Source organism: Macrotis lagotis, chromosome 7 (assembly GCF_037893015.1).
Source record: "Macrotis lagotis isolate mMagLag1 chromosome 7, bilby.v1.9.chrom.fasta, whole genome shotgun sequence".
Classification (NCBI taxonomy): Eukaryota; Metazoa; Chordata; class Mammalia; order Peramelemorphia; family Peramelidae; genus Macrotis; species Macrotis lagotis.
Genome location: NC_133664.1, coordinates 19,379,360 through 19,450,797, shown reverse-complemented (window position 1 = coordinate 19,450,797; position 71,438 = coordinate 19,379,360). Strand labels below are relative to the sequence as shown.

The 71,438-nt window shown below is 45.2% G+C and overlaps 2 protein-coding genes across 2 annotated transcripts; one reads left to right on the top strand and one right to left on the bottom strand.

Annotated features, from left to right (window-relative positions):
* Positions 1-12,512: 12,512 nt before the first annotated feature.
* PLEKHA8 (pleckstrin homology domain containing A8) lies at positions 12,513-59,493 on the bottom strand. The gene is made up of 14 exons (XM_074195576.1): positions 59,425-59,493; positions 42,070-42,186; positions 40,286-40,441; positions 38,085-38,209; positions 34,953-35,111; positions 33,722-33,762; positions 31,278-31,423; positions 30,351-30,528; positions 29,292-29,377; positions 27,772-27,830; positions 25,382-25,512; positions 24,311-24,381; positions 21,816-21,877; positions 12,513-17,855 (listed from the first exon to the last, which is right to left on the bottom strand). The coding sequence occupies exons 1-14, from the start codon at positions 59,462-59,464 to the stop codon at positions 17,658-17,660; spliced, it is 1,569 nt and encodes a 522-aa protein (XP_074051677.1). The 5' UTR covers positions 59,465-59,493; the 3' UTR covers positions 12,513-17,657.
* Positions 59,494-61,645: 2,152 nt separating this feature from the next.
* Positions 61,646-69,984, top strand: FKBP14 (FKBP prolyl isomerase 14). The gene is made up of 4 exons (XM_074195574.1): positions 61,646-61,883; positions 62,315-62,466; positions 68,267-68,394; positions 69,223-69,984. Exons 1-4 carry the CDS (start codon positions 61,687-61,689, stop codon positions 69,379-69,381), a joined length of 636 nt encoding a protein of 211 aa, XP_074051675.1. The 5' UTR covers positions 61,646-61,686; the 3' UTR covers positions 69,382-69,984.
* The last annotated feature ends 1,454 nt before the right edge of the window (positions 69,985-71,438 follow it).

Sequence of the window (71,438 nt, the reverse complement as noted above, 5' to 3'; positions counted from 1 at the left end):
TGATCCAAATTGAGTGTGATAAGAGAGAAATCATATCGTTAAGGAAGAAACATAAAGTATAAGAGATAACAGGATCAGACAACAAGATATCAGGTTTTTTCCTAAATTTAAGGTAATAGTCCTTGGTCTTTGTTCAAACTCCACAATTCTTTCTCTGGATACAGCGGTATTCTCCATTGCAGACAGCCAAAATTGTCCCTGATTGTTGCACTGATGGAATGAGCAATCCAATAAGATTGATCATCACCCCCATGTTGCTGTTAGGGTGTACAATGTCCTGGTTCTGCTCATCTCACTCAGCATCAGTTCATAACATTCTCTTATTCTAGAAACTTAAATAATAATAAAAGGCAGTATTCAGAGTGGTGCAAAAGTTTTAATTCAGTTTTAATCTCTCAATAAGCATTCATGAAATGACCACTATGGGACAGACACTGGGTTAAATGCTTCTTCTATAAAGGTTCCTTGGTGAAATAAGTGGAAGCCAATTCACTACAGAAGGACTCAAAGTATCTCCATGGTCCATGCAGGAGAAGTTTAGAGACTCTGGGACTTGGCAGGGACTAAATCATAATAGCAAAGCCAACACCTTTTCCTGGAAATGGAAACTGGCCTGTTTGCAAAACTGAGTTTGCTTTTCTATTGATCTGGGTTTTTAACAGTGCCCCCTTCCAAATGTGTCTCTGGGCAAAGGTACAGCAACTAAAAACTTGCAAGCGAATGCAGCCAACTCTTTTTGGTGTTATTTTTTAAAAAAAATGTAATGGAAGGGGCAGTCAAGATGGTCTCTAATCTATGACTCTCCCCCTCTCACCATCCCTCAGTGAGCTGGAAAATGCACCCTTCCTTCCTTTTACCCTCATTCTGAGCCACTGTGGTTCCTGACATGCCTTTCTCTTCATTTCCTTCACCCCCTTCTCACCAAATCTAGGAAAATGAACTACAAGTCAATAATCAGATAAAAAGCTTGTAGGGGTGGAAGAGAGAAAAAGAGATGCTCATAGGCTTGACTATATCCCTTAGGTGGTCAAATGGATAAAATTCTGAGTTCCAATTTGGTCTCAAGATGACCCTGGGCAAGATTGTTCATCTTTTCTTGCCTCAGTTTCTTCAATAGAAAAAGTAGGAAAATAATAGCACGTGCTTCCCAAGGTGGTTGTGAGACTCAACTGAGATATTTGTAAAATGCTTGGCACAGTGTCTAACTCCTAATATGTCGTTAAGAAAGACTTGTTCCCGTCTTCCTCTTTCCTCTGTCTTCATGCTTCTGTTTGTCTCTCACCTATGGCGGTTGATGATCTGCTGGTTGTCTAATGAGTGAGTGGGAAGCACTGGCTTATGGTAAAGATTGGCTTATGGTAAAGAGTAAGTTAGGAAGTCAGAAAACCCACTTTCCAGAAGGCCAAACAGAATGGAGGTCTCTTACTGTAAGGTCCAAGAACCAACAAACAGAATGGAGATCTCTTACTGTAAGGTCCAAGAACCAACAAACGGAATGGAGATCTCTTACTGTAAGGTCTAAGAACCAACAAACAGAATGGAGATCTCTTACCGTAAGGTCTAAGAACCAACAAACAGAATGGAGATCTCTTACTGTAAGGTCCAAGAACCAACAAACAGAATGGAGATCTCTTACTGTAAGGTCTAAGAACCAACAAACAGAATGGAGATCTCTTACTGTAAGGTCCAAGAACCAACAAACAGAATGGAGATCTCTTACTGTAAGGTCCAAGAACCAACAAACAGAATGGAGATCTCTTACTGTAAGGTCCAAGAACCAACAAACAGAATGGAGATCTCTTACTGTAAGGTCTAAGAACCAACAAACGGAATGGAGATCTCTTACTGTAAGGTCTAAGAACCAACAAACGGAATGGAGATCTCTTACTGTAAGGTCTAAGAATCAACAAACGGAATGGAGATCTCTTACTGTAAGGTCTAAGAACCAACAAACGGAATGGAGATCTCTTACTGTAAGGTCTAAGAACCAACAAACAGAATGGAGATCTCTTACTGTAAGGTCTAAGAACCAACAAACAGAATGGAGATCTCTTACTGTAAGGTCTAAGAACCAACAAACAGAATGGAGATCTCTTACTGTAAGGTCTAAGAACCAACAAACAGAATGGAGATCTCTTACTGTAAGGTCTAAGAACCAACAAACAGAATGGAGATCTCTTACTGTAAGGTCTAAGAACCAACAAACAGAATGGAGATCTCTTACTGTAAGGTCTAAGAACCAACAAACAGAATGGAGATCTCTTACTGTAAGGTCTAAGAACCAACCAAGAGAATGGCGATCTTTTACTGTAAGGTCTAAGAACCAACAAACAGAATGGAGATCTCTTACTGTAAGGTCTAAGAACCAACAAACAGAATGGAGATCTCTTACTGTAAGGTCTAAGAACCAACCGAGAGAATGGAGATCTCTTACTGTAAGGTCTAAGAACCAACAAACAGAATGGAGATCTCTTACTGTAAGGTCTAAGGACCAACAAACAGAATGGAGATCTCTTACTGTAAGGTCTAAGAACCAACCAAGAGAATGGAGATCTCTTACTGTAAGGTCTAAGAACCAACAAACAGAATGGAGATCTCTTACCGTAAGGTCTAAGAACCAACAAACAGAATGGAGATCTCTTACTGTAAGGTCTAAGAATCAACAAACAGAATGGAGATCTCTTACTGTAAGGTCTAAGAATCAACAAACAGAATGGAGATCTCTTACTGTAAGGTCTAAGAACCAACAAACAGAATGGAGATCTCTTACTGTAAGGTCTAAGAACCAACAAACAAAACTGTCTTAGGAATGGGCAAGAAATCCTAAAGGGAAAGACCATTTCTTGTGAGAAGTCTTGCCACTGAGAGTCTTCTAGGGACAGTGAAACCCTCAAAGCCAAGAGTTAGACTTCAATTCACCCCATATTCTCTTAGGAGCACAGACTCTCCCTGCTTCTGTCTTGGTGCCAAATCATCAGGCACTTTGGGAGTTTCTCCTAATTCCTAGGACTGTCTATGGCACCGGCGCCTGTATCTGAGGTAAACCAGAAGCCCTCATTCAGATCATCAGAAATCACTTGCCTAGCTCTATTATATACTTAGCCAAACTGAGCCTTTCATTTGATTTGGATCATTGTACACAAATGAATGAACATAAATGAATTTTTGCCAAAAGAGTCAATGAGGGATAATAGAATGAGTTGAGAGTCCCTAGATCTGGGTTTGAATCATGCCCTGAGTCTGTTTCTTTATCTGAAGAATGGACATAAGTGAAGCACTTATCACATAAGACTGTTGTGAGGAAAGTTTTTGCAAATTGTAGGATCATTTCTAGGACCACTTTGCCACTCATACTGGTAGAGAGAGGACAGATGCTAATTCTTATGGTCCCAGGGGGTAATCATGAGGGTGATTAATACTCACTGCTGTTCTCCCCATCAACAACCAACTGGTTAACTCTTTTAAATTTTAGAAAAGGTATTTTTGGAGAACAGTTGACACAAAGCATTCCTTCCAAATCCACATGGTGTCCTTGGCAAGAGTGAGCACCAACTCAGTCTTGACCCTCTTCTCCCTTTGAAGAGATCCTTGCCCAGTTAGATGTGGGTGGTGGTGGATGATATTTTACTGCTCACTTGGCTCTTCACAAGTATGGCTATCTCCCCTGGATGGGCAATTCAGCTGGGTTGAGTTTTTTGTAAGACAAGGTGTTTTTTCTGGAAGGCTTTGTTTGCTATTGAGCTGGGTGGAGAAGGTCACCTGGCTGCCATACTGGCTCCTGAGCAATGCAGCCCGGTTAGGCCACTTATGGCAATCTCTCCAGATTATGAAAGACTCACAAGTGCCTGACTATTTGCATCAAGGTCAGAGATTCTGTTCAGATGCCTCCTGTTGCTGTTGCTATTGGTTACCCTGAATTCTACTACTGAGTCCAATAGTCATTGGGACATCTATGGATCTGACAAACTCACAAGGTTTCTGCCTGGACACATCTATTTGGGAATATTCATTTGCCTAAGGTCAGGAAAGAATAAAGATCAGAGAAAGGTGGACATGCGTTCACAGTCACTATAGCTGGCTATGACTTGGGAGAGGCGCTCTTCCCTCCATCATGGCAGCTCAACGTATCCTGCTTCCTCACAGCTATACGAGATGTATGGACCATCCTTCCGTACACATCCTCACCTTTGATTTGCTAACTCCTGGGCCTCAACAGTAGATGAAAAGACTTTTGGTCATCACGCAGCCTCTCAGTCATGCCTGAATAGAAACCATCCTCCCTCAAGGTTTTAAGTTGTGGGAATACTTGCTTCAAGGACTTCCTCCTCCATAGGTAACCCCCCACCTTCCCTTAACAAAACCTTAAAGAGTCACAGAAATGGGAGTTATTATTTGACCAGTGACTTTAAGTTTCGATGATGCCCCAACAATTGTGGGTTTCTTAAAGCCAGAAACTTTCAAGATTTCAAATTTCATCAGTTTTGCTATTACCTGAAGAATGCACATAATAAAAATAATTTGCATTTCCATAGAACCTTCAAGCATTTTACATCAGTTTGTTCCCTGCCACCCTGTGAGTTGATATTATCCCCATTTTTCCAGTTGAGGAAATTGAGCCTCAGAGAAGTTAAGTGACTTGGCCAGCTAGTATTACCATCTCATATCCCTACACACTACACACACACACACACACACACACACTCCACTGGGATCCAAGATATAGCATGAGCTGAGGTCATGCCAATCTCTCAATGCCTGCTGATTTTTCATTTAACTTATATCTACCAAGCAGATGGATAACAAAGAGACTGTCAAGCTTCTAAACATCTCGAACTTAGAGTCCTGAGGCTAAAGAAATCAAGATCATGGGCTGCTATGGACCTGCCTCTACATGAACCAGGGAAGAAAATGTGAGAAACCATGTGTTCTACTTCCAGTAAACAAGCTGAAATTAGGATCTAGTCATAACAATGGAGCAGAATTGGGAGTGGGGGCTATTTCTCTCCTCCCACTCTTGCTTCATTTAAAATTTTTTTTTTATTTCTTTAAGGCAATAGGATTAAGTGACTAGCCTAAGGTCAGCTAGGCAATTATTAAGTATCTGAATCTGGATTTGAACTCAGGTCCTGACTCAGAGCTGGTGCTCTATCCACTGTGCCACCTAGCCACCCCTTCTTGTTTCATTTTTAATAAAAATGTTGCCTAGGTAAATTATTTGAAAAGCAATGGATAGGTACTTAATAAATCTTTCTTCCATATGGGGATTAACTTTTAATATTTTAATGGCTGTATGGCCTCATTCACATGGGGACTCCCCTTAACAATGAAGACTGCAATTTCATTATACAAACATCACTAAGGGCCTTCTCTCACCTGAGCACTGAGGATTCACAGACCAAGAATGGCTCAGTCCTTGCTCTCAGAGAGCTTATTCCGAGTTACAGAATAAATAGAAAATAAATGCAAGACTAGTTGGGGGGAGGCATTAGTAGTTGGGAATGGTGGGCAGAAAAGACTTCTTGTAGAGGATCATGCTTAAGTTGGATTGTGAGAGAAGAGAGGGACTCTGAGGCTCTTTCCCATGTTCTCCCATAAATCCTTGACGGGGGTCCACCCAGTGTACTGGGGGCTTTTCTTATGTGTAGCTGCCAACTGAACATACGGCTTCCCTCTCAACTCCTCCTCACTCTTTAATGTTTACTTGACGTAAACATCTTTTGTGGCATCCTTTAATATTCGCAACTTATCTATGCCAACTACATGCCTCTCCATTGCTCTAGGTGCCTGATTTATGTGAGTGAACTATTCTGGAATGATAAGACACTGGCTTTCATTAAAAGGCAAAGTACTATTTATTAATTCTGTCAAAATACTTTCTTAATAGTCAAATATGCAATTCACAGCCTCCCCTGTCTTCAGAACATCCCTTTGAGGGAGGCAGTTGACAAATATTATTTCCCCCATTTAATAGATAGACATGCTGAAGTCATAGTCACCCAGTGAGTCAAGGGATGGGAACTATGTCTACTGACTCAGAAACATTCATCAACACTGACTTTCTCTGTCTACTTCCAGGTTAGTTCCCTTTTGTCCAATTCTCAATTCACCATTCCAGTTTCTTAAGCCAAATAGGGCATGGATGCCGGAGGGCAAGTGGACAGCCTGTCCCAAATTTCAATTTGCCCTTGCAAGATCGGATGAAAGGCAGCTCCTCATTCTGATGACCCAGCCTGTGGCTTCAGAGAAGGGGAAGGACAATGTGATTCTCCTGATCAAGCTTGTCATTCCCCAAGTGTTTCAGATCATCTCAGAGCTCTGTCTCCTGGGAAAAACTGTAATTAAATTCTGCTCTTCTCTTCACAGCCCTCCTCATGCAGCTCGGCTGGTGTGCTACTTTTGACATGGCTGACTGGTGGAGAGGCCAATTTTCAACAAGATACCCAGAATGTAGAATTGCTAGGAGGAGGCAAGGCAATAAAAATTCAGTTACTTAGCAGAGTCAATGGATGTCAGCCTCCTGGCATGAATATTCTTGTGTGTTCAACTGATCACTTCATGCATCTGTCAGAGGAGACAAGGTGAATTCAGCCCACAGAGATATGAAAGAGATGTGTTATTTTGGTGCTCATATCTCCCAGGTCATGGGGCTCAATACAATTATCTATCACTTCACTGGATGCAAATGACAGGCAGTCCATGACTTAGCAGGGAATGGGGATGCCAGAAAACTCTTTGAGAGCCCCACGTCCAGGGAAGCCATTCCCACTGACCTCCCACTCACCCCCACCCATGTTCAAGTTGGGTGACAAAACTTTGTGAACTTAGCTAAGTTGGTTCTTAGATGATGAGCACATGGTCTTCCAAAGAGCTCCTGATCTCAAGGTAGGAAGGAGTTTGGAAGGAGCTACTAGATCTTGGTTCCTCTAGGATGTTCTTGGAGAAGCCAAAATCCCATCCACATGCTGAGGAGGCATCAAAGGAGGAGGTTAGAAAAGATAACTTGGGGGCTTAATGCGTCCACTCCAAAACCTCACTGAGGTTCCTTTGGCTGAAGTGGCCTCCTATCTTTGCTGACAAATCCCCAGGGTTCTCACATGCTCCTGCTTCCAGAAGTCATAGGACCACAGATCCGACGTTGGAAGGGAACTTGTAGTGATCATCTAGTTCAGCTCCCTGTTTTTATAGATAAGGAAACCAAGGCCCAGGGAGATGAAGAGATGTGTTCAACATCACACTTAAGATCACAGATCTAAAGCTGGAAGAGGTTTGTAGTGGTTGTCCAAAGCAGCCCCCTTTTTTTTACAGAGAGGAAAACCGAGATGCTAGAAGGTAAAGAGCTATCCAAGACCACACAGACTGCAAATTGTTAAATTGGGATTTGAACTCAGGCCTTGGGACTCTTGGTATGTTCTCTGTGTTTCCTAGCAGGAGGAGACATTAGATAGGAGCAGTCGGTAAGGGAGTGAGGAACACACTTAGAAAGTGACACAAGATGTAAACAAGAGATGTATAGAGCAGCAGGTCAAAGGGCAAGGGCTGAGTAGTGACCAGTCACTCTTTACTATCCTATCTGCCCATTCCCATTTCCCCTTCATTTCCCTTCTACTCCACCTCCCCTCTCCCCAGACTACAGGTCTCTTCTTTGTCTTTTTCTGGCCTTGATCCTCTGACATTCGATGAATCTATCTTGGTTGCTTCTCTCATCTATTTTTTTTTTTTCCTGAAGCCTTCTTTCCCTAGACCATATATTATAACGTCTCCAAGGGAGGATTCTGTTCTTTCTCTTCCTCTCCTGAAAGGAGGAACATTGGGGCCCATTGGAGCTACTCATCTTCTCCACTGGGCAGAGAAAGAGAACTCTGCTCCTCCATTGTCCATTTTCCCCTTTTTTCTTTTTCCCCATATTTCTTTCTCTTTGCAGCTGAGCAGTTCAATGAGCTTTTGCATCTTCCTGTAGGAGAGTCACTCCATTGCCATTGTTTTCTGGAAGAGTTATATGATTTATATTTTTAGGCTTATTAGTAGGGTCCCTATTTTCATTACACATGATAGATTTGCATCTATTCAGTCTGTACTGAGCTAGAATTTCCCCAAGCAGTTCATGTACCTGACCCTCTAACCTTATATTAGCTTTGTCTGTTCCTTAGTGAATGAATCATTTCCCTTGGTAATCCAAGGATGACATAGTTCCCATGAACTATTTCTCTCTCTCTTGAGCAAAATGATGACTTTGTGGTTTAACTTCTGGGTACTCTCATATTCAAAGCTTGAAATACCCTCAGGTACCTGGCTCAACAGACATAGGTAGCAACAGGTTCGGTAAGATCAGTGCAAGGTGGAGGAAATGTTTCCTCTGAAATTTCCTCTTCCAGCAGGCTTAATAACATTACTTCCAAGTTGTCAGCAACCCCTTGATAATGCCTTTAGGTCCAGGAATCAACCACTTCCTGCACATTAAAATATCATCCAATTTCTCATCTTGTCCACAAAAATTGTCACCAAGCTCTCTAATATATCCTAGAGGTTTGTTTTTTGTTTTTTTAGTTTTTGCAAGGCAATGGGGTTAAGTGGCTTGCCCAAGGCCACACAGCTAGGGAATTATGAAGTGTTTGAGGCCGCATTTGAACTCAGATACTCCTGACTCCAGGGCTGGTGCTCTATCCACTGCACCACCTAGTCGCCCCTTATTCTAGAGTTTTATCAGAAAAAAGAAATCGAATGTTGTCCGAGCTCTTGCTCTGAATCCTGAGAGCCCTCGATGAGCAACCAATATGCAGATCCACTGACTGGTCTTGGATTCATTTCCTAAGAAAAGAGGACTTAAGAGGGGGAGCTCCTTCCTTTGGTGGGTAATTGTTCTATTTTTTCTGAAATTCAACATTTAAAAAGGATTTTGTGTATGTATTGATATCTACATGTATCTTATCTATGTATGTATGTATCTAATCTATCTACATCTATTCTCTCTCCTCTCTCTCTGTCTCTCTCTCCCTTCCTCCTTCTCTCTCTCTCTCTCTCTCTCTCTCTCTCTCATCTCTCATCTCTCATCTCTCATCTCTCATCTCTCATCTCTCATCTATCTATCCAGCCCTACTCTAAATGTACTAACTTGGGGATATCCAAGAGGGAGATCAGGATGGTGAGAGGGGTCTGGTTGGGGGTGTTGGGGCCAGTCAACCTTTACTAGGAGTCCCTTGGATGTATATCGGGGGGCACCCAAGAGGAAGGTCCTCTAGGGCTGCCCAGCCTAGCATACCCTCCGGCGATGCCCTTTCTGTTGGCTCCTACCACTCTCCCCTCCCACCCTTTAGCTCTCCGGGGTCAGCTACTGCTCTCTGCTTCCATCTGCTGGAGATACTTCAGTTTGTTTAAAGAGCAGCATCAAACTCTGCCTCCGACACTGACCCTTATTAGATAGATCCCTGAGTCTGTCTGCCTGTTTCTCCATTTGCAAAATGGTTATAAAAAGAGCCTCCGCATCCAGGGCTGGTTGTGAGAATAAAGGGAGCTAATAATTTTAAAGGACTATGCAAATCTTAAAGTTCTATATAAATTGTGATTATGTGGGGCGTCACCATCACCATCACTACCGTCACCGTCACCACCACCACCGTCACCACCACCACCACCACCACCACCACCACCACCACCAATATTATCATCATCATTACCTGGAGTTCTAAGCCACCATACCCTGTCACACAGCAGTCAACCTCTTAGCAGAATGTCCCTGATTAAGATGATCCATTTTCAATGAATTATTTGTGTCTGAGTCTGATTTAAAGTCAGCTAACGAACTCAGGAACTCTTATCCCTCCAGGAGGCAAAGGCAACGCTTTTTCCTTTCCTGATGTGAATGACTCCATCTTTAAAGCAGCCCCAGTCTACTGGAAGATGAGCAGCCATGTCCACCCCTCTCCACAGCTTTGTGTCAGCCTTCTTTATTCTCCTGCTGTGTTAGCCAGAGAGAAAACAAACCTCCTTGGTCTGCTCTCCTGGGGCCATGGACAGATTAGTGAGCCTCTGCCCTGCCTCTAGGGTCAGCTGAATACATAACTAACTGTCCTTAATTTTTCCCCTGCTTAATACACTATAGGTAGCAAATTGCATTCCCAATTCATTGGGAATGGCAAGAAATATGTTATCATCAATCATTTTTCCTGTATTATATCTGATCTGCACCCCAAACTGATGAACTGTGGTCCTTATATCAAGACATTTCCCAATTTCAATCTTATTGTGTGCCTAAAGGCAATATCTGGTATCTTAAGACATCCTACAGGAGGAGCTAATGGAGGCTGGAGGGCTGAGGGGCAGTTCTCGCTAAATCCTTTTAGATTGGCACAGAAAGGATCTTGGGACTAAAAGAAAAAATAGGTGGAAAAACCTAGAGTCCTTATTGGCACCCTCCTCTATGATATGCTCATTCATAGCTTTATTATACATCTCCCGAAACAAAATCTGATCTTTTGTTTTCCTCCACTGAATACAAGTTGTCTTCCTTCATTTGCTTTATTTTTACTTTTTTCAAGAGAGGGATCTAGCGCAGACCTTTGCAAGGAATGAGATAAACATGAAACTAGAATTTTCTAGAATTCTAGAACTGAGAATCTCCTAGAATTCTAGAATCGAGGGGCAGCTAGGTGGCGCAATGGATAGAGTGCTGGCCCAGGAGTCAGGAGTACCTGAGTTCAAATCCAGCCTCAGACATTTAATAATGACCTAGCTGTGTGACCGTGGGCAAGCCACTTAATCCCATTGCCTTACAAAAATAAAAAAAAAAAATTCTAGAACTGAAAATTCCTAGAATTTTGCATGTGTTTGGGATAAAGGTGAGACCAACATTCACCTATTTATGGGAGGTCTGGAAGTTCATATTAGATTATTAGTGTCCAACTACTATGCATTATGGCAATGTCTATAGAGTCATGTAGACTGTGGAAAATATTATACTGAGTAATTTGACTGACAAAATGGAATCTTCTTAGGTCCCCAGAAAGCTATCCAAAAGCATCTTGGTAGGATGAATAGAGACTATACTTTTCAACTGAGAACAGTCCATAGAGCATAGGTCTATCAGCCTAATGAATGAGGTGAGCTATTGCTTGAAACTTTGACTATCTTCCCTGTGTAGAGTCCAGATGAGTCCAAATGGCACATTTGAGAAGATTGAAGAAATACGGCCAGGATAGTCATAAATCACTTCTCCTCAATGAAGTGTCAATGGATGAAGTCACAGATGGAAGCTTAATAAAGGTTGAGGTCCAGTCACTTGACTGGAGGGGGACAGTTGTAATCGTCCCATTTTTGGAGAGCTCCCAAAGAGCTGAGCCCAGATCAGAGACTTATGAGCTATCTTTGGTACTGCCCATTGGTGTAGCTCCTCTGGGATGGAGTCTTCCTTTTCCCCACCCACCCAGAAACGGGAACTTATGGAGAAATGGCACTGTCAATCCAAGAAATGGAAAGAGCCATAGGCAGTCCTAGGGCATGAACCTGGGGCCCTGGCATGAAAAAGAGAAGCAGTTGTAGTTACAAATGTTCTAAACCAGTGGTGTCAAATAGAAACCAGGTCCCCTGAAGCGGCATAGAGACTTAGAAAACCACAAATCAATATTATCTACATTGCAATGCATATTGTTATTAAATATTTCCCAATTATATTTCTACCTGGTTTTACACTGGGGAATTTTGCAGGCACAGTGGTGAGTTTGGCATCCCCGTAAAAACTCAGTTGCGGCTGCAAAGGATGGAGCCTCAAACTTTGTCTCTTGGATAGAGAAGGATCAATTTCTTGGACAATGTCCAGTTCTTCAAGAGTCTCCTGGGTAGAGAAGAGGTAGTTTCTTGAACAAATTTTGATTTCCTTAATAATAATTCAGGGACTCAGTAGTTTTGGAGAGAAGGGGGAGAGTTCCTAAATAGTGCCACACTCTTGGAGTCCTAGAGGGGCAGCAAAGGACTAAGTCATGATATGGAGAAGGAAAAAAAAATGGCCTTCACCCTCAGATAAGTGTGAATTAGCTGGATGGTGGAGGTCCATTGGGAAGGATGGTGAAGTATTCTGATTCCAACATTTGTACTTTTTCCAAGGCTCTGACTCCTCTAGTAATGAAGGAGTTGTACTTAAATGGAGCTAATGACTGATGCTTCTGGATTGAAATCAATATTCCCCAACTTTCCTTAGAGAGGAACCTAACATCTTGCACCTCTGGTCACATTAATGTTCTTTACAGCACTACGCCTTGGCAAAATCTCGATATGCCTCATATCTCCTTGCCACCCACACCAATAATTTTAGGAGTCACAGAACAGAGGTATTAGAAGGGGTGTTGGAGCTCATCCAGATTTGTCTTCCCATTTTACAGATGGAGATGCTGAGTCCCAGAGCAGATGTGACCTAAGTTAGCGAGTGAATTTTCTTTGAACTCTCAGAGGGAAATGCCCTAGAGAGATTGGATAATTGAACAGAAACACTAAAGGCAAATACTTTAAAAATAAGTTTATTGTAACTAAACAATATAAAATCTGACAGATGTTTTAAAACATTCTTGCAAAAAAAGTAAACCCCATCCCACCCCATCTTGTCTCAACCGATATACAGGATGAATTTTTTCAGAGCCATGGCAACGGTAACAACAAAAAAATCAGCTTTTATTTGGTCAAATTCCAAATACCACAAAACTTTATGTTTTAGGCAAAGTTCAGTCAGAGAGACTGATGAAGAGAAATTTAAAAAACACCCTACTCTGTTACATCTTTTAAGTTTATTCTCTTTTCTGTCTTTTCAACATTCTGAAAGGCAGAACTGCCTTTCTCCTCAAATGGAGACTGCTTTGCTACAAAGTTCAACTATGAAACCACCGAAGCTGAAGAGAGAAATACAAGACATGAAACTGAACATTTCTTTAAAAAAGGAATGCAGGGAAATATCACACTGTACATTTTAGCCTTTGGCATATATTCGACCAAATCCCTCCCCCCTCCCCTTTATATACAACTATCCACCCATTCACTTGCTTACATTTACTTTAAGCAACCTATTTTTCTCCCGACAGACACTGATTGTCCGTGGCCAATTTCAAAATGAGGTAGATGGGCGGTCTGATGACATCCTACTGAAATCCCCTGTGGGCGACAGGAAACATGCCTCAAACCGGCCTGGAAATTGGCACATCAGCTTTTGAGGAGCCAATGAAATCTATACGACCCCACCTTCTGCCTCACCATCCCCTGGGAGACAGGAGTCACACATGGATACACAGAGGTCTGTGTGGAGATAGTGTTGCGTGGTAGAATTTGTTGTCATTAAGAAAAGTGAAACATATACTGAACAAAGTTTGTTAAAGCATGAAATGTGCTTAGAAGAGGGAGGAAAGAGCCTTTGACTAGATCTCCAGCCTTTCTCTATACCTCTGATTTCTTTCCCCTCTCAGAAAGGATGGCATCGAATAGAAAGGTGCCTGCCTCTGTTTTAGAAGCTTGCCTTTTCCATTTCAAGGGGCACCTGGCTTCTTTTCTAACTAAGGGCTAGATGAGAAAAGGAATGGAGGAAGGAATCAATGCATGCTTCAAAATGTAGCAGATTGGTCTATAAAAATGCTCATCCAAACATGCGCTGGGAGTGCTTTACTAGGTCAATGAGGAACGTTACCATTAAAACATGCAAATGGACAGAATATGCAGGCACAGTGGGCTGAATATCTGAGAGGATGGAAATCAGCACCCTGGAAGAAGAGAATGCTTACGGACTAGCAAAGGACTCCAGTAATCTGGAATAAACCTTAAAATGCCATTAAATGACTGGGTATGGGGAAATACACATTTACACAAACAATAGGTTAAAAACCCTGAGTAAGCAATTAGCAGATTACAGAGGGACAGTCCAGAGACTGAGCTTAGTTTTCAACAGTGGCTCAGCATAGACATAAGACAAGGATGAGCTGGTGGCAAGCTGAGGGCACATCGCCATCTATCTATGGCAGCGTGAACTTGTTTTTTAAGCCCTAGTTAACTCTTATTTCTATATCATTGCTTTTCTTGGAAATATTTTATTTGATGAATTCAGAAAAATTATTCTTAGAACAAGTCTATAAGCTTTAGCCAGACTGCCAAAGGGTTCTATCACACACAAAAATTGAGAATCCAAGGTCTCTGGGGTCACAGTTAATGTCAATGAACTATGACCAATTCTAAATGTCTAAAAAAAAAATCTAAATTTTAAATAGCAGTCAAAGCAATGACTCTTAGTCTCCTTATTTGTAAAACGAGGGAGTTGAACAAGATAACCTCTAAAGTTTCCTTTGAGTTCATACTTGGGTTTAATTAGTTTTTAAAATAAAGATTAACATTGGGGAGAAAAAGTGAGTTTAAAAACTTATGAGTAATATTTGAAGCAGTGTTTCTGATAGCTTTCAGAAAGATGTTGGAATCTACTTAACTGATTTGTGTGATGCTGCTGTAATTTAGCTCTGTTGCTTGGGAGAGCCCATGCCCTTATGCCCTTCCAAGCTGTTGTCTTCCTCTCCATGAGCCCCCAGTGGCAAGAGTCACTATAAGGGATAAGGAATTCCCAGGAGCCAAAGGACCCCAAAATGCTTCAGGCAAATTCCTTAACTGTTTATGATGCCATGAAAACCTGTTCTCCTTTTAAAGAGATATCTCCCTGCCATTTGGTATTGATCTAATCTTCCCATTACCAGAAAGCTCTGACCAAAGCTATTTTCACTTCCATTAACATGGTTAAACCTCAACAAGGGAACATGGTCTTTAACCATTTGTTCTAAATAATCATTTTCCCCCTTCACCACTGAAGATTCTGTATTGAATGCTGGTGGTCGGAAACATTCTCTTGGGTTATGCATACCATTTAATGGAAGTAAAGGCTAACCTTTCCAGGAGCTCCCACTTAATTGGAATGTGATCACAGTTACAGGATTCTGTTATATGCATACCCTTTAAAGTTACAGCTGTTAACCAGGGAAGGCCTCAAATGGTTCCTTTGCCTTTTGGAAATTCCTTGGGAGAGCTGGCAGGTCATATGAGAAAATGAATTTTAATTTTCTCATCACCCCCTGAATCTTACTGCAAGTGGTATTAGCCAGGGAATCTAACTTATTTACCAGAGGTAGCTCTAAATGACTTCTGGCTATTTCCAATAATAAACTCTGTTCTTTAAGGACTACGAAGGACAAAAGAATTGGATGCAGGTGCTAAAGACTTTGAATCATTCTTAAAACATTTTCAGGAACAATATTGCTGATGAAATGCAGATATTGCTGCCAAAAATGAGAACTCGGGAGAGTCAGGTCCTATGATTGTCAAGATGGTGGAATGATGGTCTTAACTGATACTCTTAAACTGACACTCTCAAATTAAGACTATAGAAGCCAAGTGCAAGAAGATGATTACACTGATTTGAAAACATGAATCACATGACTTAATGAGACCTATTAGTCACATAAACTGGGAGAAACTGAGCTTTGGTCAGAGGTCCCAAGGAGAGATAGAATCAGCATCATTGGTTCTTCTCTTCTGGTAATGACTTCTCTTATGCTCTCTTTCAAAGACAGTATAAACAATTACAGAAAGTTGATTACTTTCTACTTCAACTAAAACTAAGAATTTAATAACAAAGCTTCACAGATTAGGAACCAGAAACTCTGAGGAGTGATGGGCTTGGGGTTACACAATTGAGTAGACCCCAGGTCCCTGCACTCCCACCATACCAGGCTGCCTCTGGGGGTGGGAGGTGGATATATTTTCTGCATTTTATGGAGAATGGAAATGAAACCCAGCAAGGGAATACATTGACTGCACTGAAACTCCTGACCAACTCAAGGTCTTTGTTGCTCACATAAAACCCCTTCCACTTGGACAGAAAACAGAATTGGGCTAAAAGGCAGCAGGCACCAAGGATCCATATAGCCCAACCCTGGAAGAGCCAACCCTGAGCCTGAGCTGCAGGCTCTGCCCCCCACCCCATGTACCAGCCTGGGGGGGGGGGATGGACAGTTTCATTTGGGAATGAGAATGGGCTGAAGTTGAGATGCTTGTAGAAAATTTCCTTGTCTCCATCTTTCCCTATTGCACAAAACCAGTTTCCAAAGCCAGAAAAGGAGAAGCCAAGATCTGAGATTTCCCTCAAAGAGGGAAATAGCACAAATGAGAAGCCCAAATTCTTGCCTTGGGCCCTTGCTCCCCTGCAAGTTTTTTGGACGTTTGCTTCCCTTCAGGAAAGATGTGCAGGGCAGGCTGCTCTTAGGTCTACAGCCGGTGAAGCAGATTGCTCCACCAGAAAACAAGGAGCTTTAGTGTTTGGTGTTGCTGTTACTCCTAAAAAGCCTGCAGGTGCTTTTAAGCCTCTTAGTGTTTAGATTGGGAAGTCCTTGTTTGCACCCAGGACAGGATCCAAGTTCCTTTAAACTAAAGACATGCTTGTTTGTTTAGAAAACTCCATCCACCCACCACTAGGGCAATGATATCCTTTTTCAGGAAGTTTTGGGTGAAAATGAGGGTGCTGTGTGGGTCTCAGGAGGCTGATGTTTCCCTGGGAGGGCCGTCCTGGTAGCTGCAAGGTCACTGTCCTCAAGCTGCCTTTGTGATGTTCATCTACGTGCAAACCAGATGGGAAATGCATCAATTGGGGAGCATGTTTGCCTACTCACCTCTTCCCAATGAGAGAATGCCCAAGAAACCTCGTCCTGTTGAAGATCCATGACCTTGCTTTAAAGCTAAGCACGAGGCAGAAATCAGAGGCAGAGGCAGACATTTGTTCTTCTGGGCTGATGACTTAATTTTGAAGAGGGACTTCTCCTGGTGCTCTTGGAAGGAGTCAGGCTGCCTAATGAAAGGAGCTTCTAGACCAACTTAACCATGGGGTTGCAAGCATACTTTCCAGTTCTTAAGGAAGCTTTCCTTCTAGTTAGCACCCTGGTCAGGAGTCTGGCTAGCCAGAGGTCGGCTGTTCTTCTGCCAAACCGTACTCCAAGCATCACCCCCATTGGCTTCCATTTCTTCCCCTATAAATGGCCATGGCACCCACACTACTCCAGGAGAAAATGCTGGGGAAGCCCTCAGTCTTGAAAGAGCGTGAAATAAAGGTAAGCTTATTCCCATTTCTTCCTGACCTCTCCTTGGGCAGTATCAAGCCAGTTTGGTGATCTTAAGAGGCAGGAGAAGGGAAAATAAAAGAAATGAACAAAAGGGGAATGGCGCCTCTGGTAGCGTCCGTTTCCAATCATCTCAAAAGCATTGTCAGCCGAACCGTCTGGGAGAAGTGCAAACCTTTATAGAAGCTCATCCTCGGCAACAAATTCACACCCAGTTTGGCCTCTGAGAGGACGGCTAGGGCTGCCCTCGCTGGACTCATGTGGGTCAGTCAGAGTCTACATCTGGGTCCCTTGGACAATCTGGTGCCCAATGGGCCCTCAACCCTGGCACATAGCACCTTGGTCCTGACACACACAGACGCATGGGCAAAGAAAGGTGGGGGGGGGTGCTGCCTGTCCCCCAACTGTCCTGGGGAAGGCAGCAGGGAACAAGGGGAGAGGAAGGAGGAATGAGCCTTGGCTGACCAATGGAAATGAGCCTTGGCAAGCCAAGATCAGATCCAGTTTCAGTCCCTGAAGTTGTGAGGAGGCACTGGTCCATGATGGTCAGACCACTTCATCAGACTCCAGACCATGGGCCTCGTACAGGCCATCCAGGATGTCCAGCTGCTTCTCCATGGCTGGAAGGTAAAGGTTCAGGTCCCTCTGCATCCCAAGGTTGAATGCCTCTTTGTGATGGTCCCCTTCCCTAATGGTCAGTGCCGCCACGAAATCTTCATAGGATGGAGCTGCCCTTAGTGCTAGCTGGAAGACAAAGGAACGTGAGCATGTGTTCCCCTAGACAGACACACGCACTCACACCCATCCTTACACCCAAACACATACACACAGAGACATTTACACTCATGCACACACACTTAGACACACACACACTCACTCAGGCAGAGACAATAGTCATACAGAGACCTAGACACCTCCACACTCATACACACATACTCAGATATGTCATAAGCATGACCACACACAGACATACTTATACAGACACACATACAGAGACACTCTTGTAGAAAGAATGCAGAAATACAGACACACAGACACACTCATAAGCATGTACAGGAGCACTTACATACACACCCACACCCACAGAGACACATGCATATGTGTACACATATGCTCACATATGGACACATAGATATACTTGTGGAGAGAACACAAACTCCTAGACACACACATAGATGCGAGCATGAAGACATACACACTCACAGACATACTTACAGACACACATACAGAGATACTCTTGCAGAAAGAATGCAGAAACACATAGGCATACGGACATACTCATAAGTATATACAGGCATACTTATAGACACACATACCCACAGAGACACATGCATATATGTACACTTATGTTCACATATGGACATAGATACATTTGCAGAGAGAACACAGAAACTCCTAGACACACGCACACAGACATACAAGCATGCAGACACACATACACACACACAGGCATGTACACACAGACAAACTTACAGACACACATACAGAGATACTCTTGCAGAAAGAAAGCAAAAATGCACAGACACACATAAACACTCATAAGCATGTACAGACATACTGACACATGCACATACCCAGAGACACATGCATATTCGTACACAGATGTTCACTTATGTGAGGATCTCTCTTACAGAGAAATATACCCATATAAGCATGTAGACATGCTTGCATATACATGCACATACATACATGTGGGTTCATATATAGACACATTGATACACTCTGGCAGAGAGAACAGAGAAACTCCTAGACACACACACACACACACACACACACACACACACACACACACACACTCTCCGCTGGACAATTTTCTCATCTCTCTCTTCTTTTCCCTGATGCATAAAACCCCTTAAAACCTCATTCCAAACTTCGGAAGGGAAAATCTTGGATCTGAGAATTCACCTGGGAAAGAAAACAAGGCTAAGAACCACCAGTTCTCTCCCCCCAGGCCCCTTCCCCTCTTTTCTCCAGAGCTCCACTAGGGCTTTCAGCCTTTTTGGGTGTCAGGGATCTTCCCTTGCCACTGTCCCACAAGGAGTGTAGTGAAGCCCAAGGGTCTTCTTCTCAGAATCATGTTCTTAAATACATAAAATACATCTCTACACAAGGATATCAATTATATCAAAAGAGTTATCCAAGGGGTGGCTAGGTGGCATAGTGGATAACAGCACCGACCTTGGAGTCAGGAGTACCTGGGTTCAAATCCTGTCTCAGACACTTAATAACTACCTAGCTGTGTGGCCTTGGGCAAGCCACTTAACCCCATTTGCCTTGCAAAAACTAAAAAAAAAAAAAAGTTATCCAGAGTTGGAGAAAACCCCCCCAATCTAATGGATCCCAGGTGAAGATCCCTAGATTTTGTTCATTTCTGTCTCAAAAGCCTGGTCACATTGGCTGCTGGGGGTTCCTTCTACATCTCCATTTATGCAATTCTGTGCTTACTCCTCATGATAGGGCTGGGAGGGCCACTTCCTCACAGGGATGGTCATTAGAAGGATCTCATCAGCTACAGTTGATGGATCACAGACCAGACATTTCATGGTCTAATCTTCTCCTTTTTACACGAGGAAGCATAGGCCCAGGGCAGTGAAGAGACATGTCTAAGGTCATCAGACTGGTAAGGTGGAGGCTGGTACTCAGACCCCATTTATCTGCTGCCAAACACCAAACTCTGACAATTTTATAGCCACAAGTATCATAGACTGACCCTCCCTCCCCCTCCCAGGGATCCAGGACACATAAGACCCCAGGTCTAGCCCATTCACAGAACAGCAGTTTGAAGTCAGAGGTGAGCGGGTGCATCCAACTTCAAACAGATCACATCCAAGACAGGATTTGAACATAGGTCTAGATCTTGAAACCAGAGGTTACTGGAAAGAGACTATGGAGAGCTGACCAGCTGGCGGTCAGCAGAGGGAGCTATGAGCCTGGCAGTGGCAGCTCTTCCCAAGGCAGAAAAGTCACCAACTTATTTTGGTAAAGGGGTTTTCCAATATCACTGAAGCTCCGTTTTTAGGGGTGGTACCCTAGGGGACCCTTGGTTTAGAGTGTGGGGCCTGGCGAAAGGAAGTCCTGAGTTCAGTTACAGCCACAGACACAAATCACTTCACTTAGTCTGCCTCAGTTTCTTCTGCAAATTGGGGCATCTTCATTTTAGGGAAGGACCAAATAATTATAATAATTATAACAATAATAATTATAACGAACAGTACAGTTGTGGCCCTTAATAAGTGCTCATTTCCTTCTTTACTAAATATAGTGGTTGAATATCTCACCGGACACTGGCAAATATTTACTTTGGCATTATGGAGACATGAGGCAAATGGTGAAAAAGAAAATCAAATGTATGTGCGTACCTGTCTAGATTCCATTCCATTCCACAAACATTTATTGAGGGCCTACTATGTGACACATGAGGCACAGAAGGCAATAGAAAAGGGCCTTCTCTCAGAGGTTGTCTGGTCTGTGGGGGAAAGATGATGCCTCAAAGGCTACACAGTGACTATACAGAGATTATACAGACAGGGCCTCTACACTGTGGAAGGGGAAAAGGGGGGGTGGCTTCCAGGTGAGAGTGGCCAGCACAGCAACCACAGTTTAGGCCTGGGCCCAGAGAGGCCAGAGAAAGGGCTCAATCGTCCAGCCCCTTTGGCCCAGAGATGAGGAGGGAGTGTGGTTTAGGCCTGGGAGGGAAATGATTGTTAATATGGGCATAGCTTGGTGTTTGATGTATAGGAAGCACTCGATAAATGCTATTTCATTCATTCATTCACTCACACTCATTCACTCATTCATTCACACACATTCATTCATTCAGTCACATCCACTCATTCATTCACTGATTCATGCATACTTCTGGCCTCACCACAATGCCATCTCCTTCACTTAAGTCCTGCTACTGTATGTCAGCAGGATGACCTGAAGGTGACCATAGGTTTTTTTTTTTTTTGCAAGGCAATGGAGTTAAGTGATTTGCCCAAGGCCACACAGCTAGGTAATTATTAAGTGTCTGAGGTGGATTTGAACTCAGGTCCTCCTGACTCCAGGGCTGGTGCTCTATCCACTGCACTGGGTGACCATAGGTTCTTGAGGGGTTTGGTGCAGCATATAAATATTGGGCAAGTCCAACTGAGCTAGAAAGACCTGGTGACATTGTGCTAGATGTGGAGTCAGGAAGAACTGGGTTTGAATCTTGCCTCAGATATCTATTGGTTGGGTGACCCCTCCCCTCCCCTCAAGTCTCATTTCCTTCATCTGGAAAACGGGGACAAGAATAACATTGTCCTTATGAGGATACTAACTTGTGTTAAGTTCTACAGGCCTTAAAATGCTCTCTAAATGTGGGTGACCTCAGGCCTGGAGAGGAACCCCACATGGCTGTTACTAGAAGGCCAGGCCAGTCAGGTTCTGGGAGGTTCATCCCTCACCTGGCTCTGGGGTAAGAAACTAGTACAGAGGGAAGATGGGTCAAAGGATTTCAACCCCCAGCTCTGACACTTGTATAACCGCAGACCCTCTGTTTCCCTTCACTGGACCTCAGTTTCCCCATCTATAAAATGAGGGAGTTGGGTCTGACAGTCTCTGCCAGTTCTTGAGCCCCATCACCAGCCAGCTCTGGCTCCTATAGGCCTTGACAGATTTTGGTCAGCAGGCCTGGTGTGTTCAGGGGTGCCCATAGTAGATGCTGAAAGGATCACTCACCGCAAAGACACCTCGAACTACCCATCCATGGTGCTGCCGCAATGTCTTGCCATAAGCGTTGTCTTTAAAAAAGAAATACAAACTCGGTGACAAACTCTTCCCCCAGGACTGATGATTTTACATGGGTGTGCATGTGTGTACAGAAACAAAACCAGTTAAGGGACCCTTTTCCCTCTGAATGAAGGAGGAATGCTGGAGGGTGGGGTGGGGCCCTCATGGAGTGGACAAGGCTCTGGTTAAACAAAACCACAGAGAATTAGAGGAAAAAAATAAAGAAAGAAGATGAAGTGGGGAAGGGGAGGTCTCAAGTTGGGGGGGGTCTTAAGAAAAAATCCAAATTCAATGAAATATGTACAACCCTGGTGCTCTGCAAACCATGGTGGGAAATGGATAACAATAAAGTCCATCATTGATTATCTCTGCTACTTATTTCTTAAGGAAAAACTGCTCAAAAACACCCGGACTCTGCTCAAGTGGGCCTTCCAAGGCCTGAGCTGAGACGAGCCTTCCTGCTCTCTGCTGAAAGGTGGCGGACTACTGCTTTGGAACACGATGTATGCTGTCAGCCACAGCCAAGGTGTTCCCTTTTTCTGAATAACTCAACTTCTCTTTTTTTAAAACAAGGATGAGTGCTTTTGGAGGTCAAGTTATTAGGAGGTAGAACATTCACTCCTCCCTTTTTTGTTTCCCCCTCAGTAATAGCACATTGGGGGGCATTTGAGGTCATGACATGGTGAGGGAGGAAGGGAAGGGAAGAGGTTTGCTGAGGACTTTACAAAGAGGATTGGAGAAGAGTGGAAATGTTTAAACTATGGAAAGGCAGGCACCGACTATGGAAATGTGATGAGAGGCGGGAAGGGGAGTCAAGCCTGGGCCACCCACGTGAGGCCCGTGGAGCCTGATGATCCACGGGCAGATGGCTCTGTTCCTCACCACCTTTTTCAATCCAGAAAGCTTTTTCTGTCTGGGTTATTGGAAATCATTTAAGTGCATTCAAGTGTTTGCTGCCAGATAGAACATCCATCAATCAGTCAATCAATCAACTGGTACTTCTTTAGCGACTGACTCTGTTTCCCTCCTGTCCTCAAGGATAGTAAAATGGGGAAGACTATGCAAACGACAGATATCTTCTGGAACCAGGATTATTTCTGGCCTCTAAGATGCACTAATAAAACAACACTTCTTGAGTTGGGGGTTCAAAACATTCTGCCAACTGTATTTCCACAGAATGATGATTTAGCAGCATCCTTCTGAGAAGGGCCCCTGGGCTTCACTGGATGTTGCCAGAGAGTCACGACCCCCCCCCACCCACCCAAATGCCAATAATGGAGAGAAAGTTCCCTTTTGATTCTTTGAGGCATTGCCACTGTCTAATACACTCAGAGAATGTGAAGGCTGGAAGATCCAGGAGACCAGTCTTTCACCTCATTTTCCTTGTCATGCCAACAAGGTTCCGAGAGGGGGGACCTACTCAAGGGTCAGGTGGCGAGATTGTGGCAGAGGCCCTACTACTGGCACAGGGAGAGACCTCGCCACTAAGATTCCCATTCATTTGGAGGAAAAAAAAAATAAAGACTTGTTTCCCAAAGAGGAAGGCACTAAGGGCTAAAAGAAATTGGGTTTGTGTCTCTCCCTTTGACCTTGGTAGTTCACCACAGATAGCACTGGGCATCTCTACCCATCAGGGATTATGGGGGAATATTCTTTCCCCTGGCCATCCTCCTTCCCATTTCCATGGCCACAAAGAGACTGCCATCTATGCAAACATTATCTTCATCAACTCTTTTAACCTGCCTTAAAAAGAAAAAAAAAAGGGGGCAGCTAGGTGGCGCAGTGGATAGAGCACTGGTCTTGGAGTCAGGAGTACCTGGGTTCAAATCCAACCTCAGACACTTAATAATTACCTAGCTGTGTGGCCTTGGGCAAGCCACTTAACCCCACTGCCCTGAAAAATCTAAAAAAAAAAGAAAGAAACAAAAAGAAAAGAAAAGAAAAGCCAAGCCAAGCCAAGTCAATGTCCTGCTTTGGAGAGGTCCTCAGAGTTAAAATAAAATGTTTGTCACCTTCCTAGTTGTACAGTGATACTGCAGGTGTAAGGAACATTTTTGGAGTCCTTAAACAATGACTACCTAATGAGGATGAAAAAGAGGCAATGCAGGGCAGCCAGTAGAAAAGTTAATGGATAGGGGTAGACCATTTTAGATTAAACTAAATTAAACTAAAAATATGAATGCTCTTGCCTGCTGTGAATTCACTTGAACTGAGGAAGGATGAAGGACATGGTCCCCCAAATTGGAAGGAAAAGGAAAACTTCCAGATTATTCACACTCATTGTGTATCAATGTGTATCAAATTGTGTATCAAATGATTCTTGTCTTGAGTCAGTAAAATAAGTGATATATTAGGTCTGGAAACACAGACTCCCTTCCACCAACATTCAATATTTATGATTAATAATAATGATAAAAAATAAAAACAATGCAGTGCCAACTTACTCAGGGCGGTCTGGATATCCTTTTCTCCATTCTTCACTTCCGTCAAAAATCCCTTCAAAAACTTCAGTCCTCTGTGATGGGGAAAGAAAACACCAGCATGGAGCACTTCTACCTTAGTTGGTCTTGGGATAGTAATTCTAGAAAGGGCCTTGGAGAGTCTCTGATTCTCAATAGTTCCAGGAAAAGATTCAAATTTAGGCTTGCTGGGAAGGACACATTTCCAAGAAAGAGTGATCCTAAGAGGAACAGGTAAATCCTCAGTTGTGGGGTGTCCTGGATAGCCTCAGAGTTCACTTTCAACTCTGGAATTCTGGGGTTAACCCAATCCCTTCGTTTTACAGAGAATAAATATGAGGCCCAAAGAGTCCCACGGTCAGCCTTGAAGGTGTGACTCTCTATCTACTTTAAGTCATTGGCATCTTGGGTCTGAAGAGCTTTTCGAAGTCCTGGGCATCAGGATTTCACAGCTTAGAAATAAATGGGACTGAATTCAAAGTCAACCCTCAACATGCGTTTAGGAGCACCAGGCCTGGAGTCAGGAAGACTCATCTTCCTGAGTATAATGATGTTGGTCCTTCATTTTGGAAGATCATGAGGGTGGTGATGCCAACACAAGCACATAAATTAGATATGAGGGGGGGTAGGGGGTGTGCTAAATCACCAGTCTGTTTCTCCTCTAGAACCACCTGGGTCCAGTGGCCAGATAGGGATCAGGACAACTGGAGATGCCCCTAGGTGTGAGGCAGTCATAGTTAGGTTAGGTCACACAGCTAATATCAAGTGTCTGAGAATGGATTTGAACTCTTGTCCTCCTGACTCTAAGGCCAGTGCTCTGTCCACTGCACTACCTAGCTGCCCCAATGCCTACTGATGAACGGATTGATTCCCTAGCTTTCCACTGTCCTGGATCCATCATCTAGTTGATAAATGGAAATGAAGTCCTTTCTCAAGGTATAAACAACCACCAGAGCTGACTGCCCTTTCTGAATAGGATCCTAGGGGAAGTAAAAACCTTGGCAGAGCAACTCAAGGGCAGAGCCTGGACAGGGCTCTCCCAAGGCCTCTCCTTACCTCTTTAGCCACAAGAGGGCCTCCGTGGCCGAGTTTCTGACCTGAGCCACGTCTGCACTCACTTCATGCAATACAATCTTTTGAAGGGTGGTAAAGTCTTCTTTGTTGGTGATGTATTTCTGATTAACTTTCTGCAGGAAAAGAGAGGGAGGCACATCAGGGGTGGAACCCAAGCCAGATGTGAAGCAGAAGAATTAGGAAAGAGGTTGCCAAGAAATGAAAGTCAGGGGAAGCAGTGGAGGCATGTCCAGGGAGCTGGGTTTAAATCTTGCCCTCCTGCTTTCCATCCATCTGGCCTCAAGAATCACTATCTGGGGGTGGGGGTGGGGGTGGGTCTCTGCTTCCTCACCTGTAAAATGAAGCAGGGATGGGCGACCCGAGAAGATAATTGATTCTGAAAGATATTCTGGAGTCAGAATATTTGGGTCCAAATCCTACCTTTGATGCAACCTGTCTACATGACCTTGGGAAGTCTCCCCTTCCCTGGTTTCATTTTCCTGATCCTTAAAATAAGGGGTTTGGAATCGAGGACATCCCTGTTCATTCTGACATCCCTGTTCACTCCAAGATGTGAGGATGACCAGGCTAAAGTTTAAAGCAGATTTAAAATGACCTAAAATGTGTGACCTCAGGCAAGTCACTCAGCCTTTGAGGCAAAGAAGGGGGCTTGACTCAAGTCCCTTCCAGCCCAAGGTCTATGGCTTCCTTCTGCTAGCAAGGCTTTCGAGGCTTTCTTCACCAAAATCTCTCACAGCAGCCTGAGAGATGGGAAGGGGTGGCAGACTCAGCAGGGACTTGACTTCTGAGAAGCAGGGCCCAAGCTACCATTTCCTGTTCCCCCTGGGGCTCCCCAGCAAGGCTGCTCCAATTTGCATTTATTAAGCATCTTTCCCTGGCACCGGGTGTCGGGGGGAGGTGTGGAAAGGGGAAGGGTGGCCAAAGAATCCGATGCCCTGGCCATCAGGACCTTTGCTCCTCTGGAGCATCAGAAGTGGAGTCATCTGATCATTATAGAGGTGAGGAGGCTGAAGCCCAGGGAGGGCCAGAACTCATTCAAGGTCTCACAGCTGGTTAGCGAAAGATGCCATCAGAGGGCCAGGTTTCTGAGGGATGAGGCCCTCATTCACTGTGGAGATGCTAGCTGGGCAGCATCAGGGCAGTCTTGGAGTAGAATCTCATGGATTCATTTCTGGAGGTGAAAAGGGAAACACCCCAGGCAGTATCTATTCAATGCAATGTCATCAACATATATTAACCGCCTTCTGCGACCCCAGACGTGTGGATCCCAAAATAAGGAGGAAAGGCAGTCCTGCCTATGGGGCAACCTTGGACTCAATACATTTCCTGGCAGGTGTCAACTTGGGCAGGATGCTTCTCGGCTCAGACTCAGTTTCCTCTTCTGTCAAATGTGTGTCAGTTTGGATGAAAGAATACAAATCTGGATCAATTAAACACCTGTCAATGGCTCAGACATTGTATTGAGGACATAAAGACTCCAAAAAACTCAAAACCAAAAATTCTTGCTCTCAAGGGGCTTATATTTTATTAGAAGATAAACTTATGTGTATGTTAGTAAATACAAATTAATTTTTTTTACCATCACTTTCTTTGCAAGGTTTTCTCCCTCCTGCTGAGTGAATATGGGCTCTACATGAGTAATTATGCTAAACATAGAGTCCTATTAATTTTGTTGTGAAAGAAATGCAAAGTCATTTTAAAAGTGAGTAATCATTCTTAAGGGAGGAGGACAGGCTTCAGAGAACTGAAACGGAAGCTACAGATTAGAGAAGGCGGCAGGAAGGGAGGAGGGAGGGTGCTTCAGGCATCAGGGCCAGCTTGGGCAAAGGTATGGGGCTTGAGATGACATGCTGCGATGGAGAAGATGTGATAAACAGGTGAGAAGGCCATACGAGGGAGCAGCAGTCACCCTGCCCTGCCTCCACCTGAAGCTCAAATGAAGGCTAAGCTGCTGAACACTTCCCCCCGTAAATAGAGAACATGGCCCTAGTTTCCTTAGGTACCAGAGCAGACTTCAGAATTTATTTAATTTCTTTTTATCATGCACAAACTGCCCCACCTTCTGTCCCACTTTTTTTTTTTTTAGGTTTTTGCAAGGCAAACGGGGTTAAGTGGCTTGCCCAAGGCCACACAGCTAGGTAATTAGTAAGTGTCTGAGACCGGATTTGAACCCAGGTCCTCCTGACTCCAGGGCCGGCGCTTTATCCACTATGCCACCTAGCTGCCCCCCACTACACCACCTAGCCGCTCCCCTCTGTCCCACTTCTTAAAGATGAGGGAGCTGAGCCCAGAGAGGCCAAGTGATTTGTTCAGGCACACAGCTAGACTTGATCACAATCAGGGTTCCCTGAACGAGGGACAAGAAAGCTCACCTTGATATTTCCAACGAGGTCCATTTTAACAGGAGCAAAGACGGTCGGGCCAAGTTTATCTAGCAGGAGAAATGGGAAATACATTATTATTCTTCCTTTTGAATTAGTCAGGGGTATTTTGAAGCCACCTCTACTCAGCAAACTGCTGTGGTGTCCTGCCCTCATGGACTGATGTTTCTCTATAAGAACTAACATGTACCCAAAGATGTCCCCCGATTCCAGAGGAGGCAGGAGGGTGATGGGGAATGAGCCTTGCCCAGGGTCACATCCTCTGGTTCTAACTTCACAGCCAATAATGGGCCTTCCTGGAGTCTTTTACCTACCCCTGCATTAGCTCCCAGATAGACCCCCTTCTCTCCTCCTATATCACCTCCCATCTGGCCTACTGCAACTGCTGGTGGGGAGGGGGTCCAACTGCCTCAGTCTCTCCCCATGCCATTCATCTTCTATTCAGTCACCAAAGGGATTTTCCTAAAACCCAGGCTGGACCTTGTCACCTCCCTACTCAATAAACCTCAATGACTCCCTATCACCTTCTAACCTGACCCCCTCCTCCCTTTCCTGTCTTCTTCTTCTTCCCTTTCCGACATGTTCTCTTTGGTCCAGTCACATGGCCTCCTGTTCTATGACCAAGATCCTCCATCTCTGGATTCTGGCCCCATGTCTGGAACATTCTTCCTACTCTGCCCTGACTGCTGATCTCCCACCCTCTAAAGGAAGGCTTCCCTAACACTGCTCCTGGGTGGATTATCTCCTATTTATCATGTACTTTGAATAGGTTTCTTTGCATGTCGTCTTTCTTTTAGACTCTAAGTTCCTAAAAGGCAAGATCTAGCTTTTGCCTCCTGTTTATCCTCCAGGGCCTGGCCCACAGTAGGAGTTTATTAATAAAGGGTTGGGTCTTTTCCTCCTCTCCTCAGAAGAACATCTGAGCTGCAGCAGTGAAATAGTTTTACCAAGGAAAGCGCTTATATTCCAATGCCTACTTATCTACCTTCCAAGGGGTCTGTGGACCCTGCCCTTTGAGGCACTTATGGGAAAAGGGAGATGAGAAGCCATCAAGCTGTGACCTCCAAAGGTGGACAGCACACTCCTACCAATAAATCTGAGATTCACCAAAGTTCCATCAAATCAACAAACTTTAATCTTGATTTCAGTTGTGTTTCTGTTTCAAGCTCAAAAATTAAACAAAAGAAACCAAAACAAAGTCCAAACCACCTCCAATCTCTGGTCTCCGCCTCCACATTAGCCCTGGAGCAGTTTCCCACCAGCAGGCCATCTCTCTAGCTTCCCATCAGACTATAGGCCTCAGCCTAGAAGTTAATATTTTATTTCTTCATGGAGGAGCTATTTTTCAGCAGCATAGTTGATGACAAAGAAAGGGCCTAATGACTTGGGTCTGAGAGGTCATGAGGGGAAGGGGAGAAGTCATTTCTTGCCACTAGAGGGTCCCACCACAGGGGCAGAGGCCTCGGGGACTTGCAGGGCCAAGCAACAAAAGGCAGATTTGCCTGTCTTACCTAAAACCGGCACTATGGCATAGCAGGATTCCAGAAAGGCTTCAGTGGGGATGCCGCTGTCTTCTAGGAGTTCAATGTCACTAAAGCTGAGTGTGTGGATGACAAAGAGAGGAGGAAAAAATCTTTCTTTTTATCTCCCTATTCTTTTTTTCCAGCAATAAGAATTAATAATGACAATAATAGCAAACTAGGCACTGTGCTTAGCGCTTTACACATATCTCATTTGATTCTTATAACAATCCTGGGGAGGTAAGGTTTATTATTGTTCCCATTTTATAGTTGAGGAAACTGAGGCAAACAGAGGTGAAGTGACTTGCCCAGGGTCACATAACTAGTAGGTGTCTGAAGCTAGATTTGCACCAAGGTCTTCCTGACTCCAGGCCCTTTGCACCACCTAGCTTACCCAGTAAAAGGTTAATATCTGCCCACTGAGGGCAGGGATTCCTTCACTTTTGCCTTAGTATGCCCAGCCTCTGGCATTGATTCATCAATTGGGCATAATACCAGCTGAGCTTCACATCCCTTGGATTTAGCCCAGACATTTATCATCCTCATTTCACAGATGAAGAAACAGTCTCAGAGAGGGAGGGAAGCAATTGGCCCCAAGTCACACAACAAGTCCAAGAGAGGATTCGAACATGGATTTTCTTGTCTCCAGTCTTGCTCTGAGGGAGTTTACTCTGCTCCATTATGGAGGTATGATTAAAGGCTGCATTTGTGGTCAAATGTCCATACCAGCAGTAGGAACAATCTTTTCTAGAAGGTCATGGTCACACTTATTTTGCTTAATGGAGGCAATCCTGACTTCTGTCCTGTCCTTCCCTTCCTTAAGATTAAGGATTTGCCTATGGCCAAAGAACACAGCAGAAGCCTAAGTTCTCTTCTGAGGACATCAAAAGTTTCCATTCTCAAAATCCAAGTCTGGTTTATCTTTACTGTTCCGGCCAGATTCTCCTGTGGTCATGAACCAAAAATCCATGGACCCAGGCCACTGTTCACGTGAGAAGTGGCAAGACCTGGGGCTCCCACTAATATGATTTACATGGCATGGGATGGTACCTGGTATTCATGGCGCTGAAGAAAGTCTGGACCTCCTCCTCCTCTTCTTCCAGTTGGGCTCTGGGAGCCTCACTCTCAGGACTGACTCTGGCAGGAGGCTCCTGTGGGGGCTCCATGTTGCTCCTTGGAGGTGTTTCTTTATTTCTCTCTCTATCTTCCCTGTTGTCATCACCTTGAACTTCAAAGGAGAAGAACATAGGTATCAGTCATGACTGCTCCTTCCCTCAGAAGAGAAATAAGAAGATGCCCTTCGTCTTTTTAAAGGGGGGAGTGAGGGGAGTGCACAGATAGATATGGATCAAAGAATCAATCATTTTCCTGAACTTTTTCTTCTTCCATTTCAAAAAGAAGAGGATGAGGAAACCAAAGTAATGTGAACTAAATTCATCAAGTAAAATCTATTATTTAAAAAACAACAAATAAACAAACCAGTGCTCCTCTCCTCTCATTGCTTGCTTTGTAATGAAGTTGGGAGATACAGGCCAAGTTCACTTTTTTATTCTTTGCTCTTTGGGAAGGTGAAGAAGAAAACCATTTTAAAAAATCCCAATGGACTTTATAAAGCCCCTACTATGTACAGTAGGAGCCCTCCAAAGCAGATGACTTTGAACCCTGCCCTATGGATTATATGGGTTACCCAGAAGTCTCCCCAATAACTGGGGTGGTATTTAAGAGCAAGCCATAGGGCCATACAACTGGAACTGGAAGGACCCCAGAAGTCTGCTCCCATGACCACTTTTTAGAGTTAAGGAAAGTCAGGCCTGGCTTTGCCCAAGTCTTCTCTTAAGACAAAGGAAAACAAATTGACTTGGATCTATCTCATCTGGTGTGCACAGAATCCTACTTCCATCGACCTCCACCTCTTCAGGGAAGGGGGGAGGTCCATTTCATGTCTTCTCCAAGGCTATGATCAATCTTCAATTTTACCTGCTATGTTTTCTTTAGTTGACAGGTTGCTCTCCTTCTCTGTGGGTTTCACATATAAGGGGCTCTCATTTTTAATTAGAATTTCTTCAGAATCGTTTATCTCTGTGTTTAAAGATCCATTTTCACAGCTATTCAGTTCTATCTGCCTAAAAAAACCCCAAAACCAAACAACAATGTATTACTTGGTCATGAAGACAATGATAACACAGTTATGTAGCCCCCACATTTCAGTAAGGTTTCCAAAAAGCTTTCCCCACCCCAAGCTTGATATATCCTTGTAAACAATGGAAGTGAGGGCCGGAGATTAAGTGAGTTGTGTGTGCTGGGGAGCTGCAAGATAGAGGGTCACTGGGAAGATCTTGAGGGTCTCAGGTCACAGACTTCAACCCAGACCCCCAAGCGGCCCGAGGTACTTTATTCTCTCCCTTCTTCTCACTTGGGGAGATGAGATAACTGAGAGTCAGGGAACACAGCACCATGGTCAAGACTGCTCATGAAGGAGAGAGGAGTCTACTCTGCCAGCTGACAGGGTGAAGGGGGCTGGCCCTGTTCTAAGCTCACTGATGTACTACACCCCCAGAAAGATGACAACATCCTGGCCCTCTGTGTGGTTGGGGCTCCCTCCCTTACAGTGGAATCCTAGAGGGCAGGACCTGCTTTGGCCTTTGTCTCCACCACTGGAGTCAATTCAGTCCCATTTTTATTAAGCTCCACCTATTGTGTACTACAGGAACTGTGGTAAGGAAGAAGGACACAAAGGAGCTCTCAGGGTTATAATGGGGGAGACGATAGGGTAAACTGAGGAAAGGCATGGGCATTTAGGAGGGAGGAGTCAGGAAAGGTTTCTTGAGGCATCTCGGGCTGGTTAAAGACTAGATTCTCCCTGTGCCAGAGGCTTCTGGGGGACCCTAATGAAAACCAGGCCTTGCTCTTGGGGACTTGATATTTCCCTGGACTGTTCATAAAATCCAACTCTCTGAGGACCACAGGAACCCCCCCCCCGACTTCTCAGCCCAGTCCCTTGGGAGTCAGTTGGAGACAGAAAGGCCTAAGAGGCTAGGAGAGGTCCACTGCTACCCCTCCCTGGAGGAGGGCCCATCTGCACTTCCTGAGAGACATGAATTAGGGGAGAGGGCTGTGTTCCCGCAGGGGAGTCATTCACAGCTTTTCCAGACCAGCTTCCTCCTCCCACAGGAAAAGAGACATTAATTAGCAAGGTTTGTTTCCTAACACATTGAATGGTTCTCTTACCTCTACTGTTAGGTCTCACCTCCCCCAAAATCTGTTCTTAGGGGGAACCCCTGGGAAACAAGTCCTCCAGTTCAGTCTGGAGCCTTCTACCAGCATGACCTCAAGTAAGGCAATGAACTACCCTGGGCCTCAGTTTCCTTAAATAAATGGCGAGCTGCCTCTGAAGTCCCCTACATGAATATGCCACATACCATAATACCAGACAGCTATTAAAAATATAGACAACATGAACATATGGAAATGTTTGTGAGAAAAACAGGGATAAAGGCTGGGCTTAAAACTGCTTCGAGAGAGGAAACCCCCAGTAGAATACTTCTTTATCAGGGGAGTCAGCACCTTCCTTTCAACTGACAGCACCTTATTTTTTTGGCTGTTTTTTGAAGTTTGTTTTATTTCTAATTATTTATTATTTTCCCCCAATTACCAAAAAACTCCACTATTTTAAACATTTTTTTAGGTTTTTTTTTACAAGGCAAATGGAGTTAAGTGACTTGCCCAAGGCCACACAGCTAGGTAATTATTATTAAGTGTCTGAGGCCGGATTTAAACCCAGGTACTCCTGACTCCAAGGCCAGTGCTCTATTCACTGCACCACCTAGCTACCCCTAACATTTGTTTTTAAAAATTTTAAGTTTCAAATTCTCTCCCTCTCTTTCCTCCCTCCTGATCCTGGTTCTGCACTGAACTACACTTGGGAGGATAAGTGACTTTACCAGGGTCACACAGCCAGTACTGGCCAGAAGCAGGATTGTACTCAAATTCTCAGGGTCCAAGCCTAAAATTCTATCTACTACATTGCACTGTCACCCCAACTATCTACAAAAGCACCAACAACTGGAAGAGAACCTGGCATGCTGTGGACATCCCTACCTTATTAAATTCATAAACATAAGCAGAACATCTTTTTATGACCGACATAGGCAGGAATTAATTGCTAACTTTTCCAAGGGAGAAGTTCTAAGCTAGATATATAGCCCCACAGGACCAAAGGGAAATAAAGGCACTGGAAAACACAAGTGGGTGGGAGTTCCCCTCCAATAAAGGAGAGAGGACCATGATGTGCCAGCTGGAAGGGGGAAGGGGGCACCGACCTGGTTCTACACTGGCTCATGTCTCATATATCCCAGAAAGATGAAAATCGTCCCCAGCTTATATTATGTTCAACACACAAAGAATGAAAAAGAGAACTGTACCTTTCCAGAGTGTTGTGAATTGGTATGATGGGAAGCTTCGTCTTTAAAAGAAGAAAACAAATGTTCACACAAACAACTTCTAACACAGCAGCCCTAACATTCTGGACAGCATGGAAGGTCAGGCGTCTGGACCCTGACTCTCTCAGGGGGTCTGCCCTAAAGCAGGAGCCACAGGATCCACCAACCCCCACTGTTAGTTTTCTACACAGGGTCTCTGAGCAACTAAGGTCAGGTTTCTCAACATGAGATTAGCCATTGACTTGTTTCTTTGTTTTTTTTTTTTTAATATTCTGAAAACTGTGGCTCAATAGAATTGGTTGCTTTTGTCATCCTAGGTATTTTATTTTAAGCATTAATAAAAGGATTCTGAGGAGGAGCCTGCAGCCTTCACCAAAGAGCTGTTCAAGGGATCTGGAGGGCATCTGAACCATTGTATCCAAATACTCTTCAAATCTCTGGTCTCCCTGAATCCTTCTGGTCTTGGCCTCTAATGTGGGCGGCCCCTCCCAAAGAGATCCATCCCTTTCTGAGCTCTTGTGATGAGAACATCTGTCCTGAGCTAGAAGAGGACACGACAGAATGAGGCAGAATGGGATGTGGGTTCCCCCAATCAGAGGGACTCTTAAGGGAGGTCTTGGGAGGCAGTTCCTCACTCTAAGACTTTGGGCAGAAGCTGGATGGCTGCCTGTCAAGGCATTTTGGGGGGCGGGGATTCCTGGTCTGGTGGACATGGGACCAGCTCAGAGACTGATCCCTAAAATTGCCCATTTCCTAAAGAGAAAACCTCAGAGTCAGCCAAGCCACAAGCCAGTACTGAGCTGTCCTACAGGCAAGGGACATAAAGAAAGACAAAAAACACCATCCCTGCCCTCCAGGAGCTCCCAGTCCAATGGGGAGACAGCATTTAAATAATTACACATCCAATATTCTACACATTATAAATGGAGCAAAGGGACTAGCATTAGACTGGAAAGACCCATTGCAGAAGCCTGAAGGGAGCTGAGATGGGGACAGAGGGCATTGTAGGCACAGGGTATGGCCGATACAAAGGCAGAGAAGTGGGAGATGGAGAGCTGGGGGGGGGGGGAATACTGGAATACTGGGCTGTGTCATGGAGGGAGGGAGAGGACTGAAAAGGAAAGTCTGGTCAGCCTGTGCCTACAAAGTATGCTGGGCACCTAACCTTTCCTTACCCTTTGTCCCCAGTACTGGAAGACCCCTCTGGCCTCACCTTTGTGGGCTTGAGCACAGCCAGCTGGGGGGAGCCTGGGGGGGTCCGGTACAGCAGCTCCGAGGTGAAGGCCGCATTGGCAATCTGCATGCATTCCTCCAGCGTCTTCAGAAAGGTGTTGCACGTAGACTTCAGCAGAGTGCCCACATCGATGCCCTCCTACGAAAGAACCAGAGGGGAGATGACTGGTGAGATGAAGAAAGGTGTAAGTTTGGTGCTGATCCCAAGATGGGACAGACAGGTCGAGTCCACTATGTTGCTGAGTGATGCCATGAGGTTTGAGCATGGAAAATAAAAATGTCTCAGTCAGGGCTGTCTGTGAGTCAGTCACACACGACTCAGTTAAGTTGTGATCTCTCACACACCCACAAATCCACCATTCCTTCTATGGATACAAAGGAAGGCTGACAGTGGCCCCTGCTCTCTGGAGTTCCCACTATAACAAGTCTGAGGTGGGGGAAACTGGAGACAATTTATGGAGAGAAGACATGAGGGTGGACTGAGGAGGACATAAAGCCTCCTTCCCAGGGTTGCCCAAGACACTCCCTGACCCCAACTTCCAGACCCCCCAATGCTCCTCCTCTGTTCATGTTTTCCTGATGCCTTAGAAACCATTTGAGTCACATTATCTTTTTCCAAAAGGGTTTTTGCCCTTTGGCACAGCCACGGTCATGAGTCTGGCACAAAGTGTCCTATCGACTTACCTTGTGTCTTAAAGTTTAAATTAGTGGACTCATCCAGGGCTGCTTCTGGTCCATAATGGATGACAGCCTTGCTCTAATGAGGCTGAGGTCAAAGACTGTTCTCTGAGCTGCCCTCACCACTCAGCAGCAGACTTAGCCCCAGACGCCAATCCAAATGGAAAGGAGTGAAGCCAGGCTGTGGTCCCTTGTCCCCTATCACCTTAATGAAGGGTGGCATGTGGTCCCTTGCCACCCACCATGGTCCCTTGCTACCCATTGTCCTAATGAAGGGTGGCATGTGGATTGTCACCCATCACCCTAATGAAGGGTGGCATGTAGTCTCTTGTCCCCCATCGCCCTAATAAAGGGTGGCACATCAGTGGCACATGTTTCACAGCTGTTAATTCTGACTCCATTCCTGCCATCCATCAGTTACACACCTCAGGCCCTCATGGATCATGGAAAGAAAAATGGGCTCCTGAGTCAGAAGGCCCGGGTTCTCATCCTATGCTAGTTATTTGGGGCCCCTGGTGATCCAGATGACTCCAGCTCTAAATCTGTGATTCTGTGCTCCAACTCCAATCCAATAAACATTTACTAAATATGGGCCAGGCTACAAAGACAAAGGAAAAACAACTCCTGCCCCCCCATCTTAACATTTCCTTGGCAGGGAGGGCTGAAGCAGATTAGAATTTGTCAACAGGTAAGGAAGTCCAAGATGGTCTGAGAAAGGGAAGCAGCACAGGCCACAGGAGCCAAGCTTTGACAGAATTCAGGAAGTGTGTGAGGGCATTCCAAAAAGGGGGCGCAGCCTAGGCAAAGGTATGATGGTGATACAGAATCCTGCCCTGTGGGAGCATGAAGGTGAGATGTTGTATCATGTAAAGAAATGAAGGAGGCAAATACTCTTAGAATGAACGGCGATGAGGTCAGTAAACACTGGCTATTGGGATCTTCTCTGAAGATGAGAACTAGATGACCCCCCCACACAAAACAATTTCTTCCTGGAAGGAGCAGGCAATAATGCCTGGGTGAAATTTTGTTCATTAGAATTCAATGTCAGCAGGGAATTTTAAAGGCAAAACACAGTGATGGAGAGCATGAGGGGTGGATGCTGAGCAATGTCTTTGGCCAGGCTGGTGAGGCTCCTCAAAGAAAACAGATAGGGAAGGGGGAGGAGGAGGGCACCCTTTAATGGATCTGATTTTCCTTGCTGGACCCTTGCTTCTCCTCTCACAATCCCATTCCACTTAAATTCCTCTCCCACATCAAAAACTTGCTTCTAACAGGTTCAGCACCTCTTCCTGATGGGCCAGAGCTGGAAGGTCCCTGGGGCCATTCAGCTCAATTCTCATTTTACAAATGAAACAAAGCCCAAGACTTTCCTAGGATCACACACCTAGGTGTCCAAGGTGAAATTTGAACTCAGGTCTTCCTGGAGTCCACTGGGCCATCATAACTCTTCTCTCCTTTGAAGGATTAACCCTTTAATGGCAGGGAATTAAATAAGGCCCTCATTCATATTTAATATGGACCACAAGCTACCTGGCCCACACAAGGTGCTTAATTAATGTTGTGTTTATCTATTTATTATTTATTTTGTCAAGACATTAGGAGACAGCCTGTTTTCCAGAGCTAAGGTCTAGCAAGCAGGCTGGCTCCTCTGAGCTTGGCATAACAACAATCCCTTGCCCTTACCCTCTGGAAAAATCACATGATGATGACATCGCTTAGACCAGCACCAAGTGTTCTCTGAGCTCCAGACAAGCACCTGCTAGACCCGTGTGCCACTCAAGAAGTCTGGCTATGAGGCAAACTTGTCTCATTGTGGCTGTCAGTCCTAGTGTTCAGGGTCATTGGTAGATGTATTGATCTCCCACATTAAAGCAGGTCTCCGGTACAAGTGTCTAATTCTGCTCCTTGCCTGCAAGCCATTTCCCTCTGAAATTAAACTTCTGTTTGATTTTTGACTGTCCGGTCTCTGGCCTGCTCTGTTTGGCTCTGGCCATCCACAGGTTAGAGGCCGGCTCGATCCAGCTGACAATCTACACCTTGTGTAGCTAGTGACTAGTACAGAGCAGACACTTTATAGATGCTAGTTATTATAATAATATTGTTTTACTATTATGTTAATAATGTATAATTATGTTAATTATATAATAAAACCACATATTGATTAATGATACATAATAACATATAATTATATATGGTTAATAATGATATTGATAATATGTAGCACACCATTGTTACTAATGGCTAAGTGATTCACCTCTGCATCTCTGCCTCCTTCCCTAGAAGACGGGGACACCCTAGGCCTTAACTCCTTCAGAGGGAGCAATCCACCATAGCAAGGGAGCGGGTGACCGCTCCTCCCATCCTTGGCTGGTCTTTGGAGCATCATCATTCTGAGGGATACGCCTCCCTCCCGGGAACAGTGAGGCCATCATACCTTGGCGTCCCCCATGCCGGCTGCAGTGGCTTCTTTCGTCCTGTTCACTTGCTGAACGAGGAGGTCACAGTACAAACGGAGCTCAGACATCTTGGTTTTCAAGGTCTCAGTGTTTTCAGTGAATTCTAATGAGGAGAAGAAGCATCATGAGCCTGAGCAAGGATCAAGTCAAACCAAAGCCAGACAAAAAGGCCATTCATCGCCAATGTCAAGCCCCAACAACTGGACTTGAGGGCAGTGAACTTGAATTGGTACTATTTGGAAAATGTTATTTCAACATGATTGGTTCCTTTGGTAACATACTCCTGTGTATGTTATTTTATTTTACATTTAAAACCACTATTCTGAGCTGAGGTTTCCCTAGATTGTCCAAAGAGCCCAAACATGAAAGGGTTAAGAATCCCCAATTCAAAATGCTTCTAAGTCAATTAATGATTAGGTACATTATAAGCACCTGGGTGTTGGGGAGCCAAAAGCACAGGCAAAAATGAAACAATCCCCACCCGAGAAGCTTACACTCTTTTGAGGGGAGACAATGTACCCACATCCCCATATGTGAAAGACAGTCCAAAGCAAATACAGGGCAATTCTGGGGAGAGGAAAGGGGAACCAGGAAAGGACTCAGGAAGAAAGTGGTTCTTGAGCTGAGTCCCTGTGGAAGATGCTCCCAAGTACCCAAGGACAGCTGGGGGGAGGGCATGGGGGTGGAATTTCCCTCCTTCAGGAGGACAACACTCAGGGCATCTTTGCTCACCCGAGCAGGCAACAGTATCCAAGAGGATGTGAGGCTTCTCAGGGGTGGCTCACCCTCAAATGAAAAGCCTTCCTCGGCTCCATGCCAGCCCAGGTCCACAAAGCTGAGTTTTCAAGGCCTAGACTATAGAGGGATTTCTTGGGGAAAGATTTTGGAAAAGCATCATGGTGGTCAGATCTTATACTTCTGATGCTTGGGCAAAAGCTTAACCTCCATAGGCCTCAGAAAATTGGTAAATTATGGAAGTTGATCTGAATTGTCTCTAAGGAATCAAAATCTCCAACTCTGGGAGAAGACTGCTCCAAGCCTTTGTCCATCCAGACCTTATTGATTTGGGGATTTGATTCCAGGTCTGAGTCAGAGTAATGTGGGAGCTGCCTGAAAAAGGTCCTCGCATAAAAGAAAGCAATGGGGGTTAAAGTGCTGGCCTTACCTCAGCCACCCCGAGTCTGAGTTTCCCTATCTGTAAAACAGGAACATTGTTTTTAAAGGGTCTAAAAAAGGCTCTGACAACTACAGGGAAAGATGTCTGGTCTTGCCCCCCATCATTAGCCACCTGGACTCAACTCTGGAATGCAGACTGACCCAATATGTGGGGGGAGGATAATGATGAGTTGTTTCTAGGCTGATTCTGTCCTGCCTCTCTCTAGGTTTGGGTTGACCAGAGCACAGCCAAGACCACAGTTTTTGAGGAATTCCATTCTTTTTCCAAGAACAACCTTCACAGATTTATTAAGAGTCTACTATTTGCCAGACACCAGATAATGAATACAAAGGAAAAAATTTAAACAGACCTTACCCTCAAGAACTTTACATCCTACTGGGTATGGAGGTGGATACAACATATGCACAGTTCATCAATAGAGAACAGAAAAAGGATAGGGGGTGAGAGGTGGGAAGAAGTTGTAGCCAAGTGCTGAAGGAAGCCATGAGTCCTGGGAGGTGGAGAGAAGGAAGGCCTCCCCAGGCTCTGCAGACCACTCATGCAAAGGCATGGCTGAGGAGACATGGTCTGGAGTGGCCATCACATGATGTGTGAGAAGGGAAGTTAAATGAAATAACGCTGGAAAAGTGGGCCAGAGCCATGTTGTGAAGGGCAGTAAGTGCCACATAGAGACATTCATCATTCCCCTCTCCCCCCATCCCCAGAGGTGAAGGCAGCCATAGAAGCTTCTTGATAGGATCAGGCAGCTGAAGACTCATTCTCAGAATGAAGACTGACGCCCAACCTGCTGAAGGCATCTTTTACTATTTCCATGTTACCTGTGAAGTACCTGAGAATCATAATTAGGAGGGGAAAGCCCTATTTGAATGAACCTGTAGGATGCCCCAGTGCTCCTTAAACTTGGGGCTTCACTGTGAAAAGGCAGCACAAGTGAGCAGGGGAGCCCAGAGATGAAAACAAAACCCACCCTAGATTCCACCGAGCCCCTGGGCTGGTCCTCACCCTTCTCCTTCTGGGCCCTGCCATCCGTGAGGCAAGCCTTGGCTGAGCCGAGGGCCACCAACCACCTCTGTCTCTCTGCCACATTTCTGGCTTTCAGGTAGAAGTACTGCTCCCCAGGGATGATCAGATCCATCCGGGTGTTATCTGCAGAATGAACTGGACAGCATGGTTGAGGTCAGATGACAGAAGGACACTCACTCAATCTGCTCCTGCCCGCCTTGGCCTTGCGACCAGCCTTGCAGAGGGAGATGTTCACCCAGTCAAGGATGGGTTTGTTGGATGGAAGCAGACATTCTCCAGTGTCTACTCTCCACAGATCTGGGAGCAGCTGCTTTGACTTAAAAGGAGAAGCTGCAAGTAGACTGTAGGCTCCCTGTGGGCAGGGAGGGCTTTTCTCTTCATATCTCCACACTTTGTACATAGTATACACTTAATAAATGATTGTGGGATTAGACGAATTGGCTTCCAAAGATAGGAAAAATTATTAACTGGTCTAAAAAAGACTCCAAGAAAGAAATGAATTTTTTTTCATAGACACTCCATTCAAAGATTAGGTTGCCATTCCCTTGCCCATGCAAAATATCTTAAGGTCAAAAGCAAGAATACCAATCAATTGAGACACTGGAATATTTTAAGCCCATTTTGGGCATTTCTTTGATGATTTGTGGGAGGAATGGCATTAGTCCTGAAGGTGGGGTGGTGTAATAAAGTTATGAACAAATTATATTTCATTTTCTACTTTCCATGAGAACAAATCCCAATGGGGACTTTCTTAAGGACTCATTCAAAAGGAAAACAACCCCCCAAGCTCCTTGTAGTTCTCAGTTACCTAAAATGTTCTAGTATGTTCCAGATTATTGAAACCATGCCATACAATGGGAGGGTATAATGAGGTTTTCCTTTTTCTTTACTAATTCATTCAACAAAGATTTATTAATATTATAAATAGAATATTTAATAAGTATATATATCTAAAATCAAATTAGGAGGCATATGTTAAGGGTCTGTGCTAGGCAGTGAGCTAGGACCCAAGGATACAGAGCCAAGAGGGAGATATTCTCTGTCCTGCAAGGAGCCTGCCCTTTATCAAGAGATAATAATAATTCCAAGGGTTTATAGAGCATTTTAGGATGTGCAAAGCACATACATATAATTATCTCATTTCATTCTCATAATAATTGAGTGATACAGATCCTCTTATTATCCCATTTCCCAGATGAGGAAACTAAAGGCTTTCCCAAGTCAGACAACTAGGAAGTATCCCAGGCAAGCTTTAAACCCCAGGTCCAGATACCTGATTCAATATTCATAATAAATGAGTAAACCTATGCAAAGCATTTTGCAAAAATTAAAGCCTAGAGGATGCTAGCTGTTAGCAATAAATGTGGGGAACATACATAAGAGAAGTATAGACTTACATCTATAACTACAGCTATTCACACAGGAGATAAATAGGCACATCTATAAATAATATGTAGCTTATTTACACAACATATACATAATATCCAGTGTGTATGCATATAAAATACACACACACCCCTTTATTATTTAATTTTTAATACTCATATACACACACATATATTCTTTTAGAAGTCTGCTTTGGTCTGCTGAATTCCAAGAATTCACTCATTCACCCTGTGAGTGGGTATAAATATTCACTTCAGCCCCTACAGCCCCATGGAGAAAAATACAGAGCCCAGTATTTCCATGGGCTGCATAGGTACAACTGCCAATTTCTATACTGGTTAAACTGGTATCTGAATATTGACTTGGACCAGGCTCACCTTGAATTTCACAGACGGCCATTTGGATGCTTCCTTTGCAGCCTTTCCATGCATCTTCAGGGGAGTCATAATAAGATAATATCCCCCCACAAAGAAGAAACCACCGAGGCTGCCAACCTGCAATGAAAACCAAGAGGTTTCTGCTGTGCTGTATACAACCTGTGTAAAACAAGCCTTCCTTGAATATCTGTTAGTTCACAAGAGCCCTATGAGGCAGATGATATTATTTTTTCCCATTTACAGATGGGGAAACCAAGTCTGAGAGTGGAAAAGTGATTTGCTCAGGATCATTAATAGTGTTGGGTCAGATATGAACCCAGGTCTTTCAGTGTCAGAGTCTGTCCCTCTACCCAATACTATGAAGCATAGAAATTCAACTTCCAAAGATAAAGATTGCCTTTATACACAAAACAACATTACGGTGGTTATGAGCAAATTATATTTCGTTTTCTACTTTCCATGAGAACAAATCCCAATGGGGACTTTCTTATAACACTTTTTTTTGGTTGAAGATTTTTCAAGGCAATGGGGTTAAGTGGCTTGCCCAAGGCCACACGGCTAGGTAATTATCAAGTGTCTGAGGCTGGATTTGAACCCAGGTACTCCTGACTCCAAGGCCGGTGCTCTATACACTGCGCCACCTAGCCACCCCCCAATGGGGACTTTTAAAAGGACTTATGGTGGTTATTTTGGTGGTGGCAAAGAGCTGGAACCTAGGGAAATGGGGGTGGTGCTCATCAGCTGGTAAATGGCTAAACAAGTCACAGTATATAAATGTGATTCCAGACACCAGATAATGAATACAAAGTGTGCTGTAAGAAATGATGGAGGGGATGATTCTAGAAAAACCTGGGAAGCTTTGTATGTACTGATGCAAAGTGAAGGAGTAGGACCAGAAAAACAATTTACAATTTACATTGTATATTATTGTATATTATAATATACAATGTTGTAGCATGCAATATAGCAATATTGTAAAGGCAACATTGCAAAAACTTGGCAACTTTAATCAGAGAAATGATCAACCACAATTCTTGAGGACCAACAATGAAGAAGACCAAGGGGGGAAGGAATGAATTCAGAGAGCAGAATGAGTCAGATTTTTGCATATGCATTTATATTTGTACATATTACTGTATACGACTGTGCATATATTAGAGGGGTTTTGCTTTTCTTTTCAACTGGGTAAAGTGGTAGGAGGGAGAGAAAATAAATGCTTGCTAATTGGAAAAATAAAATTTTTAGAGGAAAAAAAAGTCATTGCCCTAAAGTAGCTTACAATCTGTTCTTTCTCATCAATGGTTTTACACTCAAAAGCAATGACAAGGAAGTCTGTATTTTGGCAAGCATCTGGGAAAAATGATTTTGTTTATATTTCTAATGGATGTTTGTGTTTGTGTGTGTGTGTGTGTGTGTGTGTGTGTGTAGGACAGAAAAAGTGTCCAAGCAGAGGTTTTAGACACACCACCAGCTGAACACAAACAACCCCAAAGGTGCCCTCGAATAGATTAAGATGTAGTCCTTCTTTGATTTTAACAAGTTAATGCATTAATAAAAATAAAACATGCATGGTTTTCTACCAACATGAGGGTAACAGTTTGCTGACACCTTCCCTGCCCCATTGATGTGTCCAGGATCACATCTAGTAAGTGTCTGAGGCTGAATTTGAATTCAGATCTTCTTGTTTCCAGTCAATAGCTCAGTGCACTAAATGTTTATTGACCAACAGATTGAAATATATATTCTAGGTATGAGAATAAGGATTTCAGAAGACAGTTCTCCAACTAATTGTTGATTAGGAAAAATAGTGGGCTTCTGGTAAGGAATAGAGGACTTTTCTTCATTGCGGTTCCTCAGGATACAGTTGGAAAAAACCAAAAGTCCTAAATGCATGGGACAGCTAGGTGGAATAGTGGATACAGCACTGGCCTTGGAGTCAGGAGTACCTGAGTTCAAATCTGGTCTCAGACATTTAATAATTACGTAGCTGTATGATCTTGGGCAAGTCACTTAACCCCATTGTCCTAAATGAAAATTATTTGGTAAAGGCTAGGGATAAAGGAGGGAAGGATACCAGAACAGTCGGCCCTCAAGAAGCATGGATCTATAACATACACACACTCAACACAAAGGGATTTCAAGACAGAGGAGATGCCAACATTCAGAGGGAGCAGAAAAAATTTCATTTAAGAGGAAGTCCCTGAGAGGCAGAAGGAAGGAGATAGAGCAGCATTTGCAGGCTTGGGGCCAGTCCCAGCAAAAAAGAGGAGAGATGAAATGAAAAGTAGGCCAGATAGTTTGTCTAAGAGGCAGGGAAGTTATAAATAAGTCTGGGAAGGTGGGTTGCTGCAGTCTAAATGCATTCCACAGAGCTCTTTCATGGGATCTTTCAAGACACAAGTAAAGGGGCTTCTGAGAGCTTTGCTGAGCCTACAAAGAACTTGAGGATACCTTATAGATCAACTCCTTCATTTTTCAGGCAAGGAAACCAAGGCCCAGAGGAGTAAAGTGATAGGATGTATTCACCTGTGCTGCTATAGGAGGGGAGTTTGGAGAGGGCATTATCCAAAGGGATGGGAAGATGAGGGAAGGGGCAAGGATAATGGTGAGGCTGCCAGTGTGGCAAACTTGAAGGTAAATCTTAAGAAATACAGAAAAAGTCTGAAGGGAGGACATGTTGGGGGCGGGGAGGAGAATGACATAGAATGAATTCTGGTTCTGACTTGTTGAGTTTGGTATGTTGTGGGAACATCAAGTCAAAGATGGGAGGCAGGCAGTTGGCAGTCTGGGGCTGAAGGTGAGGAGAAAGATGAGTCAGATCTATTGATCTAGGCATCTCTGAAGGGATTACTGAGGGCCAGATGGAGTTGGCTGGAGAGGGGGTAGAGGAATTAGGCCCAAGTCCAAGCCTATGACACATGGGAAGGTCCATTTCTAATAACCTTCATCAATCCTCAAGCACCAGGGAAGTCACATTCTAATGAGAAGATCCCACATAATTAAAAAAATGCAAACAAGATAACTGGAAGCTAATCTTTGATAAACTGGAGAAGAAAGAATGGACAGGTCTCCTGCAGAAGTTAGCATTTGGGCGGAACCCAGGGAAACTGAAGTAGGCCAGAATTACAGACAGTCTGGGAGAAACCTTGAAAATGCAACAAGCAGTGAAAGGAGCCTCCCTTGGAGTTAAAAGCACAGGTCTCCTTCCCTTTCAATATGACACTGGTGGCTCAGGGAAGCTGACAAAATCCATGGAGGCCATTGGCCCCTGGGCTCCATCTCCCACAAAGTTCCACTGAATAAACTAAACTGGCCTTGGGCCATTTCCTGAAAGAGTTCTGGTTTTAAAATGGAATTTAGGAGGCAAGAACTTGGCTGAGGGTCAATAGCCTGGCTCAGCACCAGGACAAGAGAGGTCTCAAATACAATTCCATACAAACTCTGAATTCCACTCTCAATGACAAAAAGAAACCAGGCAGATCAGGATCATGGATCTTTCAATTCTCTCTTGGGTTTGCTGCTGCAGTCACAGAATGGGTGGATGCTTCATAAAAGCTTGGATCCCATCTCAGATTACAATCCACAGATGACCCTGACTCACGATTGAGTCTATATCTTACTTAGGTGAGCATCTGAGGTGGGATTCAAACCTGGGTCATCCTCTCTTCAAGTCAGCATTCTCTCCACAACCTCCCCCACCTCTCTCCAAAAAAGTTTTATTTGGGAGGGGAGGGCAGGGAGAAATCAACACTGTACCAGAGATGAGAAGACCTGAGTTCTCATCTTGACTCTGACAATAACTTAACTGGGTGACCCTGAAATAGTTACCAAGCCTAGTTAGGCCTACACTGATGAAATGAAGACATCATGTTTTCCCATACCTCAACTTCTTCCCCAGCTTAAGCACACACAGAACTGGTGTGAGGGTAAAATATTGCATTAAAGCACCTTTAAGAATCTATTATGTTATTGAAGAGTAAAAAAAGATATTGCCAGACCCTAACAAATTCCCCAGATGCCTTGTGGTCTTCACCCTAACTCCTAGAGCCAAATGGACCTGAAGGGCTCCTGAGGGAGGGGAGGGAAGTCCATCACCCGGCCTGCTGCTCCTCACCACCCACAATGATCAATGTCTCAGCATTCAGAAGTCCCAGATTCAAATCCTGTCACTGATATTTATGTGACTTTGGCCAGGTTACTTCATATCTATGGGTCTCAGTTTCCTTATCTCTAAGTTCCCTTCTTGCTTTAGGTCTATGAACAACATTACAATTTCTTCATATTAACAGGTTGACAGGATGGTTTGTGGCTTAAAATGCACTGATAAATCCCATGAATGTTGATCTTGGGGACCACACCTGATTGATAAAGGAAGGATCAAGGAGGTTTGAGAAGAAGATGGGAGAGGGCAGATATAAACATGAACATAGAGGGAAGAGGAAGACATGCCAGAAGGGAGGTGCTGTGAGTCTGTGGGAGGTGGAGGTGGGGAATCAGTAGACTGAGACCCTACGTGTGTATCAGAAAGAGTAGAGATTTTCAAAGGAAGGGAGCAAATAAGCTATAAAGAGGATAACAATGTTTAGGTGCCAGACACCCCCAGTGTGAAGGAAACATTAGGTATTGAATGCGAAGAGAGACACAGTGTGCAGAGTGTGGAAATGGGGGTACCCATGGCAGGAGGAGTGAGGAAAGGCAATGGTAAAGGAGAGGGAGTCCTTAGAAGGACATGGGAGAATGGAAGCTCCCTTAGGACAGGCCCAGGAGTTTTTAAAAGCTCAGTGCTTTAGCTTTACAAGATGCTGCATGTTTGTGGATCTGAACTGTCCCCAGGAAGTGGCCAGAACTCCCCTTCTGTTTGAGCCTAACCTGTTAAACCTAGGATTGGGGGTATCACAGGGTTTCAGCCATATCCTTTGTTTCATAGAAGAGAAAACTGAAGCCCAGGAATGTCCTTCTTGGTAAGTAAACCAGGACCTTACTGGTTTCTAGAATGTATCTACAAGTCATAAAAAGAACATGAGATGATGGAGAAAGTGTTGAGGTCAGGGAGTCCTGAGTTTACTCTGGGCGAGTAATTCTGCTGCCTGCCTGTTTTCCCATATGTAATGGAGGGGGGGGGAGCACTTTGTTCATAGTTAATCGTGAGGAGGATCAATGAGAAATGCAATGTAAGCCTTAAAGCTGGCTCTGATCATTCTAGAAGGTCAAGAATACAAGAGAATCACAAGGAAGTTAGGTCTGTGACCTATGTGTGTTTTTCAAATGATCAATTTAGGTTTCTCCAAAAGCATTGATCAGAGGATAAAGAGATTTTAAGCAGGAATTGAACCCAGCTCTTCCTGACCATGATGTCTCTTATCCATCAAAGCTATTCAGCAGAAATCTAAAGAACATTCATCACAAACCAAAGTAATAATAATAATGATACTATCTAGCATCTAACATTCGTACAGACCTTTAGGGTTTGCAAAGCAGTTGACAAACACTATCTCCCTGATCCTCACAACAATCCTGAGAGGTGCAGTACTCAATCCATGGGGCTTCTATTGTCACTATCCAGAGATATGTTTTTGAATGTTTAAGATGGGTGATGTTGAGGGATTGGGATGTATGGTTTTAGGCATCACATCTGAGGAAGGACACAGAGAAACACGACCAGGATGGAAGGAGGACCAGAGATCAGACCATCCAAGGAATGGGATGTTTAGTCTGTGAAAGGGGAAGGAGAGGAGCCCCTCAGCTGTTGGAGGTTTTAGATGGCTGTTTCTTGGAGAAAGATGCTCATCTCCAGACTCCAAGAGTTTCCCCTGGCTGTACCTCATTCCTGGACTGCTCTCTCTGCTCAACTACTTCAAGGCCCATCTTTTACAGAAGTCTTTTTTTGATCCCATTTCATGTCCTTTATTCTCTCTAAGATTTTTCTCCATTTATCCTCTCTATTTCTTCTGTTGTTTGACTGTGTTTGAAGGCAAGGACTATCTTATACATTTTTCATGGTATCCCCCTTACTGAGTACAATGCCTGGATGCTCATCAACTGACTGAAATGATGAAAAGAGGCAGATTCTTCTGTGCATGTAAGGAAAAATCTATCTGCAAAGAGAACTTTCAAGAAGTAGAATGGGCTTCTCACAAGACCTTCACACAAGGTTGGAGGAGGGGGGACTTGTGGGGACAGTTTCGTACTTGTTCAGGCTTAAGCTGGACTCTTGGGCCTCTGGGGTTCCTCCCCAATTTGTGGTTCTATGAAAAGAAAGGCCTTTGCAAAAATGTATACAACAGAATTAGCATCTTTCTAGATTGGGGCTGCTGGGAGCCCTACAGATGTTATTTAATTCTATGTATTCTGGAAATATGGGCTCAGTGACCTAGTATAATCTCTCATTCAACATTTTGCTGCCAGAATTTTTGGAAACAGATCAAGGAGTAGCAAGAACCTGCTAAACCCTTTACTGAATTTAAATGCAGAAAGGATGGGCGGTACGATGGGTATCAGGACACCTTGTACAACTATCAATAACTGGCACTGCCTGAATCAGGAATGATGACTCACACAAGGAAACTGGCGTGGAGGGCAGAGGGCGGGCGACAGAGAGCCTGCTTCCTGGTTGAAGATTCATCTTCAGGTCTCTGGCTACTACACAACAGCTGAGGAATGGGTGGTCTGTCCTCAGGACTTCTTCCTGGCTCTTTGGTCATGAAGGAAATGCCAAGCTTAGGAGAGAGGCTCTTTAGCCCAGACCAGATCAGATCACCAAGGAAAGAAACTGCCAACTACTTTTATAACTGGGGCCATTGAATGAGTCTAAAAGTCATCCTTGAAAGTCTATTTGCAGAATTCCTTTCCAGAAAGGAGCTTGGCCTGCTGCCCAGGGTCATTATTCTTGCCATTCATTCATTCACTAGGGCAGGTGGAGGTGATGCCCACCTTTTAAAGATGGGTGAGAAGTGAACAGGTCGAGAGAGTGATAAAGAACAGAAGGCTCTGGGGAGGTGGGCTTGGATTAGGACTGGAAGGCTAAGGAGAATCAGATGGATTGAGAAAAGAGAAATGCATTGCTGCTAGGAAGAAAAGTATGAACAAAAACTAAATGATCCCAAAGCTTAACGCCATGTTTATCATTTACTGGAAATTTTATGTTGTTTAAATATTTATCTAGCTGGGAATGAGTGATAAAGAAACCAAGGAAGCTTGTACCTCTTTGTATTATTAAAGCTTGATCACCAGCAGCACAAGAACAGTTTTTAGCAGCCCCAATTTGCCTAGAGTCGCCCCCCCAGACACACCCCTAGAGAGATTCTCCTGACTAATTCACCTTGGAACAGGGGAATCCATTTCCTTTCTTTTTCTTTTTTTTGTTTTTATGTGACTTGTATTTATGTGACTAGTGACAAAGCAGTGGGGTTAAGTGACTTGCCCAAGGCCACACAGCTAGGTAATTATTAAGTGTCTGAGGCCAGCTCTGCACTCAGGTACTCCTGACTCCAGGGCTGGTGCTCTATCCACTGCCACCTAGCCGCCCCCCCCATTTACTTTCTCTAAATGGTCTGTCGTCAACATAACAGAGGTCCTAAAACATTTCTTCTTTTTTTAAAAATCAACAAAAATCTGCCTTCACTTTCTCCTACCTCCTTCTGCTCCACTGCAAAAGAGAGAAAAACAAAATCCCTGTTACAAACATGTACAGTCAAGAAAAAAAAATAATCCTGCATTGCCATCTCCAAAAAACAGGACTCAATCTGGATGATGAATCCTTTACTTCTCTATTAGGAAGTAGGTAGGAGGTTCAATATGAATCCTGTGGAATTTTGTTTAGTTAAAAGTTGTGAAGTGTTTCAAAGATGTCTTTACAAAATAACTGTTATAGTGTAATTTAGTCTTCTGGTTCTGCTCACTTCACTTTGCATCAGTTCATACAAGTCTTCCCAGAGTTTTTGGAAACATTTCCTTCATCATTTCTTAGAGCACAACAGTATTCTCTCACATTCATACACTATAACTTGTTCAGCCATTCCCCAATTGTTGGACAAATCTTTCAATTTTCACTACTTTGCCCCCCCCAAATCTGCTGCTATAAATATTTTTGTGTATTCTTAATTGAAAGTTGGTTTTTTAAAGACTATTATATCCCTCAATCTATTCTTTCTCTAATTTATTCCAATTCCTTCTCCTCTTTCCATCCTACTTCCCTGAGTGATATAATTATTTCTATACCAAACTCTGTGGTGTGTGTGTGTGTGTGTGTGTGTGTGTGTATGTTTAAGTCTTCCCTCCTTTGACCAGTTCAGATAAGAGTGAGATTCAAGTGCCACCCACTTCCCCTTGTTTGCTCTGACTTGTATTTTTTGCACAATCTGATTGAGATAATCTTCCCTAACCACCCTCTTCAGCCAACACTCCCAGTGTATTCCTCTTCCTCTCGCTTTCCATCCTTCTTTTAAAATCATCATAAAACCTAATAGAACCAATTCCGGGACATATGTGGGCATATATGTCATTTCCCTATATGTAAACATAAGCAGTTTATTTTTGTTTAGTTTCTTATGCTTGCTTATTTTTTTATGTTTCTCTTGATTCCACGATTTATACTTCAAAGTTTCAATGCAGCTTAGGTGTTTTTGTCAGGAATGTCTCTTTAAAGATCCATTTTCCTTGTTCTGGTATGACATTCTGCTCTTTATGAGTAAATTATTATTGGTTGTAATCTATCCTTTACCTTCTAAGCTCTCCACTCCTTTGAGGTGAATGTTGCCAAATCTTGTATAAGTCTGATTGTAGCTTGGATTCTCTCTGGCTACATGCAGTAGTTTTTTTTTTCTTTTTTGATATGGAAACTCTGGATTTTGGTTATAATGCTCCTGGGAATTTTCATTTTGGGTTTTCTCTCAGAAAGTGAATGTTAGATTTGTTCCATTTCCACTTTGCCCTCTGATTCTAAGAGATCTCATCAATATTTTATATTTTCTTGAAATATATTCATTGTAGACCAATAAGTTTGGTCTCTTTCTGAGTAAATTACCTCCACATTTCAACTCTGATTTCTAAATCTAGGTATTGGTTTTTCTCATTTAGAAAAGTTCTTCTCTGAGTCATCCCCAATGCTGACTCAAGAATGCTTTTCTTTCCCTTCCTCTTTTCCAATCATCATGTGAAATGTGAACAATTCCAACATCTCTATTAGATGCTGTGCCATTAAACGGTGTGACTGATCCACCAAATTAGGGCATGAATGACCAGCCCCAAACCATCCTTTTTCCTCCTGAGCTACCACTACAGAAGAAACTGAAGGCAGTGGCCCCCACCCTTGAAGAACTGCCAATGGGGAACATAAAAGAGAAGACCTGTTTGGGGTGGAAAGTACTGGTTTTGGAGCCAGAGATTGTCAGATGACCTTGGGCAAATCACTCTCATTGTCTTTTGCTTGGACTACTAAAAAGCTTCTTTTTTTTTTTTTTAAAGCAAATGTTTCAATTTATAAAGAAAAAGCATGACACAAAAGAAGAGATATGAGAAAAAACTCTTCACTCCAAATCTTACAGAAGTGAGAGTTCAGAAGTATTATACATTGTCCATATTTTCAGACTTTTTTGATGCATTGATCAATAATGCTGATTTTTTCCTCTTTTTTGTCTTTAAAATGCTACTAATCATATGGAATAGTTGTCTGCGAGGAGAAAGAAGAATGGAGTAAACCATCTTAATGTAAAAAAGTCATTAATAAAAACTAATTTAAAAAATACATACCATAAAATACAGAAGTTTAATTTGGAAAGATCATGTTTGGAAATAATAATTAGGCACCAGTAGCAGCATCATGAATAATGAGTTAGAGATAAGTTTGGTCAAGGCTAAATTTTTCGGAGTCATTAGATATGAATATGATTTAACTAGAAAATACATTAACTACTTTCTATAGCCAGACTATTCTAGTGATATGGATGGTTTGGCCAAATATTTTTCTTTCTTTCTTTCTTTCTTTCTTTCTTTCTTTCTTTTTTTTTTTTTTTACTAAAAAGCTTCTAACTGATCTCCTCAAGTTTCTTTAATCCATCCCCTACCCAGCTGCCAAACTGATATCCCTGATCACAGGGCTGACCACATTTCTCCCCATCTCAAGAAAATCTGGTGACTATTGCCTGAACTGTATCATACAAACTCCTTTCCCTCTGTATTTAAGACCTTTTACAATCTGAATCCAACCTGCCTTTGAAGACTGACTTCTAGCTTTCTCCTTAGCCAATCTAATAGGGATGTCTTAGCTCTCTGAACTGCTGAGAGTAGTTGCAGCCATTAAGGTTGATCATCTCACAATGCTGCTATTAATATGTACAATGTTTTCTTGGTTCTGATCCCTTTTTTTCAGCATCAGATCCTGTAACTCATTCTGTGCTTCTCTACAGCCTGACCATTTGGTTTTTTTTATAGAACAGTAATATTCCATAGTATTCATGTACCATAACTTGCTTAGCCATTCCCCAGTTGAAGGGCATCCCCTCATTTTTCAATTCTTTGCAACTACAAAAAGAGATGTTATGCATATTTTGGAACATATGTGAAGACTGACTTTCTAGTACTCCCTGTCAATTATTCTACATTTTACCAAAACTGACCTATTTGCTATGCCCACAAATGCCATTCCATCTTCTGTTTCTTCAGATCCCATGCCAAGAAAGCACCCCTTCTTTGCTTTCATCTTACAAATCCCTAGTTTTAAAGCAGAACTTGGCTATCACCTCCCATAGGAGACCACCCCAGCTATCCAGGGATCTCCTTGTCTTCCTTGCCTTGACACTATTTACAGGGACTCTGGCCTTGAACATAGGTCACCTGATTCTAAATCTTATGTTCTTTATACTGTGCTGTTGAGAGTTTGCCATCTCTAAAAATCTCTGCTAGAGGTCAATTTGTTCATTTCTTTAGAGGCCTGAATTTCTTCATTTCTTTTGAGCTAAACCTTTGGCCCTGGAGGATCAGATTTCTAACCTCAGTTTTATCTCTGCTTCCCCATCTCTTCATGACTTACAAGCTCCACCTCTGCCTCAACTCCTCAAAGAAAAGTGTAGAGAACAAGAGTCCCACTGGATATCCCCTGGGAAGAAAGGGGACATTCCACGATCTCAGACATACAAGAATCCAATCTGTGCCTAAAACAGGAAGTCCTCAACAATATCCACTCAGGTTGCTTCCTAATGACCTTGAAAGATGAGGACCTCACTCGTCCTGGAGGTAGGGACAGCCCTTCCCACTCTGGCCCAGTTTTCACTGTTAAGACAGTTTTTCTGAGCCTTGATCATTGATCACTGTAACTTTCATCTACTAGACCTAGTTCTGTCCCCTGGGGCCAAGCCTGTTCTTCCATCTATATGACAACCCTTCAAATACTTGAGGACAGTGATCACAATCTGCCTTCCCTATTCCCTCCCCTTGAAGTCCTTTCTTCTCTAGGACAAACACCCTCTGGACACCTTCATCCCAACACTTCATGACATGGTGCCAAGCTCCCTTAGCCTCCTGGCCCCTTCCTCTGAAGCTTGGTCTCTAGAACTGAAGACAATCAATCAAGGAATAATGATTGGTTAAGCACCTACTGTGCAGGCACGCTAGCAGTGGCCTGACCAATCGCACTTCCCTAAATCTAGACAAGCTTCTCTTGATGTAATACTGATATAGGCTTTTTGGCTCTTATGTTCCACTATCAGAGCAGGAGTCTCAGCTCTGTCCATACGCAGCTGTGTCATTTTGGGAAAGTCACTGACTACTCTGAGCTCTGGACAGGAAACAATGCAGCAAGAGACAGAAAACAGTAACCTTTACTCCAGTGATCCTACAGCTAGGGTTCCATCCTACGGCTGTTACTGCCAGAAAAGAAAAGGCACTGAAATATTCTGAGAATCATCCTCCAAAGTAGCCAACCTAACTGGAAATAACCCATGTGGTCTGTGATTCAGAAACAGCTGAGTGTGGCATAGTGAAGGAGTGCAATGAAGCAGATCCTAAATCAGGAGGAATGAAAATATGAAAAACAGAGAGGATGGGGAGATTTGTAGGAAGCAGCTTAAAGACAGTGAAATGATTCTAAAGTAACAGTATCATATTGCTATTAGATTATAAAATATACATATATTATCATATGTAAAAATTAATTTTAATAATAGCAGCAAGAGCAACAGAGAAATCAGGAAATACATACAGAAAAGGGGAGGAGAAAATTCAAAAGGAGACATAGAAACAGAAAGGAGAGGTTTGTTCCTACTTTTCAGAAACTAAATTGTATTTAAATTTTAAATGAATTTAATTTGGTTAAATTTAAAATTAATTTTTTTTTTAATTTCCAGCAACTACTCCAAATATTTACCCAGAACAATTAAAAAAAAAGGGGGGGGACTTGAACATTTGAAATTTCTTGATTTTCCTAAAAGAGACTGCTAAAACTGGGATTGAAATTGCTGGTTATTTCTTTTATCAGAGACAAGGTGCTCAGAGAAGGGAGTCTGTGTCAGATGTGGTGCAATCAGACAAAATGGGGATGTTAAGGTGGGGGGGATATGATGAGCAGCTGCAGGTATATCAGGGGTGGGACACCAAAAATTAAAGAGCCATTTCTCCGGCTGGTCCCCAGGGGCAGGAGCCCTCCAGAATCACCAGACAGAATTTACAAAGAAGCCACTTGAGCTTGGTTTGATACTCCAGTCAGATGGTCCAGGTTGTCTTGGTTTTCCCTCCCTGTTTTGGGAGCTTTAAGTAAAGTCAGATAACCCCATCAGGTGGTGACAATTCCTCTTCAGGTAATGGTTAGAGATTCCTTCTTAATTCTGATGTTCTTGAGAAATAACCCAAGTGTATGATTTCTTGGATAATCATTTTAGGAACTTCTTGCTTAAATATTTGATTAGGACTAGGAGGGGTCCACGAGATCAGCAGATCTGACTCCTCATTTTACAGAGAAGGAAACTGAGGCACAGAGACAGAAGCACACACCTATTAAAGGTTTGAGATAGAATTTAAATTGTTTTTGTCTCACGGAGCCACTTGTGGTCAAGTGGATCATGTTTCTAAAGAGAGGAGCCCTAAACCCAATTCAGTGATGCCAAAAGCAACAGTCCTCTGATCTTAGAGACCCTTCAGTTTGAAATTAAAGACCAAAATCCCCGCCTGTGTGAGATCTTGGGTAGATCCCTTAGCTTCTCTGGAAATGGGAATGATAGTGTCTGGCTCACAGATTCAGTGAGGTTAATGTTACACCCCTCAGCAAACAAAGGCTAGTATCACGGCGGGTGGCCTGAGCACCTGTGAGACCCTCTCCTCTTCTTGCATCCCATGCCAGGACAGCTCATAAACAAATGGCATCTCTCATCTTCCTAAGGATAATACTAGACAAGCTTCCTGAGCTTCAAACAATATAGGCAAACATATGATTCAGTGAAAGGAGAGTTGGTGGCAGACCCATCAAATTCTGCTCCTGATGCTTGCCACCTGCATAACCTGGAACTTGTCACCTGACTCTCTGAGATCCCAAAGAGGAAAATGAAAAATGTTGGTGAGGCTGCGTCATGCCAGGTGTCAGAGGTGAAGCCAGGAACCGGTACAGTCATTCTGGAAAGTCATTTGGTCTTGTCCCTTCTCCCTTGGAATCCCTGACGCTCTTTTTCTTCATCCTCCCCAGGACCTTCAAACTCTTCACCAATCTGTGCTTTACAATCTAAGCTGAACCTTTAATGAGAGACCATGTCATCCGTAAGCCATGTTTGGATGTCAAAGTCCTTCCCAACTGTCCAGTCTGCTCAGGCCTTACTCCTCTCTGTGTCTGGGCTTCATACTATTTATGAGTATTTCCCACCTCCAGGTATCTGCCTCCTGGCTTCCTTTCTGACCTCTCTCCTATAAAAAGTCCTGCCCAGGTCCTCTTAAATCTAGTCTTCCTCTGTTGATTATCCCCAGTCTATTCATCCAGATCTTGTTAGTCCATAATAGTTTGTAAGTCATCTTCCCCATTGATTGGGAGCTCCGTGAGGGCAGAGGCCAGTTGGGGGCATTTCTTGGTTTCCCAAAGGGCTGGTACAGTGCTTGTCAAGCAATAGTTACTTAATAGAGGATTGCCGATCTGCCTGCCTTGGCTCAAAATGTCACTAAACTATACACATCTTTGGGCCCAGAGATGCCTCTAGCAGGTCTGTGGCCTCAAAGAGACCAAGGGAAAAAAGACAAACATTGAGAGAAGCTCCTTGGGTCATAGCAAAGAGATGGACACTGGGAGATACCCACTCCTGGGGGGTTGGTAAAGCAAATTATGGCACACGAATGGACAAGTTTCAGAGGAAACCTGGCAATGTCAAGTCAGTAGAACCAGGTGAACAATTTATACAATGATAAAAATGTAAAAAACCATCAATGCAATGAGAAACTATTCTTCCAGAGAGCTGAAGAAACAGATCTTCTGTAGAGAAGAGAGGGATTTAAAAGACAGAAGGTGATAGGACTTTCATGTGGGCATTATTTTCCTTTGTTTGAGGGGAGTTATGGTTGTTACTGGTTGTGTGTGTATGTGTGTGTGTATTAATGTGGGAGGGAGGGAAAATAAATGCTTGATAATTGCAAAAAAAAAATGCAGGGGAGAGTACTCTGGATCTAGAGTCAGGAAGACCTGAATTCAAATCTTGTCTCAACCAATTACTACCTATATGGCTTTAGGCAAGTCGTCTACTGTCCCTGCCTTAGTTTCCCCATCTGTAAAATAAGAATTGGACTCAATGGTTACTAATCTCTACATCTCTGATGCTGATCCCTCAGTGAGAGAGAACAGAGCTAATTCTAAGGGAAAAAAGAACTCCTTTTACATTTAGTTCAAGGAGGATGAATTCCCAGGAAGGAGGGAGGCAAGCCAAGATGAGGGAAAGGCTGCAGCCCCTGGACTCCTGGCCCAGGCAAGGGAGGGGCCTCAGCAACTTTTTCTCCTTCATCTTTCCCAAGCATTCTTTCAATTACTCTTCTTGTAAATAGTGAAGTGGAAGAGCTGGGCAAGAAGTGCTTGCGGGACATCGGCTCCAGCAGAGCCTTCTGGAGACAGGCTGCTTTTCCAGGCAGTCTGACCTGAAGGCTGCTCTGGCGCTGCCCTCAGCATGACACCCGCCGGTTCATCGCCGGGACACAGAAAACATCACTTGGGGATGTTAAGGAAACACCCTAAGGGGAGGACTTTGTTGTTGGGAGAACAAATGATTTGGCACTCCATGATTCATAGGAAACAGAATTGAGGAGGAGGAGGAAGAACAGAAGGGGAAGGATGAAGAGGAGGAAAGCTCATCTATCAAGTGCATCCAGGTTTATACAGTAGTGACTGTCAATATGGCTATTCTCCTTTCACAGAGAATGTCTATTATATGCCCCAGCTAGGGATTCAAGTAAAGGTCTTTTAAATCAGAAACACAGGACAAACGTGGATGGGCTGCTGTGACATAATGCATACATGGTCAGTCTTGGTTCAGAAAAACTGGGGGAGGGAATCCATGTGGTACAGTAGAATGCTCTGGCATCAAATTCTGCTTTTACCACTTTACTACCTGGGCCTCAACTTCTTCACTGGCAAAATGAGAGGGATGAAGACAGTCTTGTCTAGCTCTACATCTACAAGCACTATCAGCTGAATGACCTTGGACAAGTCATTTAACTTCTGCTTACCTCAGTCTCCCCATCTGCAAAACAGGGATATAATAAGAGGACCTGTCCAATAAGATAATAATGATAAACCCCTTAGCCCAGAGCCTGGTCCCAGTGTTATCTATCTAAAGCCCCAGCTAAGCCATCCAATCTGCTTTGGCCTGGGTAGTGGCTGCCTTTTCTGCCCAGAGCCTCTTTGGGGAGGCCTGAAGGTGGATACTAGTCCATAAGAGGCACTGCTGGGAAAGGATTGAGGTAACGGAGCTTGATTCATTCACAGTTCTGAAGAATCTCCCCAAATGCTGGCCATCAAAAACCCCAAACCATCCCTGACTACAAGGAGCTTCCATTCAACTGGGCTAATATTTTATAATGATGATGACGATGATACATAAATATCTCATTTGACCCTCAGGTTGCTCCCAGGAGGCAGGTGCAAAACCACACGCATGACGATCATCCTTGTTTTACAGCTGCTAGAACAGATTCAAAGGTGGTCAGTGACTTGCCCAAGGTCACACAGCTAAGGCGGGAGGAATGTGGGACTGGAATCTAGGTCCAAGGCCAGTTCACTCAGACAAATGGAAAGAAGGGAGGGAGGGATTTGGAGAGAGATGAAAGAGTGGGGAGGTAAAAGGAAGGGAGGAGAGAGGAGAGGAGAAAAGAGGAAGAAGGGGAGAGGGAAAAGAAAAAAGGAAAGAAAAGAGAGAAGAGGGGGAATACTGGTGGGGGGAGAGAGAATAAAAAGAGGGAAGGGAGAATACAGAAGGGGAAGGACAAATGGGCAAGCTAACATGCCACCATCAGCTGCCTCTCACCCAACAGCCCCCGAATCACAGACTGGCAGAACTTGGGAAGCCCACTGTGTCCGAGCCCCGGCCTTCAGGCTTGGCAGGTGCCATGCTATAGATGTGCACGAGCCTCTCACTCCTGGCTACCCACGGCCCCTGCAGGGAAGCAGCAGGTCTTGCCCACAATCCTTCAACACCGAGGGTGAAGGCGGCGCTCCTCCCTCATGGCCCCCTCCCTCATGGCGCCCCTCCCTCATGGCCCCCTCCCTCATGGCGCCCCTCCCTCATGGCCCCCTCCCTCATGGCCCCCTCCCTCATGGCCCCCTCCCTCATGGCCCCCTCCCTCATGGCCCGCTCCCTCATGGCCCCCTCCCTCATGGCCCCCTCCCTCATGGCGCCCCTCCCTCATGGCCCCCTCCCTCATGGCCCGCTCCCTCATGGCCCCCTCCCTCATGGCCCCCTCCCTCATGGCCCCCTCCCTCATGGCCCGCTCCCCGGCCACCACCAAGGGCCAGAGCCGCTCGGCGGGGGCCGGCGGGTCCAACCGACGCAGCTCGTCCCGAGGATGCTCGGGGCTGCCCGGGAGGTCCAAAGTGAAAAAGGAGCTGGGGGGCGCGGGCCCGGCCCTCGTCGCCCACCCGAGGGGGCGCCCGCGGCGGCGCTGCCCAAGGCCACGGGCGCGCCGGGCCGAGGCCGGGCTGCCAAGTCCCGCTTGTGCGGCAGGCCGCCCCGGGCCCCGCCGGCGTCTGCCCGTCCTCCCCGGGCAGGCCAGGCCCAGGCCCCCGCGCCCCCGCGCCCCCGCGCCCCCCGCGCTGCGCCCGTCCGTCGCCCGTGGGCGCGGAGCCCGGGCCCGACTCGGCCGCCAGCCTCAGTTTCCCCGGGCCCAGGACGCCGTGGGGCCCCTCACCGCTCAGGTAGTTGGTCCACTTGTACAGCACCCCCTCCATGGCGCGGGCCGCCGCCCCCCCGGGTCGCGCTCAGGCGCCCCGCCGCAGCCGCCGCCGCCGCCGCCCCGGGCCGCGGGGCCCGCCGCCGGGCCGCGGGGCCATGGCCCGCCCGAGGGCCGCCCGAGCGCCGGGGCCGCGGCCGGAGGCCCAGGAGCGCGCGCGGCGCCGGCCCAGGCGGGGCGTTCGGGGGCGTCCCGGGCGAGGCCGGCGCCGCGGCTCCGGGGGCTCCGGGGGCTCCGGGGGCTCCGGCTCCGGCTCCGCGCCGCCCGCTCCTGCTCCTCGCCACCTCCGAGGCCGGCCCAGCACTGAGCAGGCTCGCGCACGCGCAGTGCGCCGGCCGCCCCGCCCCCTCCGGCCGCCGCCACCGCCGCGCGATCCGCTCCGGGTTTTGAGTTCTAGGCCGTCGGAGGGCGGGGCGCCGGGGGCGGGGCGGGGCCCGGGCAGAGGTGTGTGTCGGGGGCGGGGCCGGGCCGGGGCGGGGCGTAGGGGCCGGGGCGGGGCCGGGCGGGGCGGGGCCGGGGCGGGGCGGGGCGTAGGGGCCGGGCGGGGCCGGGGCAGCGGTGTGTCGGGGGCGGGCCGGGGCCGGGCGGGGCCGGGCGGGGCGGGACGTAGGGGCGGGGCCGGGGCGGGGCTGGGGCGGGGCCGGGCGGGGACGCGCGCTTCGCATCTCTCTCCGGGGCTCCGGCCCCCAGCCCCCCACGCAGAAGCCCCGGTCGGCTCCCCCCGGGCGCCCCGCGCTCCCCGCTCCTCCTCCGAGGCTGCGCCCCTCCAGCGCCTGTGCCGGGGGCTGAGGACGGGGCCGGGAGGCGCGGGGAGCCCCGAGCTGCGGCGCCCCCGCGCCCCCGCGGTGCCCGGCCCGGTGCCCGCCGCGCAGGGGGCAGAAAGTACCCGCGCTGCAACTCCGGGTGCGCCGGCGGCCAGCGGGCCTCGGCCCGGCCTGAGCCCCGGAGCCCCAGCCGATCCGGCCCGCGGCTGCCCGCCTCACCCAGTGTCAGGCCAGGGAAGCCGTCCTGGGCACCGTGCCTTGGCCCGGGGCACTCCTGGCCGAGCCTGGGGGAGTTGGGGATACCGCGGCTCGGGCCCCTTACCCTGACCGTGCCCTTTCCAGGCAGGGCCACACGGGCCGCGGCGCCTCGGCGTGTGGGTGTCCCCCCAAGAAGTGCGGGAGCGAAGACGCGTTAAACTGACTCCCAGACCTCATCGTTCCAGTCCTGGCACGGCCGGGCGCCCCGTCCTCGCCGGGCCACGAAGCCGAGTGGCCTCCATGCAGCCTGTCTTAGGGAGCCTCGGGCAGGAGGCCCCAGACTCTGGGGGCCTCCCTCCGGCTAGGCATATGCCAGGGGCAGGCTTGCCAAAGGGGGGTCGGGAGGAGGGGTCCCCGAAGGCCCCTCTTGGGAGCTTTAGGAGCGATTGGGAAGCGTGGGACACGCGGGCGGCGGAGCCCTCACCGTGAAGAGGCTGAGCCGAGGCGGCTCGGAGGAAGGGGAGATCGGGGGCGCCCCAGGGTCCCCCGGACTGTTCGTGCCCAAGCGTGGCAGAGTGCCCCAGCCTCGTCCCCGCAGCCTCAGCAGGTCTTCCACACCGCAGGGCCCGAGACAACTGTCCAGCCCCGCAGCGGGCATCCCCCCAGCGGGGGCACGCCCCGTGCCCAGCTCCTCCCCTCCACAGGATACATGTGTTCCAGCTCTGCTCTGCTTGGGAGGCGGGTCAGCAGTGGCGCCGCGGGCACGGGCAGGCCGATCTCGTAGCCCCTGGGGCACAGGTGCCAGTCTGCCCCCCACGCCCCGCCCCCCCCCCCCAGCCCCAGGACTTGGGCCCCGGCTCTCAGGCTCCCTCTCCCGCCCCTTTCTGGAAAACCCGGAGCCCCGGAATCCCGAGAGGCGGAGCCCGGCCCGGCCAGCGGGGCCGGAGAGCGAGCATGCGCGGCCCGCAGCGCCGGCTGGCGTTGCCAGGCAGCGCGGCCCGGGGACGCCGACGTTCCGGCGGAGGCGGCGCCCGTCGGAGCGGGCCGCGCTCATTGGCCGAGGAGGTGGAAGGGCGGAGAGGGACGGGGCCGGCGGCCTATGAGCGGGCGGCCTCCCGGGGCCGCCCCCGGCCCGGCTCGGGCCGGCCGCGTGGAAGCCCCGGGAGCGGCGGCGGCGGCGCGGAGCTGCCACGTCTACGGCCCGGCCCCCGCCCGCAGCCGCCCGGGCCGCGCTGCGTGGAGGCGCGGGGCGGGCAGCATGCGGCCGCTGCTGGGGGCCGCCCTCCTGGCGGGGCTGCTGGCGCTGGGCCGGGGCGCGCTGATCCCCGAGCCCGAGGTGCGCGTGGAGGTGCTGCACAAGCCCTTCCCGTGCCGCCGCCGGAGCAAGGGCGGGGACCTGCTGCTGCTGCACTACGAGGGCTACCTGCAGCGCGACGGCTCGCTCTTCCACTCCACGTACGTGGGGCCGGCCGCGCGGGAGATGGGGGTGGTGGTGGGGGGCGGCCACCGAGGGGCCCGCGGGAAATGGGGGGAGCAGCGGGGGTCTGTCACCGAGGGGCCCGCGGGAGATGGGGGTGGTGGTGGGGGGCGGCCACCGAGGGGCCCGCGGGAAATGGGGGGAGCAGCGGGGGTCTGTCACCGAGGGGCCCGCGGGAGATGGGGGGCAGCCGTGGGGGGCGGCCACCGAGGGGCCCCGGGAGATGGGGGCGGCGGGGGGGGCGGTCACTGAGGGGCCCGCGGGAGATGGGGGGCAGCCGTGGGGGGCGGTCACTGAGGGGCCCGCGGGAGATGGGGGTGGTGGTGGGGGGAGGCCACCGAGGGGCCCGCGGGACATGGGGGCGGCGGGGGGGGGGCCTGTACCTGCAGCTCTCCTCTGCTCTCCTCAGCCACAAGCACAACAACGGGCAGCCCATCTGGTTCACCCTGGGCATCCTGGAGGCCCTCAGAGGCTGGGACCGAGGCCTGAAGGACATGTGTGCAGGGGAGAAGAGGAGACTCACCATCCCCCCCGCCCTGGCCTATGGAAAAGAGGGCAAAGGTAACTTCACCCCTGGTCCCCCCTTTTCCTCCTGGCTCCCCAGTCTTTCTGCTTTGGGTTGAAGAGGAAGACCAGACTTCCCATCGGGGCCACCACCATCGCCCTCCCTTGTCCTGAGCAGCACCACCGCAGTTATACTAAATAACACGTGAGAACACTAATAAGGTTATCAATGACCTTGTCATTGTTGCCATTGTTACCAATAATAGATGCTGAACCTGCCGTGTCACTGATTCAGTGAACTCTCAGATGAGAGAACCCCTCCCCCGCTGGCCTATGCTGACCCTCTTCCAATCTCGGAGAGTTGTCCAAGGCGAAGGAGAAGTTCAGAGTCACCCTGAGTCACACATATGTCAGAAGAGGGATTCGAACCAAGTTTTCTGGGTCCGAGGCCAGTTGCGCTGCAACTTCAGATCATAAATATAGCTGCCATCTATATCATACTTTGAGGTTGATAAGCCATTTTACAAAAATCTTTAGAACTGGTTGGATCCTCAGACTATCTAATCTAATCCTCTCATTCTGCAGATCATGAAACTGAGGTCCTTCATAGCATAGTATTCCACAGCGGTAGGTACTTAATAAATTGATTGAGCAATTGACTGATTAACTGTTATTGATTTAATTATCAATTATTAATTGATGGCTGTCCCTCTTCATTGGTCAGATGAGGAGTCTGGGCCCAACCCATGAGGCCATGAGTGTCTTCCTTCTCTGTTATACAGAGCACTTTGGGCTTCTGTGGCATTTAGAGTCTCCTGATGTTCATCAGGGGTGGCACAGTCTGTCCAAGGGCAGCACAAGGCCTGAGAAATCATTTGTTGCCAAGGCAACCACAGGAGGGACTCATAAATCTAGGCATTTTTTTAGGGGTAAATTAATTAATTAAATGTTTGACCAAATGTAGCAGGCTAATTTTTAAATTTTATATTCCCCACCCCTGCCTTACATTAACTGGGTAAAAAATAAACTCTACAAGTTATTAGAAGTGGAGGTTGAGTCTCAAGGTGACTTATTGAGAACGTGCCTCTAAAGTGAAGGCTGATCCAGAGTTTTCCAAACTAATTTTGCCAGGTGAGGGTTCATTGGATTTAAATTTTTTTTAAAAATTATTTCTCAGGATGTTAAACTTAAGACTTTAATTCACAGGACCAATGTTCAAGTAAGAGTATTAAGACTGATTCCAAATGCAATTCTGCCCCTGACACATCCTGCGTATGGGACTCTGGGCAATCTGTGTTCTTTCCACACAGTAGTATCACAGGACTAGACCAGAAAAAATGATAAGAATGTTTTTATTATTCCTTTCTCTTCCTCTTCTCCATCTCATTCATATGCACTATCCCTAATTTCTTTGTCCTAAAGTTCATTTCTCATCAGTCTTTCTGATAAATTCACTCTTATTTCTTATGATGTTTTCTCACACTCACATACACACCTCAACGAAACCTTTCCCCTGCTGTGCTCAACTTCCCTTCTCTTTACTACACATTGCTAAGACTTTCCCATTTCACTATTTTGGTTTTTCCCCCAGGTATGTATACCCCAATTTCTGTTACAGAATTTTCCTGAGCCAGTCCCTAACCTGGGAGGAACAGAGCAGGCCAGAAGTGGGGTGCCAGTAATCGAGTAGCAGCTTAATTAATTAATTTTATTGTAAGGAATAGATTTGCAAATTCTCCTGATTAGAACCTCACCTTGCCATAGTGAAGGCAGAGATGATTATCACTCTCCCTGGGAAGGGAGAGGAAGGGTGGATCACAGCACAGTCACTTCTAGGGTTTGGGGAACAGTTCTTCTTAAGTCTTGGGGGTTGTTATTATTTTGCTTAGCTACAGATTATGCAATTTTCTGATTCACTTCATAAACAGGCACAGAAAGATTGCAGTCATTGTAAAAGAACTGATTAATAACTCCAAATGCTTTCTAGCTGACTCCTAAACCAGAGTCTGCTTGTGGAAAGGGAGCTCTGAGAAATCCAGGTTATTAGTCTATTCATTACATACATCATTTCAATTACTACAATAATTGTAATTCTTTCCCTATCCCTTCTAAGGATTCCATATGTCTGTTACCAAAAAGTCAGCTGCTAAGCTAAGCCTCTTCCGACAAAGGGAAACTAGTCTTATTTCTAGAGTTAGATTCAAATCTGAAAAGAAAATTGGTTCCCTAGAAAGTGTATCTATTGGAGTTCAGCCTGGTTTTAGGGATATTAAGTATGTTTTAAATGCTTCTGTAACTCTCACCTCTCTCCTCTGCCTTTAACAGGGTGTCTGTTATTTAACAAATTCTGCCTAAGTTGGCTCCCCTTCTGACGCTGTCAAACTAATATGGCTAACACTGGACTAACACCAGCTCTTTTAGCTCTGGCTGTGCATGCCTTCTTTGGAAAGCAACCATGATGGTGGAGAAGCTGGTCCCACCCTCTCACCCCAGTGAATGGGAACAGTTTGAGTGGACAGTGTAAGTGTTGTTCTCCAGGGGCCTCACAACTCTCCAATTCTCCTTTGTGGTCAACTGCCAGGAAAAAAAATGCCTGGAAATGTTTACTCTAAGCATTCAGATTAAAGGTATTTGGAAATATTTGGAAGAGGGGCTTCATTTTTCCCAGGAAGCTTTGGGGGGGAACACTAGAAAAAATACCTGAAATTGTTTACCCCAAATTTTCAGATTAAACCTATTTGGAAATATTTGAAAGAGGGGTATTATTTTTCCTAGGAAGCTTTGGGGGTGCTCCAGAAAGAAATGCTTGAAAATGTTTACCCCAAACTTTCAGATTAAACCTGTTTGGAGGTATTTGGAAGAGGGATTCATCCTTCCCAGGAAGCTTTGTTCAGGGGGGAGCCTCCAAGGGACTAGCAGAGATCTTTTTTTTTTCCCTAGCAGAGTTCTTTAGTTGCTTGTAGTTCTCATCTTCCTTCCTTTGTAACTGTGCTTCTTTAAAACTACTGATTCATCCCCTATTTCTCAGGAAGTTACTTAAATTATTTGATTTTTACAATGACTTCAAGCTGGAGTAATAATTCTCTGTTATGATTAGAAAGGGAAACTGAAACAGAAAGAAGTTCAATGATTTGTCTAAGGTCTCAAAGACAGCATGCAGCTAAACTGGGATTTGAATACAGGACCCTGAATCCATTCCACAGGAGGTTCAGACTCCTATGGAGGTCAGAACCAGATTCAAATGTAATTGAGAAATGTTCAACAAGATAATTAAGGACACAGTGCAAACTGGATCCTCTGGATTTTCTAGTTGAGTTGGACTCCCCCCCCCAATCTATGTGTTGTGATTGATGGGGGTAGTTGCCTTGTTTTCTTTCTTTTTATAAATTCCCACCTTCTTCAGTTTTTCTTAGAGCTTCTTTTCCTGATGAGTCAGGAACATGATGAGGCAACTCTTGATCCATGGAAAGTTCTGCCACATAAAGGGGCTCTGATGTGAAGTAATTGATCCCAGATTATGGCATAATTGGGGAGGGCACAGACTCTGGAGTCAGGGGGTCTTGGCTCAGATCCCGTGTCTGACACTGACTAGCTGTGTGACCTCCTCTCTCGGCCTCAGTTTCCTCATGTGTGAAAAGTGGGGGTTGGACTAAACAATCTCTAAGGTTCTAGGTTCATCCAGTGCTAGGTCTGTGATCCAGAGCTTTCTAAATTAAGTCTGCAAGTGATTTTAGTTTTTGAAAGACAAAATTAATAAAAAAATTTTAATAAAACTTTTTCTAATAAAATTAAGGGCAAAGTATTCAAACGCAAATACAAAAAAGAAAAACAAACAAAAATTTCAAAGCCAAACAAGATATTTAAAGATGCCATTTTAGATCATGTATTTATCTTTTCTTTTTTATATATTTTTTCAGATTTTATTTATTTAAGGGAGTGAGGTTAAGTGACTTGTCCAAGATCACACAGCTAGGTAATGCTCAAGTGTTGGAGGTCCTATTGACTCTAAGACCAGTGCTCTATCCACTGCACAACCTAGCTTCCCCATGCACATCTTTTCTTCTCCCTCACTTTAGATAAAAGGGAGCTGTCTATAGAGACAGGTGATTGGATCATGGCTTTAGAGCTATAACCATTAGATTGTAAGCTCCTTGAGGACAGGAACTGTCTTTCTTGGACAAAGTAGGAATCTAATAAATGACTTGGGTTCATTAAGTAGCCCTAACAACCAAGAAGCATTCCCCAATGGGGGGACCAATAGAGAGAGAGGAAGAATAGGAAGGCAAGTCAAAGAATTGAGAAAGGACATGGGAAGAGGCAGGGAAAATGGGAAAAAAAAGCCATGGGTCCTTTCTACTCCTAATGAACCCAAGTTGAGATAATGTCTATCTTTGCTTCTGTTCACATGTTTCTGTCATGACTGACTCTTTCTTAGCAAAGCTACTGGAGGCGTTTGCCATTTTTCTTCTTCAGATCATTTTACAGATAAGAAAACTGAGGGAAACAGTGAAGTGATTTGTTCAGGTCACATAGCTAATAAGTCTGAGGGCGGATTTGAACTCAGGGCCTCCTGACTCCATTTTATAGACTCCTAGAAAGCTATAGGTAAAAGGAGCCTGGGTGGGGATCAGATCCCCCCAGCTTACAGATTAGGAAATTGAGGACCAGTGCTTCCCCAAGAGAGCAGTCACCGGCCACCGGCTCCTAAATTGTGCCAGCTGATAATCACTTGAGTATTTTTTTCTTAATTTAGACTGACAATACCATGGATGTGGCAGGTGAGCAAACTCTTGTCAATGAAGGTCAGCACCTGCTTTGCAACAGCAGAACTGCCTGGGCCCTCAAATGATGGACTTGCCCAGGATCCCACAGCTTGTGTGTATCTGAAGTGGAAATTCAACTTGTATCCCTAGAAGACTAGGCTGTAGCATTTTAAAAGCTTTTAAAATGAGCAAAGTGCTTTCTATGTGTCACCTATTTTATCCTCATCAGGATAGGGTAGGGTTGAAGGTGTTATGGAAATCACAAAAGGGAAACTGAGGCTGAGAGGGACCAAGTGACCTGCCCAGAGGCACCGGCTAAGAAGAACTAGGGACAGGATTCAAACCCACAACTTTCTGACTCTCTGTGCAGCTTGGGTCCATTAGGATTAAAAGGCTTTGGGGACTCGGTTCTAGTAGAATTGAGCTAATGTCTATCAGTTTGTTAAATAAGAGGAGGGAAATCTCCCCTGAGAATGTAGCCCAGTTGCACAAATGAGATTTCCCTTTACATTCATTTTGTTCATCTTAGGTCTGAGCTAGGCTAAGTGGTGTGTGTGTGTGTGTGTATCTGTGATCTGTGTGTATGCATGTGTGTGTGAGAGAGAGAATGCACGTGTGTATGTGTCTGTGAGTCTGTGTGAGAGAGAATGTGTGTGTTTGTGTCTGTGTGCCTGTGTGTGTGTCAGAGAGAGAATGTGTGTGTCTGTGTATCTGTGCATGCATATTTGTGTTTGTGTGAGAGAATGTATGTGTGTCTCTGTGTCTGTGTGTGTGTGAGAGAATGTTGTGTCTGTGTATGTGTGTATGTGCGTGCATATGTTGTGTGTGTGAGAGAGAGAATGTGTGTGTGTCTGTGTTTGTGTGTGTGTGTGTGTATTTGTGTATGTATAAGAAAGCTGATACCTCCAGGGAGCAGACCACCTGCTGATGAGGGGAAGTCAGCCAACAGTCTTGTCTCAAGGCATCACCTCAGACCATAGGCCTTTACATTTGCCCCCAAAGTTTACTCAGGGCCTATTTTATCCAGATTCATAAATCTTCCATTTTTAAAGGCAGGCCATTTCACCAACAGCTTCTTTTCCCACCCCTGGCAGGTAAAATTCCCCCTGAGAGCACACTGATATTCAACATCGATCTTCTGGAAATTCGAAATGGACCCCGATCCCATGAGTCATTCCAAGAGATGGATCTCAATGACGACTGGAAACTGTCTAAACAAGAGGTGAGTCTGCTGTGGTGGCCACTGCTTGGCCGAACACCGATCAGGTGTCTGTGCTAGTCTTGCACCAGTCTCCTGGGCTCCTTGCGAGTGGGAGGCCCACAGGCTGTAGAAGGAGAGGTAAACCAAGCCAGGTCAGAAGTGGGGCAGATCCAGGCTTCTGTGCTTATCAGATTGAGAATGGTCACTGTACTTCCAGAAGACCCAACCTCCCATCCTTCCCAACAACCAAAAACCCAAGGTGACCATTTCCTCTGTCAAAAATATTTCATATTCAGTTAGTGGAGGCACCCTTCTCTGATGCAGATTGCATCAATCAGGTGATCTATCAATCAGAACCCACCTTCTTATAACCAGGTATCTAAATTTGTTAGGAAAAGGAAGGGAAAGATTTCCCTTTAGCAAATAGGAAGTGTTGTAAAAATCAAGAATGTTTTGATTATTGTTATTTAAATCTCCATTTCTAAAATAGACATCTAGGTGGGGTAGTTGATAGGAGGCTGAACTTGAAATCAAACAGATCTGAGTTCAAATCCTGCCTTTGATACTTAATAGCTGTGAGGCTCTGGGCAAGTCACTTCAGCTCCATCAACCTCAATTTCCCTAACTATGAAAGGGGTGATAATGTTAGAACCTCCCTCTCAAGGTTATTGTGAGGATTAAATGAGATGATATCAATAAAGCTCTTTGCGATGGTTATAAGAATGCCAGCTGTTATCATTAATAATAATAATAATAAAATAGCCCAAAATCTGTGGTGGGGGATATTGATGAATAATTCCTAAGTCATTGGACCAACCTTTTTGAGTAGCATGATTCTCTCCTTTGCAGGTTAAAGTCTATTTGAAGAAGGAGTTTGAAAAACATGGGGCAGTGGTCAATGAGACTCACCACGATGACTTGGTGGAAGACATCTTTGACAAAGAAGATGAGGACAAAGATGGATTCATATCTGCCAGGGAATTTACATACAAACATGATGAACTATAAAGAAACATCCCTCTGTTAGGCTTGGCATGTGGGGGGGTTGTGAATTTTTTTTCTTATTGGTATTTTATTTTATTTTTCCAATAACGTGTTATGAAAAATTTCCAACATTCATTCACATGCATATTTATAAGTTACACAATTTTCTTTCACCCCCCTCCCCTTAGCAACAAGGAGTCTAGTGAAAATTTTACATGTACATTTATGTTTAACATGTTTATATATTAGTCATTTTTTATATATGAGGAATTAGGAATAAAGGAAAAGAAAGAAAATCATGGGATAGGAAGGAAAAACATAAGAGAAAAATTTTTAAAGTGGCATAGTGTTCATGTAGATTCTGTAGTTTGTTTTTTGCTTTGTTTTGTTTTCCTCATCTGGATGTGGATGATGTTGTCTATAACACGTCTCCTAGGGAAGTCCCAGCTCTCTGAACTGCCGAGAGGAGCTGCATCCATCAAAACTTGTCAACGGATTGTGAATTTTTGAGCCTTATTTTCTGGAAATGTTGATTTTGTCTGTTGAGTTTGGTATCTATTCATAGGAAAGAAGTCATTGTCTCCTCCTGTGCATCTTTGAATATTAAAAAATATCATTTGAGTGAGACTGCTAACTGCCCCTTTATCCCAAATGAGCTGTGGACCTTGGGCACTTTGCAATAGAATCATAAATTGAAAGCTAAAAGGAACCTTGGAGGCAATCTGGTCCCCATAGGATACCATCACCCTTAGAGGGGATGTGTCTTCAACGTCACCTGGGGTTCCAACTCCCAGTTTTCCCAGCATACTACAGTCCCTTGTCTTTGAACACACCAGCCCATCTCTCATTCTCATACCTGCAGTCTGACATTTAACCAGCTTGCTCATAATTTTAAAATATGGCAACCGTAAGCATGTCTCAGCATTAGATTTAATTAAATCACACACCATATACTTGGCTCTCTACCACCCACCAATGTCTAGAAGTTAGATGCATTCTATTGGGAAAAGCCAAAGCTATTTTTTCATGGTACGATGCAACTGTCTGATTTTTTGAGTTTTGAATCATCTGCAGGTGAGGAACCGAAAAAAATATTTATTCAGATTTATTTGTTTCAATTGTTACTTTAAAAAGAATGTGAGGTGAGACAGCTAGGTGGTGCAGTGGATAGAGCACTGTCCCTGGAGTCAGGAGTACCTGAGTTCAAATTTGGCCTCAGACACTTAATAATTGCCTAGCTGTGTGGCCTTGGGCAAGTCACTTAACCTCATTGCCTAAAAGTTTAAAAAAAGTAAAAAAAAGAATGTGAGTTAGCTAAAATGGCTAATGATATAGAATAAAAAAATGTGTGCACACTATTCTATACAACTCAATTACTAGAGTGTTCTAGGAACTGGGGAAAGGAGACAAAAAGGAAATGATCTGCCCTCAGGGAGCTTACATTCTCTTAGGGGAAATGGGATGCACATATAAATTAATACAAAATAAAGACAAAGTAATGGGGGGGGGAGGCACAGCTGGGGAGGGAATCAGAAAAGGCTTCCTGTCGGAGGTGGCACCAGAGCTAGAGATTCTTTCCAAGACTTAAATGGCAAAGTACCATGTGGTTTCTGCTACTTACTGCATTAGTGGCTGGGCAACATGGTGGGAGAGGAGTGCACTAAGCAGTTTTTTCCCTACTATGTTTATATGAGGATAGCAGGTAAATTACATTTATCAAATAGGAAGTGAATACTCACAAGTAGAAAGTCTCAGGAACCAACAAGCTAGTAGTGGCTTGAACCCAGGACCAAAGACAAAGAGAAGATGAAGTTGAGACCAAGGCTTTGAGCAAAAACTGCCATTAACGGGAGAGATGTAGTACTTGGTAATGAAGCTATTAGTATTCATTGGTAGATAATATGACAAGAAGCTGCTATGAAGTCAGCCACACATTTATGAGTTTATATTTTATTAATTACAATAGCATCTACATATATTATGAAAAATAATAGCACAAATATGCATGAGGCACTATTCACCAAAGCTCAGTCTCCATCTAGGCCAACTCATAATGGAACAAGAATCCCTCTCTATAATAA

Coding starts and splice junctions, on each gene's coding strand:
- PLEKHA8 (XM_074195576.1), bottom strand. CDS start 59,464: ATGGAGGGGGTGCTGTACAAGTGGACCAACTACCTGAGCG. Junction 31,424..33,721: donor ATTCACAACACTCTGGAAAG/GTACAGTTCTCT, acceptor GGGTTTTTTTAG/GCAGATAGAACTGAATAGCT. Junction 21,878..24,310: donor GGATATCCAGACCGCCCTGA/GTAAGTTGGCAC, acceptor TCTTTTTTAAAG/ACAACGCTTATGGCAAGACA.
- FKBP14 (XM_074195574.1), top strand. CDS start 61,687: ATGCGGCCGCTGCTGGGGGCCGCCCTCCTGGCGGGGCTGCTGGCGCTG. Junction 61,884..62,314: donor GGCTCGCTCTTCCACTCCAC/GTACGTGGGGCC, acceptor TGCTCTCCTCAG/CCACAAGCACAACAACGGGC. Junction 62,467..68,266: donor CTATGGAAAAGAGGGCAAAG/GTAACTTCACCC, acceptor CACCCCTGGCAG/GTAAAATTCCCCCTGAGAGC.